The sequence below is a fragment of the Lissotriton vulgaris genome, chromosome 3_1, assembly GCF_964263255.1.
Source record: "Lissotriton vulgaris chromosome 3_1, aLisVul1.2, whole genome shotgun sequence".
In the NCBI taxonomy this organism is placed as follows: domain Eukaryota; kingdom Metazoa; phylum Chordata; class Amphibia; order Caudata; family Salamandridae; genus Lissotriton; species Lissotriton vulgaris.
This window is the reverse complement of record NC_141689.1, coordinates 1,013,303,482-1,013,375,570: the sequence shown is the minus strand read 5'-3', so window position 1 is coordinate 1,013,375,570 and position 72,089 is coordinate 1,013,303,482.

Genomic DNA, 72,089 nt, shown 5'->3' with positions numbered 1-72,089 from the left:
CAATAAGACGTCTGGAGCGGATAAAAGGTTAATATCCGCCAAAACTTAGTAGGAAGAGATTCCTATGTATTCGTTTTTGGTTTAGTCAACGTTGAAGGATACAGTGTTCCAAAATATTGTGCACCTAATCTTTGTTTCCATGAAACTTGATCTGCAAACTTTCAGTCAGTAAAATGTCGGAAAGTGACGAAGAAAGGGAGAGAGCTAGATTAGCAATTCAAATTTTGGCGGAAGACACAAGTCTCCAAGAAAATGACCCGGATGAGAAACTCATCCCTGTAAATGTAAGGAAAACCTTAACGATAAAACTTATAGAAAATGGAGTATCATCAAGAGGTGGTACAGTCATATTTGTTGTCAAAGCACATGAATATCGGCAGACAGAGGTATTCTATTCATGGATAACTTTTCCAGCAGCAAATGCTGTGACACGCGAGTTCCACTACTACAAAATAGAGGAATCTCCAGAGGAATACGTTCTTTTCGAGGAAGTTGAAATTCCACTAACTTACCAGTAGCATGAGCTCTGGTTTAATGGCGTCCTAAAACATCAAAATCACATTACCAGGCTCGGTCCACTAGGTAGACCAGGAGCCACATGGCCGGTTTTAGCCAGCTATTCACCACATCCTGACATTGAAAAAATGTCAAGCGGAGAACCTTTAGTTCAGCTAAAACAAGTAATTAAAATACATAGACAAATGGTACAATATGTCATGCGGACTTTAACAGTCCAGCCAGCAATAAAAATTCCACAGCACATCCCTCACTTGGAGAACACAAATAAAATTACACCACAGACTATTCAATCAGTCATTGGTAAATTACCCGCAAAACGGGAACAAATTCTGTTCTGGTTAGCTCAAAAAATTACTCAGATAGCGGCAGTATTTCCTTATACTACCCCTCGCGAAAAACACAGAATTTTGACAATCTGCCTACCAATGGGGATTGCACCACATATGGAGGACTGTGACACTTGGGGAACAGTCTTTGGTTCAATCTACACAAAAACACATGGTGTTCCGTCCATGATGGTTATACCAGACGTATTAAAATGAATACGGTCCAGAACCTGCTTTAAATCTAGGTATGAAATTACTGCTGACAGACTTTAAGCAAGTCTCGGCTATACTACTAGCCAACATAAAAGGAGAAGCAGCATCCATGGCAATCCGCCAGAAATTAAAAGAAACAGATATAGCAGAACAACCTTTTGAACTTTCCATAATAATTTAAAAATTCTATGAAGAATTAGGTAGAGATAGTTTGGGTGGGAAACCACTAAAACCACAACTAACTGAAAATCCTGAAAAAACTTTCATTAAAAATAATCTCAATTCCCAAAAGAAGAAGTGAGAGGATAATAAGCAAACCACTCCCAGAGAAAAACATTTTCAGACCAGAGGAAGGTCTCCCAACGAAGAGATAGATCTCCAGAAAGGGGGGGCAAGTCTCCACAACGGGAGCCCTCTGAAAAAATATATAACCTTAGAAATAGGGATAATTTGAGAAAACCTGACAGATATCAAGATATTGATAAACGTCCCTCTCGATCTTTTCAGACTTCCGAACAGAAATCGGAAAGAAGAGGACGGTCAGAACATAAAGAAGAGCGCGTCAGGTCCAAAGACAAAGAACCTGCTCATCAAAGTAAAAAATTACAATTTTCCAAAAAGAAGGTAGCCAGCATTAAAGTAAACCATGCCGAGGATCCTGAGGACACAACTCAAGAACGGAGAGTGGGCCCAGGCAATGCTAGACAGCGCAGCAGAAGTGACCAAAGCTCTCGAGATCCTGATGAATCTTCTGGAGACAGTGGACACGAATGAATACATTTAGGTGGAAACTGCAGACACCAGAGTTAGCGTGCCCCATAAACTATATGAAATACCATTACGTATAGAGGGGAACAAAACTAGGAAAATAAAAGGTCTCTTTTGGGAGAATCTATCTAAAGGCTATAATATCCTTCTAGCAGAGAAAGACTGGCCACCAGAGTTTGTTACTGAGTGCCCACATGGCGTAGAAATGATTATGCCTGCCTTCTCAAATCACATTCTAATTCATACAAATACACATATGCAAGCAAATGGGCAGTGGCCCAAGCCACTGCATTATATAAAAATCATGTAGGATGGGATGAGGATTCGCCTCACCATAAAATCCAGTTAAAAAATCAACCTACTGCACAGAGGCAGTATCCTGTTAAGCAAAAAGCTAAAAAACAAGTCAGGGAGATCTTAGATCAACTTGAGTACCAGGGGGTGATTGAAATATGCACCTCACAAATGAACAATCCTTTGTTTCCTGTCTCCAAACCAGACAATTCATATTGTCTAGTATTGGATTACAGACACTTAAACTCTTGTTGCAAAACATTTGCAGTACAAAACTCACACAGTGCAGCACTAATGAGTTGAGTTGAGTTGAGGGAGAATTTGTATAGCGCTACTTTACCGGTAGGCTTCAAGGCGCTAAAGATGAAAAAGGAAAACTGTGTGAGGGGAAAGCGGGGAAGATGGTCAATGGTAGGCCTCCCTGAAGAGCCAGGTCTTCAAAGCCCTCTGTTGCCCCATCTGACTTTGTTGGTTTTAGGAACAGACAAAAGATATTTATTGGCTGAGTGAAGTGCCCTGCCGGGGACGTAAGGGGTCACCAAGGGTTTAATGTCTTCAGAGCCAAGCCCGTGCAATGCACGATGGGTGAGACACAGAACCTTGAACTCTATTCTGGCCTGGATAGGAAGCCAATGAAGGTCCTTCCTAATAGAGGTGGCTGAGGCAAACCTCGGGGCATCAGCAACAAACCGAGCTGCTGCGTTTTGTACTGTTTGTAGATGCTGTATCTGGGATTTATTGATTCCAAGGTACAACGAGTTACAGTAATCTAGCCTTGAGGAAATTAGGGCCACCGTAACCAGTTTACGGGCATCGGTGGAAAGATAATGTACTAATTTCCCCAAGGTTCTAAGAACACCACAGCAGGTAGAGGTCGTCCTGCTGACTTGTTTTTGGAAGGAGAGCTTGGTATCAAAAATAACACCTAAGTTCAAAGCAGACTGGGAGGGCGATGGACAGGCTCCAAGGGAGGGAGGTCACCAGTCCATTGACCACCTCCGTTTTTTCCCCATTCAATTTAAGGGAATTCCTCACCATCCAATTTGCAACCGCTTCCATGCAGTTCTTAAAGTTTCGGGCTGTAATATCAGCAGTTTGAGAAAGAGAGACCATAATCTGAGTGTCATCAGCATAGGAGAGAACTTCCAGCCCAAAAGATCTTACAAGCCTGGCAAGAGGTGTAACATAAATGTTAAAGAGCGTGGGGCTCAGGGACGAGCCCTGAGGCACCCCGCACTGCACAGGTTTAGCTGGGGAAAGAAAGTCACCCAGCTTGACCCTCTATGCACGGCCATCCAGGAAAGATTTCAAAAGACTAAGTGCCGGTCCGTCCACTCCTATCTCCTTGAGCCGTTCGACTAAGATGGAGGGGGATAGGGTGTTGAATGCGGCAGTAAGGTCGAGCAGGACCAGAAGAGTAGTCTGGCCACTGTCGACCTTAGCACGGATGTTATTGGTGACGACTGTCAGGGCGGACTCGGTACTATGAGACCTGCGAAAGCCGTGCTGGGAGGGATCATGAAGGCTGGAGTTCTCCAAGAAGGCACTCAGATAGTGATTTAAGTGGGCCTCTAGCATTTTTGCGGGTGCTGGGAGTAATGAGATAGGCCGAAACATTTTTAGGATCCTAGGATCCAACGAGGCCTTTTTAAGAAGGGGCTTAACTATGGCCATTTTCTAGGGGGTTGGAAAAGCACCTTGATGGATGGCCAGATTAATAACTTCCAGGAACGCAGTTAGTAAAACATCTCTGCATTCTTTGAAGACCTTCAGAGGACATGGATCGAGGGGAGAACATGATTTAAGCCTATCTAAATGCACATTAAGTTGCTCTACAGTGATCAGGGGGAAAATAAAAGAGCTACCCTGTGGTGACTCTGTAGGGTCTTCTGTGACAAGATATGGCAGTGGGGCAGGGGGGGATCCTAATTCTTGGTTAAGAGCTTCTAAGCTAGAGTGAATGTCAGCTATCTTTGTGTGGAAAAAGGTAGATATCTGGTCACAAAGCTCCTGGGTTTCGGTTACCGGATTAGGGGATTGCAGAGCCGACAGGAAGTCAACAATTTTGAACAGTTCCCTAGAGGAGCTGAGGGAAGCAGTCAGTTTAGAAAAATGTAGTTTCTTTTCTGCGAGAACCGCAATTTTGTAGTCTTTGAGTAGGAGTTTGTGTTTATTTTTTTCATCTGGATCTAGATTGACTCTCCAGAGCCTCCCTTGTCTCCTACATCCCTGCCTCAATGACCTGATTGTATCGGAGTACCAAGGGGCCGAGGGGCGCTTCCTAGCAGAATAAGTCTGTTTGACCAGGGCCAGTTTATCCACCGCTTTTAGAATAGCATTATGGAGATCAGAAGCTGCAAAGTCAATGTCATTTGCTAGTGATAGGCATTGGCTGGGCAAAAGGGGAGCTAATAGATCACTATTTATCCCTCTGAAGTTTCTTTTGGGTGCCCACTTACAGGGGTCTGATAAGGAGGTGGGGAAGCTGGAGTATGTAAAGTCCAGGGGTATGGCCATGTGGTCTGACCAGGACAGAGGAAGGGGGATCCCAGTCTCTACCCTGGGGTCATTGGTAAAGACCCCGTCCAGGGTGTGACCGGCTAAGTGTACTCTACTATCTGGTTTAGACCAAAAGAAGCAAAAGAGTCCATCAGGGAAGCAGTGTCTGTGGAATCCTCTATATCTAAATGAAAATTAAAGTCTCCAAGAATGGTGAAGTTGGGTCTATCAATGTAGGGTTCGAGCAGCTTAAGAAGCTTCTGAACGAAGGAAGGCCAGGGGCCAGGGGGCCTGTAGATCAAGATCCCCGCGAGGGGGCGTGGCTTGAGCGCCGAGGGAGATGGCGGCGTGAGCCCGGAGCTCCGCGCCTATTCCCCACAATACTCCTGAAAACGGGGCCAGAGAACCCGCAAGTGCCCCGGCGCCGGTAGCGGATCTGAAGGAGACTGGCTGGGCGAGATCTGAGCTGCTGGCGGCACTGCAGCGCCCAGATCGGCCGCCGATCGCAGCGGCCGCCTGAGCGGAGGGGGAGACGGCGGCGCGCAAGATGGCGGCCGCGTCGGAGCCTTGACTGATCGAGGGCTGCGCTGTGGTCCACACACCCGAAGCACACCGAAGGGGCGCGGCCGCCGTCACGGACGATTCCGACGGCGATCCCCCCGCAGCGGGAGAAGCTCCTTGACCCTCGGCTGCGGTGCGCGGCGACCGCGACCGCTAGAAGAAAGGGCCGCCAGGTACGCCACTGCAGGCGGAGCTCCCAGGCGGCTTCAATAGCCAGGAGAGCGGTGGGACGAACTGCGACCCAGCCCTGGGCACCGAACTTGATGACGGGTGAGCGGGGACAGCCCTGAGAGGTGGACCACGGGGGACGGGAACTAGTGCAGCACGGCCCGGGCCCCCCCCACCCCCTCCTTTCTCTTGTCGCCCCCCCGCCGCGGAGGCTCGAATGGCGGATGGAGACATAGCGGAGACGCCCTGCAGGCCAGCGGAGGTCCCCCGGCAGCGCCAACCCTCCGATAGCGCGACACACTTGAGCCGCTAGCCCAGGAGAGGGAAGACGGTATACCTCAGTCCCCAGGGGGCAAGCAGCACGGCAGGCGCTGCTTCTGGAGTGCGGCAACAGCACAGCGGGTACCCGTGGTGCACAGGAGCCGGCCACGTGGCTGGGGCCCGAGGGGAGGAAGAACGATCATCCACAGATCCCGGGGGCCGAGACTCACGACAGGCGCCACGTCTGGGGCGCGACATCTGTGAAGCGCGACCCCATAGCGCACAGGGACAGGCCGCGAGGCTGTGGCCCGGGGGGGTCTCAGCCAACCGGGCAGGCCGAGTAGGACGAGGTCAGCCACAATGGGGAAGCCGAGGACCAAGGCGGAGGAGGCAGCGACGTCTGATGCGGCGGAGGGGGGCCCCACCGGGCAGTCGGACCTGCATCGATTGCAGGACCGGATACTGGAAGCCATAACGGCCACTCGAGACGCGCTCCACAACGACATAGCGCAAGTGGCGTCGGGACTGGGCTTGCTCCGGGCGGACCACGATAAATTAAAAGACAGGGTCAAGGACGCTGAAACGGTGATCAAGGACCTGGCGCCAGCTCACAAGGTGATGGAAGGGAAGCTAACGGAAGCCCTGGACCGCATACGCACCCTGGAAAGGCGGGCGGAGGACGTGGAAAATAGAAGCCGGCGCAGCAATGTGCGGATCGTAGGCGTACCGGAGATGGAGGGGACGAGGGACATGGTTGCCTACATGGAGGAATGGCTGAAAACAGTGGTGGCGCCGGAAGGGCTCTCGTCATTCTTCACACTGGAGCGTGCACATAGAGTCCCCTCAGGGCCTCCCAAGGCCGGGCTTCCACCCAGACCGATCATAGCCAAGTTGCTTCATCACAAGGATAGGGATTTGCTCCTGCGGAAGGCGCGAGAGCATGGCCCCTTCCAGATTGCGAACAGCAAGGTCACACTTTTCCCAGATTTCACCTTCGAGACACAGAAGCAGCGGGCCTCCTTCCTTACAATCAAAAAGGAACTGCGGAATGAGGGGATAGCCTACTCGTTGCTTTTCCCGGCCAGGCTCCGAGTGGTGGTGGACGACAAGGCGAGCTTCTTTAACACATCAGCAGAGGCCTGGGACTGGTGGGAGACATACAGAGCTGGAACGGACGGCGCCAGGGCACAGGAGGAGCGGGAGAAGGAGCGGGAGCGTTTGCCGCAGCGGCCGCGGAAGTCGAAGAGGCTGAGGAAACGTGGGCAGGGGAAGCTGGGACCAACGGCCTCCCAGACTGAGGCAGAACGGCAGGCCGCACTACTGGAAGTGGGGAAGCTGAGTCGAGCGGAGGGCCCCAGCTCTGGGGGGGCCACAGACTCGGACACTCTTATATCGGCCTCAGGTTCAGAATCGGACCTTTCTGGATTCTTCGGACTGGAGGGCCGCTGGTGACACCGCAGACGGCGGACGAGACCCTGAATGTCTGAACTGCTGGCAGAAGACTATGGGTAATGTTTGGAAAGCTGGGAGGGAGACCCATGCCTAAGTATATAGCGGGGGCCGGGGCACACCGGGGTGCTCATAGCAGGGAGGACATGGGAAATTGGGGAGGGAGCGAGGAGCTAGGCGGCGCAGCCCCCCTCTGGACAAGGCCGCGCTCCGTAGGCCCTTAAGGCACCCACGGCTGCGGCTGTGTAGTTAAGGCCTGGGTCAATCAGGTGCGGGAGTTTGGATGGGGACTGATATCTTGGTATTGGGGCCTGTTCTGGGGGAGGGGGGGTTCCACAGTTGGGGATTGTTTACCCTTTTTGAAGTTATTGACCCTGGGTATACCACGGGTAGGACTGTTGAGATGCATTGTTTTGTTAAGGGGGGGCACCACCACCATTGAAGGGCGGGAACTGGAGGAAATGTGTCGACCGGATCACTGGGACAATGGTTAATGTGAATAAATTGAACTGTATTACCTGGAATGTGCGGGGCCTACATACCATGCAGCGCAGACACAAAGTACATGCCTATTTAGTGCGGAGGGGAGTGCACATCGCCATGCTACAGGAGACGCATCTTACACGGCAGGAGGGGGCGGCGCTACAGAGAAGGTGGCGGGGACAGGTTTTTCATACCAGCTACTCAGCATATGCTAGGGGGGTACTAATCTGGATTAGAGCAGGCACACCTTTCCAGCTCACGCGCCAATGGGTGGACCAGGAAGGGAGGTATGTGGTGGCGGAGGGGAAGCTGGAAGGTAGAGATATCGTCTTAGCTAGCATTTATGCCCCGAATTCGGACCAGCTGGCTTTCCTCACGACACTATCAGGAACGCTGGCTCACTCCCTGGCGGGCCCGGTCCTGCTGGGGGGTGACTTCAACTCCATTGCGGACCCCTTGCTGGATAGGTCCCACCCCCCCTACACGATTCCCCGGTACACAGGCTATCTAGGGGTAGAAGGGAGTGGCAAGAGAGTTGGGAACTGACGGATATCTGGAGAGGGCAACACCCGGCTGACTGAGATTACTCATTCTTCTCCGGACTGCATGACTTGCATGTCCGATTGGACACGATACTCTGCTCCCGGGGGGTGCTGCCATACGTCACGGAATCGGAGTACCTGTCGAGAACGATCTCTGACCATAATCCACTCCTGATCCGGTTAGCTTGGGTGGCGGAGAAACCCAGGATCCCGATCTGGAAACTACGGCCTGAGACCTTAGAAGACCCCCTATTCGAGGCGGCCCTGGCGGAGGGGGTGGCCTCATATTTCGCGGAGAATGAAGGGACGGCGACCTCCAGGGCGATGGAATGGGACGCCTTTAAGGTAGTGGTGAGGGGTATCTGCATCAAAGACTATGTAGGCGTGCGAAAAGTGTTGCTGGGCGATCTGGCTAAGGCGGATACCAAGCTGAGGGAAGCGGAAAGGGAGCGGCCCGGACACCCTGAACTCCAGGAGACACTCTGCGCGGCTAGGGAGGCGGTAGCGGTTGAGGTGGAGAGGCTTCGAGCCTTTGACTTCAAGAGGTATGTGCTGCGCTCCCATGTGGACGGCGACAAGGCGGGCACCCTTCTGGCGTGGCTTTCGAACCCCACTAGACGGTACACTCCCATACTCCAACTGAGAGATACGTCGGGCGTAGTACAGCACACTCAGTTGGGCATAGTTGACGGCTTCCGGGAGTATTACGAGGGCCTATATAAGAGGGCCCTGGGAGACCGGCCGGGACTAGCAGAACCCTTCTTGACAGGTCTACCCCTACGACGGCTGGAGGCAGAGCAGGCGAAAGACCTGGGCTCGGACATTGAGTTAGGGGAGATCAGGTCGGCGGTGCGACGCATGGCACGTAACAAGTTGCCGGGAATAGACGGGCTCCCCATAGAATTCTATGGCAAATATCTAGATATCCTGGCGCCAAGACTGTTGACCGTCTATAAAGAGGCCAAGGCAGCGGGCCAATTACCGCAGTCCATGCGGGAGGCATTGGTGGTTCCACTGCTGAAGCCCGGTAGAGAGAGTAGTGACCCGGCGTCCTATCGACCACTCTCTATGCTCACCGCAGACTATAAGATTTTGAGCTCCATACTAGCAGCAAGGCTCCTGCCACACATGACGGACCTCGTGCACGAGGACCAGAATGGTTTTATACCATCGCGCAACACCACAATCAATATCAGAAGGCTTGTCCGTATCATGGACGGGTTGAACAGCGGAGCTGGGACAGAACTGGTCCTTTCGGTTGACATTGAAAAAGCCTTCGACAGTCTAGAGTGGGACTACCTCTATGCAGTAATGGAACGGTTTGGGCTGGGGGCTGGCTATATTCATTGGACGAAGGTCATTTATGCGGAGGCGATAGCAAGAGTGAGGGTGGGATCATCGGTGTCCCTCCGATACCCGGTTGAGCGAGGCACCCGACAGGGTTGCTCTCTCTCGCCGCTGCTATTTGCACTGGCTATAGAACCGCTAGCGGCACAGGCCCGGACTGGGCGGCACTTCCGTGGAGTGCGGGCCCGAGACGGGCAACACTTCATCTCGCTATATGCCGATGATTTACTGCTATTCCTCCATGACGGCGTAGAGGACTTGAAGGGAGCGGAAGCACTACTAGAGAGCTTCGGGAAGATGTCGGGCCTGAAAGTTAACTGGCCAAAGACGAGCTTGTTCCCGCTGCAGGAGGGCGCTGCCCAGCCACAACACCGATCGGAAGCAGCTTGGGAGCCTGCCTGTATTAAGTACCTGGGGGTCCAAATTTACCATAAGGTGGAAGACTTGCTTGAGGGCAACCTGGGGCGATGTGTGCGTGGATTGAGGGGCTGCATGACCTTCTGGGCCACGTTGCCGTTATCGGTGGCTGGCCGGATCTCCTTGCTGAAGATGGTTGCACTGCCAAGATTATTATATTACTTCCGGACGCTCCCGATCTGGCTACCTAGCTCCTTCTTTAGACTACTTCAATCTCTGATCACGACGTTTATTTGGGGAGCGGGACGGTGTAGAGTGGCGCTGGCCACGCTCTCTCGCCCGAAAGATGAGGGGGGATTAGCGGTTCCGGACTTCGAGCTTTATTACCTAGCGGCCCAACTGCAGATCTTCACGCAGGAGGTGGCAAGGGTGTTTCGGGGTCCGGAAGACGACATCTTGCGGGGAACGCCCAGGCACGTCCTGGCATATATTACTCTCCAACAGCGGCTGGACAATAGGGACTTATCGCTGGAGCAGCGCACGTACCGCCAATGCTGGAACCGGGCACAGAGGAGAGCCGGAATTCGGCGCCCGTATGCACCGGAGATCCCTCTGGGCATGTTAACAGCCCTACCGCATGGCGGGGACTGGTCGCATCTGCAAGGATGGGAAGAAGCTGGAGTGCAGGTGGTGGGGGACCTATACGAAAATGGCGCGCTGCTCCCGTTTCAGGAGTTAATGGAGCGCTTTGACATCCCAAGAGGGGGATTTTTGCTTCATGCAGCGGTAACCAGGGCAATGCAGGCCCACTGGGGCACGGGACTTGAGGAGCCTGAGACGGCAGCAGCGTGCCAGTACACTATGATGGCGGCGGGAACACTCAAGGCGGTAACATGCCTTTACAATCGGATGATAAGAGAGAACATTCCTCCTCTTGCGTCTCTGAAAGCCAAGTGGGAGGCGGACCTGGGTAAGGACATCCCAGACACGACATGGGCACAGTTGATCCGAAGGGCCCGCAACCGCACGAGAAACGCTAGATTCAAACTAATCCACTACTACATATTACATAGAGCATACATGACCCCGGGAAGGATCAGGCGATATTTTGGCGCGGAAACAGCGTCCTGTCCCCGGTGCCGAGATGAGGGGGCCGAATTAGTGCACATGCTGTGGGCGTGCCCGGCCCTGCGGGGCTATTGGCAGGAAATAGGGGTGGCACTGAACGAGGTGACTGAAAGGACCATAGACTATGGCCCAGCGGAATGCATCCTGCACTGGTTTCCCCATACCCCCAAAAACAAACTCACGAGCAAGTTCATTGATATGGGACTGATGGTGGCTAAGAGGGAGATCACTAAGAACTGGAAGGCGAGGGTGGGGCCAACTCCACGGAGGTGGCGGCAGGAATTCTTGAGGTGGGCGGCGGCTGACAGCTCTTACAGGTACCAGCTTGCGCGCAGGTCCCCTAGCCAGACAGCGGCAGATACAGCGACCTCATGGGAAGTAATGGTACAGGCACTCAGGGACAGCGAGGAGGATGAGGATGAAGAGGCCCCCGAGGCAGGAAGGGCAACAGAGACTAGCTGAGGCCCCGAGAGTATCAGATAAACAGGGGAACAGGCACTAGTACTCCAGGAACGAACGCTATAAGTGCCTTAGATGGGTGGTGGTGAATGGGGTGGGATAAGGGGGGGAGTTCCAGGTTTTGCGCAGGGGGTGGGAGTTGGGGGGTTAGCGCATAAGTTAAGTAGGACTGTAAAAGTAGTCATGCACACGATCCGGACACCGATTACTCCTTTGAACTGACCGTCAGGCATGTGAGCGCAGAGATATCATCGCCGCCCGACACCCGGGTTGTGGGCATAACGGCTGTGTACTGACCACCAATTAATATTGTATGCCTGCTCGATTTTATGAAGCTACTTGCACATGTATGGGCCTGTACAGGCATGACTGCAATAAAAATTATTTAAAAAAAAAAAAAAAAAAACTCAAGATCCCCGCGAAGGAGATTGAGGGGGAGGAGTTCAGCACAAAATAAAGAGCCTGAAAGGAGTCAGATGGCAAAGAAAGGTGCTCAGTTCGGCATCTTATAGAAGATCTGTGTAGAATGCCCAGCCCCCCGCCCATTCGCCCTACTCTGTCCATTCTGGACAGCGAATAACCCTCCGGGATGGCATCCAGGAGTTCTGGTCCAGAGTGATCTGCTGCCCAGGTCTCCGTAACAAAGACCCAGGGAGGTTTTCTATTAGAAGTAAAATCCCTGAAGGCGAGATCGTCTTTAATTAGGGATCTGGTGTTAATAAGGAACCCAGTCTCTTTGCTAGGCTGGGGGGGCTTGTACCTTCCCGGTCTAGAGTGTCTATTTCGGGGGATATGGAGGCGGGGACTAGCCTCCTTCCCCGTACATAAGCACTTAAGGGCCTCCGGGAAGCCCTCAGGTGGGACCATATGATGACAAGGTATCGCTGAGGGTTTGAAGGATAGCAGGGTATGTACGGAATATGTACATCTACCAGGGACGGGAAGATCTAGCTGAGCAGCCTGCCCGGCCCCCGGCGCTTCCTCAGCGCTGACGGGCGCAGACGGGCAGGACTCTGGCGTGACTCCGGTGCAGGTCCAGCGCGTCCGCTGCGCGGAGCCATATGCATCCCTTTTATGCTTAGCGCTGGACTGGGCAAAGCACTTCCTCCCACTCCAAAATGGCCGCTGTAAACTGATCCCCGGGGCCAGCAGACTCAGCACCTCAATCGTCTGCGAAATGGCCCCAAATGCGAGGAAAACGAGGGAAATGAAGCACAATGCGCTCCGAAATTGAGGCAAAGTGCAAGTGCAGGCGAGGTTAGAATAATGTTGAAACAGTTTTAAAAAGTTTTAAAATTCGAGAATTTCGTGGCACAGTGGGGAAAGGGTAGGAGAAGGCAGTACAAACACAGAGCAACCTCCCGGCTTCCGCCTCAGGAGGGGAGAGACACACACACAGCATGAATGAATAATGAATAATGTTGTGCGCAAAAAATATAAAACGACATTAGATATTTCAAATGTTTTTTTCTGTCAAAACATTGAACCAGAAGGCAGGTATTTAACCGTTTTTCTCCAGCATGGGAGCTCAAAAGCAATTTTGTCGTCTCCCACAGGGATTTAAGAATAGCCCAGGATTATTTTCAGCCAGGGTAACAGAGTTACTACAAATGTATGATGATGAGGCATTATCCTATGTCGATGACATCTATCTTACAGACAATGACCTGGAGACACACTTGAAAAGAGTGAACACCATCATACTTGGGTTCGCATCTGAAGGGTACAAATGTAACTTTAAAAAGTCACAAATTTCCCACCAGACTGTCCTGTTTTTAGGATATGAATTATCAAGTGAAGGCAAAAGCCTAGCTGACAACTTCTTAGAGAAGTGTGCAGTACTCCAAGCTCCAAAAACGCTGAAAAACTTACAATCAATTCTAGGTTTCCTGAACTTCGGAAAAACTTACATTCTAAATTATGCAGAGAGGGTTAAACCACTCTACGAATTAATAAAACCTGATTTCAAACCAATCCATTTGACTAAAAAAAACACAGAAATTTTAAAATCATTACAAACAGACATGTTAACCAAAACAAAACTGCAAACACGCGCAAACGAACGCAACCTTGTAATCTGAATCATCCCAGGAAGATGCAGATTTACATACCTGACCTCTAATGAGGGAGAAACTGTACCAATAGCTTACAAATCACACTTGTACACACAAGCTGAAATGAAATTCAGTTCTACTGAAAAAATTCTAACTGCGGTACAAACTGCTGTAGCAAAAGAAAGAGCCCTCACACAATGTAAATGTATAATAATCGTTACACCAGTACCTGCCCTAGAAGCAGTAACAAGAGCAAGCATTCCGAATGCTAAAGCCTTACATCCGAGATGGATACAATGGGTTAATTCTCTTGCTGCATCAGACGTAGTATACAAATTTGATCCTAACTTAAAAACGCAAGAATTTCTCCAATACGAATACGAATGTCCTCTTCCAGCTGAAATTTTGCCTCTGGAACATTACGACTGTATAATATATACAGACAGTTCAGCACAGCCCAGAGTCGGGGGTATACAAGCATATAGTGCTGCGTGCGCAATTGTTAAAGGTCGATGGCACGAAGGAAAATTTAGACCATTGGTCACTAAAACTCGGAGATTGTACAGCTCAGCGAGCTGAACTACAGGCTTTTAAAATGGCGCTTGAAAATGCTGATCGTGAATTACCCACACTAATAGTGTGCGACTCGCATTACTGCGTCGAATCTTACAATAATTCCATGCAGACCTGGATTAAAAATGGTTACAAAGATGAGACAGGTGGCACAATAAAACATAAAAAACTATGGGAACAGGTAGTTCTTTTGCAGAAAGAACTACAAAAGACGCACATGATACATACGCAGAGTCTTCAACATGATGGCGTTCACGTTGCAGGAAATTCATTGGCTAACAGAGCCACGGCGGCAGCTGGTCAACCGGCTTCCGTAGCTACAAAAAGGCGTTCTAAAAAACAAATAGATGAAGAAACGCTACTAGCAGTTAAAGGTTCAATGGAAGGCAATTAATTATGCAGCGTTACCTCTAACCTATCCACTCGGAAATACATACATAATTGATGCGAACTCCGTTCCGTTTGCTCAAATCCCTGGAGTGGGGGATAGAGTAATTCCAAACACGAACCGGAGGGCTTACCTGATTCAGGAAGCACACATGGAAATGGGTCTGAGGCGCCAAGAGATCCTGAAGTCTCTTATAGAATTGCAATCAAAATACTGGTGGTCGGGAATGAGCGTGCAAGTTTATAACTTTGCAATGGATTGTCAAGACTGCAATAGAGATCGCAGTAATGAACCGGACCAGATATCTGATTCGAGCACAATAAGACCAGCGCAGACACCTCTATTAGACAGCATTAGACTATCTACACGCAGGCGTCCGACGAGACAAATGCAATCCCATAAATAATAAGACGAGATTAATTTGGATGTGGCCCCAGCGCTCGGCTGACACCAGAACTGTTATAAAAGATTTGCGAGTCTTTATCGGCACATACGCAATTGGCATGCTACATTCTGACGAGGGTCCTGCATTTAGTTCTCGAGCTTACAATGAGGCCATGGCCAGCTTGGGCATTGCATTGCGGTACTCTAGTCCATTCCATCCTGAGGGAAATGCGGTACTGGAGAGAAAAAACTGTGACATAAAGCAATCTATAACAGCGAGGGTATTAGGTTCGGGTGACGGGTGGGTCAAACATCTAATAAGTGTCCAACGTAGTCTTAACAATCTGCAGAGAAATTCTCTGGGTGGAATCACTCTGTATGAACTTTTGTTTAGTACAAGAATGAGAATCGAAGACCTCGATTGTCAGACTTCAGTGGTGGAACAACAAGCTTTTGATTTCAAAGATCGTTTGGCTGTTTTACAGGACTTGAATGAAACAAGAAGTCTAAGTAACACAAAGCTAAAGCCAATGGCCACTAAAGAAAAAAACACCTGTCCCAGCAAGACCTGTCTGGTCTTCCAAAGATTGGGGATCTGGTCAGAGAAAAGATCGCGGTGAAGAAGGAATTTGGGCCTTCTTACAGAAAAGCAGTACCTGTCTTAGCTAATAGCGGAACAAGATCAGTAGTACTACCGCCCCTTGCTGGTAAAAAGGAGAACCGAGTTGTATCAATCGACCTGGTAAAACCACAACCATGTGGCCAATAATAAGTAGTAGGTCCAATGGACTCCCAAAATGTAGCAGAAGACCAAACTTTGCTACAATACAAGAGGTTGAAACTGAAAGACTAATCACATTTGATCAACCTGCAGTGAATAAAAAAGGACTATGCAACAAAGCCATGGTACTTGTGCCTCTTGAAACCCAAATTGCAACAGTTCGTCAAGAAACACCTGTCTACAATGATGTAGCCTCAGACTATTCTAATAAGACAAAGGAAGAAGCTAATCAAAAGATTAAAGAAAATCCAGAAGCACTTTCAACAATTGACTGAACTGCATCTGGCTACTTTATCAACTTCGATGACTTTTCTGATGATCCAAGTGAAAATGGAGACAAGCCCGCAAACCAAACTTTCAAAGACAAAATTACAGAACTCTTTCATCAACTTGGAGAAACATATCTGATTTCACCCTGGATTGAACTGTGGATTGTATTAGGTGTACTTTTCCTCCTGCTCTGGCTCATCTTAGTTTTAAGCTTGGGAAGAATGATTGTTGGAAAATACAGTACAATGGACACAGAAATTCAGAACATCAAATTGGTTCTAAAACCTCACAGATCCTCTCACATTGAAAAAAGAGAACTATCATCAATGAACATCACAGCCATTCCTATACCTGGTGGTGTAGCATGGGACAATACTGATTACGAAATCTATGGCCCGGTTGAACTCTTGAAATATCCACATCAGTTCAAGATTTCTTTAAGTGACTTTGTATCACCTAGTACTTTCTCTGATGATTGGGACTTTGAAAATATTAATTATATGATGTCAGATTTAGAAATGTTAGCAAAATTTACAGAACATGAATATTTACTAGGTTCCTCAAATTATGAAGAAGGTTATTGCTATAATCATTATGGGCATCACTATTTGCATAAATCAGCGAATCCTAGAAATGTTTTTATGTATAATCAATGGGAACATTGTCCAACTCCGCCAAAAGGCAGCTCAAAAACATTTTATGAAAAATTCTAATACTTCTCAGGGTTTAATATCACTGGTCCAGAAACGTTTTATTTTAAAATTATGAATAAGACAGGAATGAAAAACATGCTGACAAACACTAAACTGATATATTCAGAAAAATGTTATGAAAAAATGTCTACATTTGGTTTTGAATTTTGGAAAAACAAAATTGAGACAAAAACTGTCTGGGGTACAAAAGAATGGCAGGTAGAAGGTTTAGAATCATTATTCAGAGCCTGCATGATCCCAGAACAAATAATGTTCCTGAATGACACCATCCAACAAACGACCTGTCTTGGTCTAGCCAAGATAAAAGATTTAAACAAACCGTCTATACCAAACCCATACCTGATAGTAATAGCACTACAGAAGTGGAGATAGACGTATCCCATATTTTAAAACATAACAGAACACATCCTAATTGGAACAAATGGTTGATCTGGCCCTCAGACACTAATAACTGTTAAGATAGATTCCTGAACAAAATACAGGGGTTCAAACAGAACAGGCCAGACCCAAGATATTCCCAGAGACAACATCCAGGGATAATAACAACATACGTGTAGGACAACTATGCCTCGAATGGCTACAAAAATCCACATTACCCAAAATTAAGCAACACTTGACTTTACTTACAGAAGGTGCTGACTTGCGAGATTTCTCACTGGGACCTCGCAAACAGCGTCAAAAACGTTTCATATACATCGGTATATACGCAGCTTACAATGAAGCTTAGAAAAGAACACAATTTGAAATTGCAGAAAAAATACGAGAAATTGATCATATTAATTTGGAAAAATCACTTTCTGTAGTGGACAATGGGTTAACGACTCTGTCCTCCAGAATATATTCACTGGACAGCATTGTATCATCTGCTATTGATATAATAGAACAGGATATGCTAATGTTACAACTTGGCCAGTCCCAATTACGTTCTATTATACAGTTAGGCTGGACGTTACAAAATTTGCGTTCAGGCAACGTGCCATGGCGTCTAATCAACACGTAGGGCCCGATTCACAGAATGAATTTAAGACTCAATCCTAAACTTACTACTGTTTTGGTATTCACAGATTGCACTTACTACTTTTGGTATTCACAGAATGAACTTACTACTTTTGGCATTCATAGAATGCACTTACTACTTTTGGTATTCACAGAATGAACTTACTCATTTCGGTATTCACAGAAGTTAGGACTCCTAACTTTAGGACTCCTAAACGCCTTCTGTGAATACCGAAAGTCTTAAAATTAGGATTTTTCTCAATTTAGTAGTAGTAAAGTTAGGACTACTAACTTTAGGACTCCTAAATGCCTTCTGTGAATACCGAAAGTCTTAAAATTACGATTTTTCTCAATTTAATAGTAGTAAAGTTAGGAGTCCTAACTTTACTAATACTAAATTGAGAAAAATCCTAATTTTAAGACTTTCGCTATTCACAGAAGGCATTTAGGTGTCCTAAAGTTAGTAGTCCTAACTTTACTACTACTAAATTGAGAAAAATTGTAATTTTAGGACTTTTGGTATTCACAGAAGGCATTTAGGAGTCCTAAAGTTAGGAGTCCTAACTTTACTACTACTAAATTGAGAAAAATCCAAATTTTAAGACTTTCGGTATTCACAGAAGGCATTTAGGAGTCCTAAAGTTAGGAGTCCTAACTTCTGTGAATACCAAAATGAGTAAGTTCATTCTGTGAATACCAAAAGTAGTAAGTGCATTCTGTGAATGCCAAAAGTAGTAAGTGCAATCTGTGAATACCAAAACAGTAGTAAGTTTAGGATTGAGTCTTAAGTTCATTCTGTGAATCGGGCCCAATGTCATTATTTTCTATCTTTAACCTTACTGATGAACAAATCTCTTTGGCACAAAGAGGGGCAGACTATACGGTGCTGAGAAATGAAAAACTAGAAAAATTACCATTGACAATGTCAGAATGACCGGTCATTGAATGGATAATACATGGCACCATTACAATTCCGATACCGACTTTTCAGTTTCAATACTGCCAAAAGTATATACCAGCAGGCTTGTATGAAAGGTTGGGTAAAGGATACATCAAGTCAACCTGGAATTTGCCTTATACACATAGATGTTGGAGTGGGGGCAAGAAAGATGTATTTCTTAGTGGTAACAACTGTAAAAAATCACTAAGCTGTACACTTCTGTGTCAAGGAATTAACTTGCATGGAGCCTGCGAAGGTTCATCAAATAACCTTTCATGTCACCTGCACGGCACCCCTTCTACACAGATAGAGCCTTTTTTCAGACAGCTTTCCAACGGCAGCTACGGTCTAATAAGTGACCACAGCTGTTGTGGCATGGTGCCAGGAAAAGCCTATCTCGTGAGCGTTACTTCCACGGTCACTTGTTGTATGCAAGCCTTGTATCCAAACAGCAAACCAGACATGGAGGCTGCAATATGGACTTCTTTGAATATCTCTTCTATTCGAATTGATACTTTAAGCAGAATTAAGTCTATTCTTTTACAAACAACTGTGCCTTTACCTCGTCTAGAGAAACGTATGATCTGCAAGTTGCAAGGACAGCAGCAGAGATACATGCATTATTATCAACAATTGCCCCGTACATTTCGTAGAAATGTTAAGTCAAATCTTAAACATGTCAGATACCAGTGGCATCGCACATGTATTTAAGACAATTTTTTCGGGACTGTTAGCACCCTTTGAAGCAGTTCTTGGCATCTTCCCGAATTTCGTGCATTCTGTGTTCGGCGGCCTGCCTCTCATCTTGGGACTCGTAGCAGGAATCTTATTTTTGTTCCTTCTGCTCCGATATGGCAAGTCAAATCACAGACAAAACTCAGGCTACAATGGAAGACACGATCGTAGCAATGCAACACCGAGAACGGATCACTAAGGTCCTCGGCTTGGCTCGGCTACATGTTGTCCCCAGCGGCTACCCATTCTGATGACGGCATTCGTTGAGACCTCACCATTGCGATTAAGTGGCGGTGAGGCACGAGATGAAAGCGGCACACAGGTACAACCTTCTGTGAATATTGCTGATCCAGATAACGCTGACGGTAACGCATCTCACATATGCACTATTTCCACTTTTTCGGATTTGGTCCAACTTTCCCCTACTGTTGTAGACGAATTTTTTACCAGCCTATCTGAGTTAATGTTCTCTCAACAACGAGAATACCTTTTGAAATAGCGAGCACACAGTGTTCCCTGAAACTCTGAATTCGGCCTTCAGTTTTGATAAACAGAACTTCTAAAAACATTGGAACTATTTTTCTTCCAGAAAACAAAATTATTTTTCTCCAGTTCCCAAAATATTAACTTTTTTTTGGCACATGATACTCTGCTTAAAGTAGAACTATTCTTAGAGAACAAGATTTCTATTTTTAGAAGCTCTAGAGACAAAAATTACAATAGTTTCTAGCACATGTACAGTCTTGTATAAATATGTGATGAATGGTCTCGACCTTCTCTTCTGTATTAAGAGCCATTTCATAAATGTACATTTGTGATTCATTCAGTCAACATTCTAAATGTACAATATATGCATTATCTGAATGACACCACTGCTCACAAAAATGTACAATATAAAACTAATTTTTATGTATATACCATTTCAAATGCATTTTATGTATTTTGGGGTGGGCTGGAAAACAGATGCATCGTTATATGTTTAGTATTGCTTAGTATTTAGTAATGATGGACATTATACCTGGAGTGGGTGTTGTGAATGTATCTAGGACCCTTAAGGCTACTCCCATAGACTCCTAGAAAGCACAATGCGTTCCTAAACAAACCAAGCCTCCAGCAGCCCGGGAATTCCCCCTGCTTCTGTTTTGATTTGTCCTAGAACTCCTGAAGTCCTGAAAGAACTGGCAGTTCTTAGTGACATCTTATGTCCAACCTTACGTCAAACTCAGCACCTTCCAGGAATAAATATACCAACATCTGCCTTAAGCAACAAACAGTGGTTTGGAGCAGATCGGCAATCTACTTGCCCGACGCCCTGCTGATGCGAGTGCCGAAGGAAGCCGACCCTCCCTGCTGACGCACTGAGAGAGACTCTGTCTTTTCTCCTGCTGAGAAAATCCAGCTCCAGTGTTTCCCTGACAACCTCGCTGGTTGTTAGGAGATCAAGTCCTGAGAGAGAGATACAAGACCTCCTTCATTCTATACCCAAGGTACGGAGCTGATTAGACCCTTAGAGAATTCTTGATTCAGATTCTTGGCAAAAAACTGTAACTCATCTACTCCTTCCCACGTACTAGGCTTAGGTTAGGTACACCGGGGTTGGCGTATCTTGGAAACACCAGTTGAGTACGTTTAGTCATTATTTTATCATTGTATGTATTTTATCCATTTTAAGTATCTTATGGCTTAGAAACCATATAAATGCTTTTACAGTATTATTTCATAATACTCCTTTTACTGTACGCACTTTACTTTATGACAAGTATTGCAATTTTGGCAATTCATTTCTCTTGCATGAGAAAGAAGACTGCTCAATAAATAACCCTTTTATTGAAAACGCCTGTCTCTCTATTTCTCTGCACTTCTGGTGAAATGAAGCATGCACGATTGAATGAGTGAAATAGCTATCTATTGTTTCCGCAACTCTGGAGATATTCCTTATTTCAGGGGGAACAAACAGCCAGATTCATCATTGTAAAATCATCTCGCAAAAGTAACTCAAAAGTTTGCGGTTACTATTATGGTGAGTTAGAAAGTGACGCGCTACCGGGTAGTTGCTGTCATTATTTTGTATTGCCCTTTGATGTTCCAAAATGCGCATTTTGCCTGGGTGTATTGTGCTCCCTATGTATCTAAGGCCGCATGGGCAAATGAGACAGTAGACTACGAAAGGTGTCAGGCAGTTCATGAATTTCTTAATGGCGACCGGATCACTCCTACCTGGTATGGGATAGCACGTGATTTTCTTGCTATCCGCACATGCCTTGCATTTATTGCAAGGGTAAAAACCACTTAAACCCTTTATGCCTCTGGTAACATTAGAGAAATTTGTAATAAGCCCAAGATTAATGGTACCTGCATTTTTTTCTTTAGGAGTTTCCTTGATCAAGTCTGTTCTACTCTTGACCTGGGCTTTCTTCCATGCTTCGCTCAGGACCCATTTCTTTATAGCCACGCTCCCTGAATCTATTAAGGCTAGACATACCTGCCTCATTATAGTCTTCAGGCCTGAAGCTATTGCGTTTGATTTGCAAAAGCTCCCCATAGGGAATACTGTTCTTAAGGCTTGTGGGGTGACTGCTACCTGCATGGAGCACTGAGTTGCCCGCTGTGGGCTTCCTAAAGAGTGCTGTCTGTAACTTGCCATCTGTTATGAACACTTTGACATCTAGGTAGTTCACCTCGGTATTGCTAATTTCACCAGAGAATTTCAGATTTAAATTGTTATTGTTGAGATGTTTGATATATTCCTCAACTGACTCTCTACTACCTCGCCAGACAAGAAAGAGGTCAACAATATAGCACCTCCAAATTATGGTCTTGTTGACCCAATGGTCGCAGGAGTACGACCATGCCGCCCGCTTCTCCCACCAGCCGACAAACAAGTTCGCGTAGCTGGGGGCAAAGCAGGCTCCCATATCCGTCCCCCGCTTCTGTCGGTAGATCTGGTCCTGAAAAATAAAATGTTATTGAACAAGTAGAAACAAAGAAAGTCAATTAGCATCTCATTGTGTTCTCTGTATTCTGATGGTCTTTGTTGCAAAACCTGGCTAATTATATCTAGGCCTTGTTCGTGTGAAATACTTGTATATAGACTGGCTATATCCAAGGTCACCATCAGGTAATCTGATTCCCATGGGCTTCCTTCAACATATCCTAGGAAATCCTTTGTGTCTCTAATATAGGAGGACATTTCCTCCACAAAAGGAAAGAGGTAGAAGTCTATGAACTTTGACATATATTCCTAAAGACCTCCAATTGATTAAATTATCGGGCGTCCTGGTGGTTTTTCAGGGTCTTTATGCACCTTTGGCAGGTGATAAAAAGTAGGTATCCTTGGATTGTGAACTTGCAGAAATTTATATTCCTCCACTGACAGCATACCTTTCATATGCCATTTATGCGTCAGTGATTCATATTGTGTAATGCTTTCCAAGTACTCCTTCATGGTGATGGGTGCATAATTGTCTCGATTGCTGAGTTGAAGAAGTGCTTCATAACAATAGCTTTTACGAGTTTGTAGGACCACATTACCACCCTTGTCAGAGGGTTTTATTATAATGCTCTTATCGACTTCCAAATCCCTTATTGCTTTCCTTTGATCATATGTCAGGTTCCACACAGGTCTATTATCCACTGCTGGATTCTCTCTCAATTTGCGGAGATCAAGCATGACCTTTTCGTGAAAAACATCAATATTGTCCATGGTAGTTGGTGGGACAAATTTAGAGACTGGAATGAATGGACTTGCCTCTCTTTTCTGAAGATTACTAGAAGTTATTCCAGAGTTAGTCATATCCGATTCCTCTTGGCTAGCTGTTATGCCTTCCACATTGAGATATTCCAGGATGGCAAGAAGCTCCAACTCTTTTTCATTTATAGGGTTAGGTCCTGATGGTCGAGGGGTTTCATGTGAGTTGATGTCTTTCAATTTGAAGAACTTGTATAGTTTCATTTTGAGCACCAGTTTAAAGAAATCAATGCGTGTCTGTACAAACTCAAAGTTGCTTGTGGGGCAGAAAGTTAGCCCAGTAGTAAGACGGATATTTCTGAGGGTGTCAATATTTTAGGAGTCAGATTGATAACAGTTACATTTTCGGTACTGGTCTCATGCGCACTCGGCATCACTTGTGTTGGGTTGTTTTCTTCTTCAGTTTGCTGAAGGTGCCTGCACCTCTATTTGGGCGCGTGCCCCCCATCTCTCCTGGTGCGCCTGTGGCTGGTTTGGGCGGTCTTCCCTTCCCCTCTCTTAACCAGGATTGCCTGATTAGGTCGAATTCCTCGTGAAAATGGGGAGGTGTTGGTGTGCTTACTCCTGCCGCTCCTCTTGTTTCACTGTCCGAATGTTCTGCCCCTGAGACTTCCGATTCTGAAGTTTCTGGGACTGCTGTGTGATGCTGTTGTTGTGATCTATTTCTCCTCAGATCTCTCCTGGGGTCGTCGTACTTGCGAGCAAACGTTAAAATTCTGCCTTGCTCGTAATCTTGTGCATCCCTCTCAAATTTTTGTTGTTTGCGTTGTTTAATTTTACCCTCATAAATCTCCAATCTTTTCTTCATTAAAGCTCTCAGTGCATCATGCTCATCCTTATCCCCCTCTTCAGCAATCTTCGTTTCAAGTTCGCTGATGTTATCCAAAGTCTCTTGTCTGTCAATCCAAGCGAATTTGACTAAGATAACCAGCATACCCTTAGAGGAGGTTGCGGTATATTCAGCCCACTCATCCAGAAGTTTTGGATTTGGGCTCTGGATTTGGGCTCTCATAGGCTGGTATTGTGTAAATTCTGAGTCCCCGGGGCACCCTATCTACATCAATGTAGTGTTGGAGTGATGTAGCCTCCCACCACTTCCTGGTTTCACGTTCGTATAGTCGTTCTAGTAGTTAATATTTAGCTCTAAGACCTTGTTGGGGCTGACTTTGAGTCCCTGCTTCAACTGCAGGACGAGATCCAATTCTCGTTTAAAAAATGTCCGAGGCTGCGTCGCGGCGGTCCGCCTCACTGTACATGGGATTCATTGGTTGGAAATACCAAATGCGCTTCCCCCCTCGCTATGCTTGTGTATGCAGAGATGGTATTAAAGCACTGTACTCGTTTGAGAAAAGGGATCGTCGGTCCTTACCGCATGCCTCACGCGGTCCTCAATGACTGATCCAAAACTCCATCAGACTCTCAACGGTACTTCTTTCTGCTTCAAGTGGTGCTCCGGGAATCTTAAAAAGTTTCAGACCTTTGCCGTAGTCGCCGGTGCACTCAGTAGCGGGTGCCAACCACGCGCCGACAGGAACGCGTAGAAATGCTGAGCTCCAAGAAAATTGATTAGCACTCACGGGGGTTGAAATCCAGGTCGGATTTATTTTGCACACAAGAAATTAAAGAACAGATGCGTTTCAGCGGTACGCCTTCGTCAGTATCAGGCGGCCGCCATGACGCTGCACAATATAAACACAAACATTAACTGCATCATGACATCTCGTGGGATCTATCCCGTTGCGACGCCATTACCGTGTCAGGCAACACAATTGTCTGCGCGATAAAAACAAATAAAGTATTGACATTCCATGTGTGCTTTAAACCTGTTTGAGTAATGCAATCATGTTATTAAACATAAATTGCTTAAATACACTTGGTTCTAAAAAGGGAGACCAACAGTTTTCAGAAATTAATTAGTTGATCAGTACTTGATTAATTCATAGCACAAATGCTTATATTCAACCTGGTCTCTCCTGTTATGAAGATAATATATATTCTTCAGCCGGTCGCCAGTAGAGAGCTATAGTTAGGACCTATTACTCATAGGAAATCCACAACATTCTATTTGGAATAACTTTGGCGACGATTGACAAATCTGCTGAAATTTTCCAAACCTTTGCCCAGCTCAGGTCCGCTCCTACCCTGCAAATTATAACCCTGAAGAGTATCAGCGCAAACGGGCCCACTGGAGGGTGATACTATGCCTTAAACAAACTACATGGACCAGCGTGCACTGGAAAATTTCATTGATAATGAGGCACACCGGAGGCCAATGTGAAAGACTTTAAAAGCATGCAGAATTCATTGTAGTGTTGCAAGTAAACTTACCGAATGCACTGAGGGCCTCTGAGGAAAGAGTTAGGAGACTCTGAAACGCGTCAGGCCGAGGGTTTCCAAGACAGAATCGGAAGCTGCCTGTTTCTGTGAAATAAAGATGCTCTTTTGACCTGCAGTTGGTGTGCGGCCTCAAATTGCTGAAGCAATGTGGGAAATATATATATATATATATATATATATATATATATATATATACATACATATTTTTTTATATATATATATATATATATATATATATATATATATATATATATATGTATATGTATATATATATTTATAATCTTCAGCCGGTCGCCAGTAGATAGTTATAGTTAGGACCTATTACTCATAGGAAATCCACAACATTCTATTTGGAATAACTTTGGCGACGATTGACGAATCTGCTGAAATTTTCCAAACCTTTGCCCAGCTCAGGTCCGCTCCTACCCTGCAAGTTTCACGATGATTCATCAAGAGGGGGCCAAGAAAAAAGGGGGATCCCAAAGCGCGTTTTCCCCATGCAATTTCCCATATTACCTTTAGCCGCAGCTACAGCCCGAACTGCTGAACGGAATTACACCAAATTTGGCAAAGAGGTAGTCCTTGGTTCAGACTCGTGCCTTTTACTTATTTGGTGTAAATCAGTCCAGTAGTTCCTGAGAAAATGACAGTTAGAGTCATTTATATCTATGGGCGCGTGGATCCGCGAACCTATCCGCATACCCTAAGCGCAGCCTGCACGCACAACCTGCTTTTTAATTGGCTGTCAACACTCCAAATCAGAAAGTGTAAGCAGCCATCTTGTGCCTTAGTAGAACTGAGGCACAAGAAACCAAAGAAAAAACATCACAAAACGCGAAAAGGGGGGAGGGTTGAAACACCCTGACCCCCTAGGCCTGCTCAGGGGGTCCCACAAGGAACCCAGGGCCCAAAGTCATTTTTTTTTTAAATTGCGGGTTGCGCGCAGGATCAGCATATCCTACCAATAAAAAAAAAAGAAACGCGGTCTCCCGCGCTAAATATTTTAATGTGCCATGGGCATTATTAAAAAAAATTGTGTGGGGTCCCAATCCCACCACACTAACCTGGGAACGGCCACCCCCAGGGTTCTTAGTTAATGTATGCGGGGGCTCACGGGGCCCCCCGCAGCCCCAGGGACCGCCACCCCTGGGGTTTGCTCAAAATGGGTGGGGGGCTCTCAGGCCCCCCCCAGCCCGGGGACCGCCACCCCCGGGGCTTTAAAATATTAGCTGGGGGGGCTCTGAGGACCCCCAGCCCCAAGGACTGCCAACCCTGGGGCACTAATTTAATGTATGTGGGGGGCTCATGGGGCCCCCCTGCAGCCCCGGGGACTGGCACCTCCGGGGCTTTAAAATATTAGCTGGGGAAGCTCTGAGGCCCCTCCAGCCCCGGGGACCACCAGCCCTGGGGCTTTAATTTAATGTATGCAGGGGTTCACAGAGCCCCCCGCAGCCCCGGGGACCGCCACACCCGGGGCCACTTTGAAATGGGTGGGGGGGCTCCCAGGCCCCTCCAGCCCCAGGGCCGGCCACCACCCGGGGCTCAAATTTAATGTATGCAGGGGGATCATGGCCCCCCAGCCCTGGGGACCGCCACCCCGAGGCTCGAATTTAATGTAGGCGGCCCCCGCAGCCCCGGGGACTGCCACCCCTGGGCTACCTTGAAATGGGTAGGAGGGCTCTCAGGCCCCCCAGCCCCGGGGACAGCCACCCCCGGGGCTACTTTGAAATGGGTGTGGGGGCTCCCAGGCCCCCCCAGCCCTGGGGACCGCAACCCCCGGGGCTACTTTGAAATGGGTGGGGGCTCCCAGACCCCCTGAGCCCCAGGGACCGCCACCCCCGGGTCTCTAATTTAATGTATGTGGAGGTTCACGGGGCCCCCCGCAGCCCCAGGGACCAGCACCCAACAGGCTTCTTAGAAATGGGTGGGGTGCTCTCAGGCCCCCCCCAGCCCCGGGGACCACCACCCCCCTGGGCTCAAATTTATTGTATGCTAGGGGCTCACAGGGCCCCCCTTCAGCCCCAGGGACCACCACCCCCGGGGCTACTTTGAAATGGGTGGGGAAGCTCCCAGGCTCCCCCAGCCCCAGGGACCACCACCCCCGGGGCTTAAAGACATTTGAAAAGGGGGGCTCTGAGGGCCCCCCAGCCCCAGGGACCACCACCATAGGGCTTCTTAAAAATGTGGGAGGGGGGCCACACTGCCCCCTCCTGGAGCCCTCTATGGCCCTGGGGACCGCCCCCCCCAAGGGCCAGCTCCTGCAGTGTCCCGGGGTGCCCACTCCCGTGACACTGTTCTTTGCAATCGCAGGGCAGGAGCCTCATGGCTCCCACTCTGCCATTGCAAACTACTTTGCTTCATTGAAGCAAGAGCAGGGAAACCTGCTCTCGCTTCAATGAAGCAAAGCAGATTGCTTTTCAATATGAGGACCAGCATGTTAGGTGCTCCCCATATGGAAAAGCAATGCCGGCTCCCGTAGGAGGCGGGAAGCCGGCAGGACCGTTGGAGTATTGGGGACCCCCCCCCCACGGTCCCAAATGGTGAGGGCTAGCCCCGGGGGATGGGGTCCGTGAGGCTATTAGTGGCCCGGGAGGGGGGCCACGCAACCCCCTCCCCAAAAAGAACATTCAAAAAAAAGGATGGCCCCGGAGGATGGGTTCCCACTCCCCGGGGCCATAAGTGGCCACAGGAGGGGGGCAAGGCAGCCCCCCTCCTAATAAAAAAATGAAATAAAAAAGGCCCATGCCCCGGGGGATTGGGTCCCGGGGCAGACTATGGTCTTAGGAGGGGGACACGGGCCATCTTCCAAATGTTTTAATTAGGGGCAGGCCCTGGGGGATGGTTACCCCAGGGCCAAAAAATTAGAAAAAGAAGGGGGCTACACAGCCCCCCTTCTTCCCAAAAAATATTTTTTAAAACGGGATAGCAGTCGGAGGACATGCCCCCTTATTGCACCACTCTGCAAACGCGTTTGCAGGGGGAGAACAAATTCCCCTTGAATACTAGGGGTCCATGAGGGCCAACTAGCCCACCAGGTACCTCCAGTATGTGCCAGGGGGCTGCATTGCAAAGAGGTGTTCTGAGGCCACGTCCCTTTTTACACCTCTCTGTAATGCAGCTCTGTGGTGCTTACTGGAGTAGCTGGTCGGCTAGTTGCACCCCAGGGACCCTTAGTATTCAAGGGGAGTTAATCCCCCAACTTAAAGTGTGCCACGGGGCACGTTTGCACAGTGGTGAAGGGAGGGGGCAGGGCCTGAGTTCACTTGTGTGCAAACACGCCCTGTGGCGCGGTTTAAGTTGGGGAATTAATTCCTTGTCAATACTGAGGGTCCCTGGGGGCCAACTAGCCCACCAGGTACCTCTAGTAAGTGCCACAGAGCTGCATTGCAGAGTGTTGTAAAAAGGGGCGTGGCCTCTGAACACTTCTCTGCAATGCAGCCCCCTGGCGCATACTAGAGGTACCTGGTGGGCTAGTTGGCCCCCAGGGGACCTCAGGATTCAAGGGCACTTAATCCCGCAACTTAAAACGCGCCACAGGGTGTGTTTGCACACATGTCACCTCAGGTCCCTTCCTTCACGATTGTACAAATATTCCTCTAAAATCAGCCGAACTACGAATTCCGACATGCTTGTCTGTTATCAGGAGAGAACCCAGTGCTGCATCTTTTAGCCCAGCACTGACCCTGAAAAGTAATTCTAAGCGTACTTACCAGTAACTTGTATTTCCTTCCATAGGAATCTATTGTGTGGTTTTCAGCAGAAAAGTTTCTAATTGTTGATTTTTGAAACGTACAAATATTCCTCTAAAATCAGCTGAACTACGAACTCCGATTTACTCACCTGTGATCAGAAGAGACGCCAGTGCTGCATCTTTGAGCCCAGTACTGATCATGAAAAATAATTCTAACCGTACTTACCAGTAACTTGACTTTCCTTCCATAGGAATCCATTGTCTGGTTCTCACCAGAAAAAACTTCTATTTTCACAAACTAAAAGTATTCCTTAAAAAATTGCCTGTATGACTAAAACGCATTCTTTTGACTGTTTACATGAGATGCAGCCATGCTGGAGCCAGGATCCACCACTGAGTAAGAAAAAGTAACGTTAACACTACTTACCTGATAAGTGAATTTCCTCCCATAGGATAACATTGGTGATTCTATGTAAAAAAGTTTCTGTCATCTTTTAAAATACAATAAAAACCTTAGAAATTCACTGAAAAACCATAGGTTTTAGGGGTGTTAAAGTTAGCTGGACATTTCACTCGTATAAAACCATTGAAATTCCCCCGTTATAGTTAGTTGTACTAACTATAACTCTTGCGCGCCTGCAATCCACTGCTGATGATGTCACATATTACATCATTCATGGTCAGTGACATCACTGATGACATCTCAAATGACATCAATGATGACATCACTGATGACATCATCCAGTGAAGCTACCAACACAAACAGGTCATTACTTAAAAAGAAAATATGGGCACTCAGGCTGCTCTTGCTGTAGATTATTGCAAAAATGGCCAAGATGCATTTCAAACATACAAGATGAAATCATTCTACATGTATATACATTGTAAGAACATAAATGAATGACCAAAGTGTCATAAAACTAAAAGTGAAGTGTAACCAAAACTTTTGTTACCTTGGAATCTGTGTTATTATTTTCTAACTGGAACTTACACCTCAAAAATGCTTGTGATTTTTCTGTATGTACTATTGTATAATTATCAGTAAGCATGGCATTATTCCACTGCCATATACATTTTTTGTACTCCAGCATTGAAGAGTTATTCAGTCTTTATACCGCTCATATCCATAAATTATAATGAGGGGTTGCTACTGTACAATCAAACTGTTCATCATCTTGGATTGCTTGCACTCATGCTGTTCCTTGTGTCATATTCTACATTTCTGAAACAATCCTTAATCCTGTGTTATATTGAAATTATTATACAGTACACAATACCGACCCTGTTTGGTAATATATCTCATTCTGTCAACATCAAATTTATTGAACGTAATTTGTAAAACTACGATACAGGCGCTTAGCCTGTATTATGATCATCATACTGCAACAGATAGATTCATACTGAATTATTGTAAATATCAAGCAAGATGGTATTCATCAATGCTAATAATGCCCATGTGAACAGACAAAGTGTATTTCCCAGGGAATTTATATTACACAAAGAGTATTCTATTCCTATGACAAGTTCTCAAAAAATAACTTTGATCTTCAGCAGTGTATGGTGAGACATTGACTGCCTGTAGTCTATTCCATACCACACAATGCCGTAGGCCAGGACCTGAGACCAACCCCATGCTACGCATAGCCAAATACCTTGTGCAGTTGAGGAGGGTTGGCTGCTTGCTGGGATTTGGTTGGTAGCAGGGCCTGGACACAGGCCAGGCCCTGTGGCCAACCCCACATTGCATATTGCTAAAGGACGTTCGTGGTGTGGAATTGGCATTACTTATGGTAATAAAATATCACTTTACATAAAAAAACTAGAAATCCACTGAAAAAAACAAGAGTAAAAATGATGGTATAGTTAGGTTTGGTAATAATATTGAACGCTGCATTAAAAAAACATTAGAAATTCAATAAAAAAGCAAAGGTTAAAGGGACGTTATGGTTAGGTGAAAATGTCAGTTAAAACATACAAAACCACTAAAATTCACCAATTATAATTATCTCAAGTAATTATAACGTATGCCGAAAAGTAACTATAACACCTCGCCATGCACTACTTATGAACTCACATATTTCATCACTCATAAAACGTTCTGTGACATCATTGATGACATCACTGCAACATCTGAAATTACATAATTGAAGAAAAATCTTTGCATGGCGGGGGCATGAGTTAGAGTTACTTTAGGGCACAAGTTATAGTTATTTAAGATAACTAAAACATCTGTTAAACCTTTGTTTCCTCAGTGAAGTTCTAAGGGTTTTTTGAAATGTAAAATAACATATTATTGCAATTCCAAACTATAATGTCACTTTAAATTTTGATTTTTTCAGCAAATTTCTGTGTTTTTTGTTGTTTAAATCGTTCTTATTGTATTTTAAACAAAGAAGACATACCACCGGTCGGACAATATGCATGTCGGGGGCACGCCCCCAGTCAGATTCGCGGCCCCCACCCCAATAAAAGTCAGGGTGACTGGGTAAGAAAATGTGTCCATGTGGGCGGGTTTGGGCTGGAAGCGGACAGGCCTTGTCCCAAACCACCCCAACAGTGCAAACCCCCATCCCCCCCTCGATCCCACTCTCCCCCTTGTCCTCCCACCCCCTGGCCCCCTGGCCCTCCCCCCGGTGTGAGCAATTTCAGAAGGACTATCTACCATTCTAGCGAACTGAGGTGTCAGAAGCGGAGTTCCCGGAGGGTTTCCGGAATTCATCAGCCAGTCGTAGGACCCTGAGGTATTTCGGGCAAGTAATCTCATTGAATTCATTGACGAGTAAATCCACCAGGGGTTGCCAAGTTTCGAGGAATGTATCTTGCGTCCGAGTTAGGGAGGCCTGTATTCTTTCCATACCCATCGTATACCAGAGCTTGTGAAGCCACCCCGTGTGTGTGGGTTTCCGTGTAGAGACCCATAGTTACAATATGTGTTGTGTTGCAGCCCCCATCGCTAAACCCATTTGTTTGCCTCTGGGCGATTTAAGTGGAAAGGTGATTTTGTTGGGGAGGCCTAACAGTGTGTAAGCAGGGAAACGAGGGATTTCAGTTTCAAAATACTTGTCAATGTCCCTAAGTACTTGTTCCCAAAATTCTTGCACCTCTGCACAATCCCATAATATGTGGGTCAGGGTGCCTGGCTGACCGCATCCCATCCAGCACATGGGGTCCCGACGTGGGTTGCCCTGATGTAGCCGCACTGGCGTCAGATGCCAGTAATAAGCAATTTTTACTGCTGATTCTTTGCTAGCGACGTTCTTGGCAGTGTGATGTGCCCTGTGGTATATGGCTTGCCACTCCCTATTGGTGAGGGATCGTCCTAGTTCCGGTTCCCATCTCTTCTGACCCACTGATCGTGAGGAGGGCAGTGGGGGGCATAGCATTACATACAATTCCGTTATAGCCTTCTTATCAGACTTCTTAGTATGGAGCCATTTTTCAAATGGAGTGAGGTGCCTGCTGATCTGTGGCATCATGTCCCTGCCCGTGAACCAGTGAGGGATTTGGAAGTACTCAAAGCGTGGGAGCTGGGAGAGCGCATAGGTGTCCCGCAAGTTTTGCATCGTCATGAAGCCTTCAGGATCGAAAAGGTGACCCACCGATCTGCAGTCAGACAACCACCACTGGGAAAAGGATCCGCGAGCCTGGCCTGGCGCAAAGGCCGGATTATCGAACAGGGGCGTCAGAGGTGAAGGGTAGGGGGTGAGTCCCTGAGTCACCACCACTTTGTCCCACACCTGCAAAGTAGTGCTGATAATAGGTGATTTTTTCATGTATGTGGGTCGGTCCTGCCTTCTGAGGAAGGGAATCCTCCAAAGTGGCATCTGGGCCATTGTGCAATCTTGAAATAACCATCTCTTTTCAGACTCGGGCGGTACCATTCTAGGAGGTATCTGAGCTGAGTCGCCTGAAAGTATCTTAAGAGGTCCGGGACTTCCAGGCCCCCCACCGACGTGGCGTAGCTAGTGAGGTCCCTGCGTAGTCCCGGTCGTCGGTCGGCCCAGACTAATTATTGGATCGCATCTTGGAGTTTAGCGAGGAGGCCGATTGGGGGGTGACTAGCAGCGTCTGGAATAAATATAGGACCCTCAGCAACAACGGCATCTTGATTGCCGCCACGTGCCCTAGCCAGGAGAGTGAGGGCTGGCGCCACCTCGTGAGGTCGCCCGTAAGTTGGCTAAGGAGGGCAGTATAGTTCTGCTCCACAGTTTGCGCCGTGGACGGCATTAGAGATATGCCCGGGTAAGGCACGGACATGCTGGAGGCATGCCCCCCCCCAAGTTGCAGGGAAGTTTGCTAGACGCTCGGGCATTACATCCGAGCGGTAGTAGCAGCGACTTCCCCACGTTCATTTTAAATCCTGACATCTTCCCAAGTGTCTCCATTTCCGACAAGAAGGTCGGGACCGAGTTAATAGGGTCCTCCAGTGCTGCGAGGATGTCATCAGCATAGAGGCTTATGGTCTGTGCCTCCCCCCCCCCCCAAATTTGATGCCAATGATCGCAGGGTTGTCCCTGACCTTTTGTGCATCACGGTTCTATGTAAAGAGCAAAAAGCAATGGAGAGAGGAGGCATCCCTGTCTGGTCCCCCTTTGGATGGTAAATAGTTTGGAGCTCACCCCATTGACCCTAATTACCGCCTGAGGGGCTGAATAACAACCAGCAACCCAGGCCCGAAAGCGGTCCCCTATTAGAAGTGCGCCAGTGTGGCATCCAAGTAAGTACCCCCAGTCTACCCGGTCGAACGCCTTTTCCGCGTCAACCGAAATGAGGGCCGCATCCGAATTGTTGAAGAAGGCTTTGTCTATGACGTGCAGCAGACGTTTCGTGTTGTCTGCGCACTGCCGGTTAGGGATAAATCCTGCTTGGTCCAGTTCGATGATGCCAGGGAGGCAAGGGTCTAGCCTCGCGGCCAGGATGCCGGTAAAGAGCTTTAGGTCTAGGTTGAGCAGCGATATAGGCCTGTAGGCCGCGTAGTTAGCAGGGTCTTTTCCCGGTTTTGGCAGAACAATGATATCAGCCTCCAGCATGTCGCGTGGGATGGAGCCAGGGCCCTCAAAGGAATTATATAGTCTGGCAAGGATCGGGGCTATCAGGGGGCAGAACATTTTATAAAAACCCGCCGAGAAGCCGTCCGGTCCTGGAGATTTGAGCTGTTTGAGGCGCGCTATCGGGGAGATGACCTTGTCAGTCCTTATCGGTGCCTCCAGGGAGAGCACACTCGCCTCATTGAGGGCCGTGATATCGGCTGCGTCGAGGTAAGAATCCGCGTCCTCTCCCTTTCGGTTGGGTTCCGCGGCATAGAGGGTAGCGTAAAACGTCCGAACCGTCTCGGCGATCTGCTCGTCGGCACTCTGTTCCTGCCCTGTGCTGTCTCGAATGGATGTGATTTTCGAGTGCAGGACCTTGGCCTTGAGTTTGCTAGCCAGTAGGTGGCCTGTCCTGTCGCCTCCCACGTAATAAGTGTGTCGCAAACGCAATGCCGCGTATACAGCCCAGGGATTTTATTGACTTTCTATTTATCAGCACTGGTAGGATCTGTTGTAAGTAATCAGAATACCTAAGACTGTTTTCAATCAGTGGCTGTGCTATGTTGTTGTCGTTGCAAGCCTCACCTTGATTCGTTTGGACGTTGGCGGGCTTTCGATCGAGATTGGAAAAAAATACGAGTGTTGTTGGAATTGATCAAATTTGGAAATCCTGTCGAAATACCCTTGGCAACACTTCTGTATAAAATACGAGTAAATTTTGGCACAATAAGATTTACTTCTTTACCTCGCATCAACGCCACAATTGAAAGTGCTGCTGCTACCTTGATTATACAAGTGACGTGTCTCTAATTTAGTAAAAAGGGTCATCTATTGTATATAGAACTATTTTGTCCTGATGATGGTCTTGTGAAAAAGTCCAAAAGAGACCGAAACGCCGACTACTCAGTCCAATTCTGCACCTTGATCTAATTTGTCACCTTTGATTTTCTTCTGACTTTGAGTCGAAATCAATGTAATAACAATTTTTGAGCAGTCTGGACTTATGATTTAGATATACTAAAGGAGGAAATAATCGATACCTTGAATATCTAAACAATATCTTTGTATGTACCCTATTTTATATGAATGTTTATTTCTTTTGTATAAAGATATATTTTTTTTTGTCTTGGAAACAAATAATAACTTTCAGACAACATAAAACCCTGGTTCTTTGTATTTATTCAGTATTTACTTTTATTTACTGTGTTAGTGTGGTAACACTGTTTGTACTGATCCTTTGTGACTTCTATACTAAAATCCAACAACATTGCACAGCCACTGATTGAAAACAGTCTTAGGTATTCTGATTACTTACAACAGATCCTACCAGTGCTGATAAATAGAAAGTCAATAAAATCCCTTGCTGGCCTTTTTTCTTACTACAAGTATTGCCCGAGCCCGCAAGGGTATATTGGGTTGCTCACCTATATATCTTGCGTATACAGCCCGGCCCAGGTCAAGGCTCCCGAGTTGGGCCCTGGCCGCTTTAAGCTTGCGCCATATTCTCGGGGCCCCGGTCCTACTATGGACCCGTTCGAATTCGAGCACCTGATCGGAAGCGCCTGCTTCTTTTCCCGTCGCTCCCTAGCTTCCGCCGCTGCAAGCGCTATTAGCTACCCACGTACCACCGCTTTCAACGCCCCCCACAACGCCGCCAGGGATAATTCTGTTGTGTCATTTGTAGCTAAATACTCGGTGATGCGTGTGTTGATGCGGTGAGTAGCCCCTTTGCGGTGTAATAGCGTTTCCTTGAGGTGCCATTTGCCCTTCTGTACCTTTGGTTTGGGGATCCGAATGTGCACCGCTAGTGCGTCGTGGTCAGAGAGTGCTGCGGGGACGATCTCAGTGTCCGCGATCAAGGCCGCCAGCACCATGGACCCTAGAAAATGGTCTATTCAGGCGTATGTGTGGTGTACATGGGAGTAGAAGGTATATCCCGGGGTGTGTGGGTGTCTTGACCTCCATATGTCAACAAACCCCTGCTCTCTAGCCATTGCCACCCCCTCCTTGGAGATGGCACCTGTGGAGACGAATCTGTAACCCAACCTGTCTCTGTGGGTGTCCATTACTATATTAATGTCACCCCCAATGAGCGTGGATTTGATGTTGTGAGCAAGTGTGTCCGCCAAGGCCCCGATGAGAAAGGATTCCTGTTTGGTGTTAGGTGCATATATGGAACCTATCACGGCGGACCACCCTCCCAGCTGTATTGTGTATGCAAGGAGCCTCCCTTTGATATCCGCTATTTTGTCCCCCACCATGCCCCTAAAGTGGCGTGCAAACAGAATGGCCACCCCGCCTTTTTCTCTGTGGTGGAAGAATAGTGTTGTGTCGGAAATGCTCTATACCGCATACGATGCCAATCCTGAGGTAATAAGTGTGTTTCTTGTAGTAGGCAGATCTCCGCCCCGGAGTTTTCCAAGAAGGATAGGACGGCACTGCGCTTAATTAGGTTGTTAAGCCCTTTAACATTGAGGGAGATAACCTGCATAGTGGGGGCCGTCGCCTGGGAGGCACCAATGGATGCCCTGTCGCTACTAGTCATCATGAGCTGTGTCACCTCTCCTGCACTGCCTGCCTTGCGTCACACCGGAGCCCGCCCCCCTCCCTAACACAACCCCCCTCACTCCTACCCCCCTCCCCCCATCCTAACCCCAACTAGGAACCCCCAAGAACAAACCATTGTCCCAGGCCTATCAGAACGTAATTCAGGCCTGTAGAGTCTTTACATGAAGGAGTTTGTGGCAGTGGCAACCTCGATGACCCCCGCCCGTCCCCCCTCTTCCCTCAGGAACACAAAGGGATGCACACAAATCTCCTAGCTGGATTGCTTCAGGGTGGAGCTGTTGTGTCTTTGACTACCTCCTTTATGGCCGCGGCCTGTTCCTGGGCCATGGTCGCTAGGTCGGGTTTAAGGCCTATTTTGGGGGAGCGCCGCCTCCTTACTCGTTGCCACTCGCCGGGGAAACGCTGCGAGGGCCGGTCCTGCAGATGTCGCGGTGAGACCTCCCCTGATTGCTCCTTCTCTGGCAGATCAATTCCCAGCAGGGTACAGGTGTCTCGGAGTGAGCGGAGCTGGTGCAGCACCCCCTTCCACTTGAAGATTAAACGGAAAGGATGGCCCCATGAGTAGGGCACCCCATTATCTCGTAAGAATGTCGTGGCAACTCCTAAGGCCCTCCTCTTCTGAAGTGTGATGGCCGAAATGTCCTAAAATAGGGCTACGGGGGCACCCTGGAAATGCAGAGGATGCTTCCGCTGCGCCTCCTGCAGGATCCGCTCCTTCAGGGGGAATTCAGGGAGATAAGCCAGGATGTCCAGCGGAGGGGCGGATGCGCGCCGCGTCAGACCAACCCTATGTGCGCGGTCAATGAGAATGGCAAAGTCAGCAGGTTCACCGAGAATCTCTCGAAAGAGCTCCTGCAGGTAGCGAGTGACGCTGTTTCCCTCTGCCTTCGATGGCACTCCTCGGACCCGTATGTTTTTCTTCCGGGAGCAATTTTCGAGATCTTCTGCGTGTGCCTGGAGGTCCACTTGGTGCTTCCATAGGCGGATGACCTCCTGTTGTAGTAGTTCCATTTCCTCACTGCCGGCCTGGTTCGTTTCTTCCACCGAGGCCACTCGCTCTCCCAGGCCAACGACATCCCAGCGGATTTCGCATTGCTCTCCCGCTCGATCCTGCTTCAGGGTCTGAAAGTATTCCCTTAGTATGTTGAAGAAGGATTCTAGGAAGGCTTTTGTAATGGGGGCCTCCCCTTCAACCCGTCCAGGGTATTGGCTTCAGTCACTGGCGAAGGAGGGTTCTGGGTTTTGTCCCCCTTCCTGGTATTCTCAACCAGCATATCGGTTATAGTGCGGCCGGCTCTGCGGCTCGTGTTGGCCATGCCGCTACAAGCAGACCGGCGCCGAAGGGTAGAACGCTGTAACGGTTGCTAGCTGGCACGCTGTATTGTGCGGGTGCCCAAAGGGCAGTCGGGCACCTCTGCCAGGCCTAGAACAGTCTCTCAACGCGTGCAGCTGCCCCGCTTTCACTCAGATCTCTTATGGCCCCGTCCGGCCGGTATGGTGGACGCTTTGTTGCTGGGTGCCTCGCCTCCCTCTGCGCCTCTCCTCACCTGTCGAACTCGGCCCCCGCAATCGGGCCAGATGGGCCGTCGGGCCTCCAACACCGCCTCACACTAGTTCGAGCTCTCAGCTCCCGTCCGGGTCACCACCGCCGCCGCAGCAGAACAGTCCAGGCCCCAGAGCTGGGGTCTCAGTTTTTTTGACCGACCTTGTCGCATACACCCAATCCTGGCGTCTCGTCTACGGCGCCCCTTACTCGCAGCAAGGGGGGACAGAATGTGTGTCCGGTGAAGGCCAAGGGCATGAGTGGCGGCAGCTTTAACCCTACTGTGGGCTTCCCTTGCAAAGGACAGTCACGGGGCCCCCAGGCTGTGCCTGCTCCACCTCACCTCGATAACGTTGCGTAGTTGCAGAGTAGTCCGGGCACTGACAGCCCCCAGGGCATCCACTCCAGCAGCGATGCTCCGGCTGCTCAGTCCGCAATGTAGGCCCCAAAGCCTGGGCCTCAATTTTCGCGGCTCTCCAGCGCCCCCAGATCGCCTTCAGCGCTTCCCCGCAGTGCAGCTCTCAGTGGGGCTCAGCAACGTCACGGTAGGACTGGGATATGGATTGGGGTCCCCTGGACAGGGCCCGCTGTCGCTCCCAGACGCTCACGGGGCCAGTTCTTCCGCTCTGTGTGGGCCCGGGACCAGGGCCTCAATTCCTGCGTGCCGCCCGACGGTCCTTGTTCCTCACACCGCACTTGCTCGCGGCCTCTGATGGTGGGGTCCGCCAGCTCAGATGTGGTCTCGGTCACCTCCTCAGGCCACCTCGCCGGCCGATATAGGTCCGCTGAGGAGCTCTGCCACCGGACCTCTGCGCCGGCCCTCCCGCTATGCGGCCGCAAAAGCAACGCGGCTCTCCGATGGCTCTAGGGGTCTTGGAGGGCGACGGCTCCGGCGGGGCTCTGGTGAAGCGGCGTGAGCCAAAATTGGGTCGCTCAGGTCCGCCGATCAGCAGCCGACGTTGCCCGGACTGTTAGGGAGATCCAGGCTGAGAAAAGGTGCTTAAAGGGGTTCAGGGCCTTGCAGTATGACGTCCGTTCAGGTCGCCATCTTGTCCACGCCCCCCTCTGTGTTTTTTTAACATAAAATAATAAGTAGATCTCTGTGAATGGAGTTGGGTGCTGGACCTGGGCTATAGACAGGTCCTGCACACAGCCCCCCACTGCACGCGGTTGGATGCAAGACCTGGCTTGTGGCTAGATCCCAAGATCTGTTGGTTCCGCAGATCTTCCACAGAGTGAAATATGCAAAGTTTTTAAAACCTAATTTTCAAAAAACTAGTCAACAGGTTTACATCAAATGATAAATAGCATACTTTCTGGACAAAGCTCTAGTGTCTGCCAAATTTGATTTAATTCAATTCAGCAGTGTTTGTGGTATTACTGTTCAATTTTCCTATAGAAAAATGAATTGGGAAAATGTGTTTTGGTACCCCCGATTCTCTGCCCCCACTTGGCAGATCATCCCAAAACGTTACAGGAAAAAGCAGAGTTGTGTGAGATTGTAAAGAAGTGTAGCAGACACAGAAAGAGGTTTCCCAAAAGGAGTGTTTATTCCAATACGAAGAGAGCCATCCCAGCTGGCAGGTATGAATACAGATAACAACTGCCTTGAAGGGAATGCTCACAGAGTAACATTCTCAGTGATATGACATGGTTCCAATGATTCCCAATGATGTAATACAACATGTCACCACACCTCCGCCTTTTTATAAGAATAAAAGTAAACAGCATAACAAAAAAATGCAAAACACCAAATGGACGAAGTTGAATAATAAATGAATTAAGAATTAAACATAATCTCGTAATTTACTTGGTCTGACAGACACTCTAGTACTCTTCCTGGCCCCATTCCCTTCTGAAACATTGTTGAAATTCACATTTCTTGGGGAAGTACAAGGATCTTTAGCAACTTGAGAAGTGCACCACTAGTTTCCATTAGACAATTTCACAGCATTTATACGAATATCTACTACTTGTTGAGAATCTAGAAATTTTGAAAGACCTTTTTTTACTGAGACAGGATTTTTTACTTTAACCCAGTCTCCTACTTGAATGTAGTGGAAATCTTTTCTTTGCAGGTCTAACATTTTTAAAACTAGTATCAGAAGATTTTTTGTTTGCAGATTCCCACATGCTTCTCATATCACCACCTTGATGGAAACTTTTCATCATCCAAAAGGGATAAACTTGTGAACAAGCTTTTTTCCCGCTCATGAGCTCGAAAGGAGAGTAATTGGTGGCAACATGAGGAGATGTGCGATACGACCAAACAAGATCTTTAACCGCTTGAAAAACAGAATTTCTGGATTTGAAAGCTGCTTGAACACACTCTACAACAACTCTGTTAAATCTTTCTATTTTGCCATTGCTAGGTGGGTGATAAAGCGAAGTCCTAGTATGCTTAATACCACATGTTTTTAGAAAAGAATTCATTTCGTGTGAAACTCCATTGTCCGTTAAAATTTCTTCAGGATACCCTTCTCTAAGAAAAATTCTGTTCAAACAATCAATAACACTTTTTGAATTGGGTACACTAATAGGTTCAACTTCTACCCATCTTGACAAATGATCAATGAGAACCAGAAAATATTTTGAGTTGTTGGGGAGAACATGAAAAAGACCCAGAAAATCCATAGCCAACTTTTGCAAGGCTCTGCCAGGAGTGGATACCTGTGATTCAACAACACCTTCTAAAACTAGCACTAGCAACTGCCTTGAAGGGAATGCTCACAGATTAACATTCTCAGTGACATGACATGGTTCCAATGACTCCCAATGATGTAATAGAAAATGTCACCACAGAGATGTTTTTGGAAAGGTTTTGGAAGATTTGTCAAAGAAAATGTAGACCAACATGTATATACTCAGTAACTATTCTGTGCATGATTATGGTGATATCAGTGATGACATCAGAGATGTCATCATTTATGTAATTTACCATGTCATGAGTAGTCTAATATTTGATGTGGTCGTATTATAATTACTCAGTGGTAAATATACATATACACAGTTGTTACTGTGTAGTGACAGTTAGGTCATAGTTTCCAATGGAAGAGGGTTTTATGTTTTGTGGATAACTTTGGATTTGGGGCGTGCACTACCTCTATTTTTCCCAGGTTTTTGGCGTTTCCGTGCTGCCTAGGAATCACTCCCCGCCTGGAGTGTAATCATTAAATCTGGTAGGTTGCAGTCCTATCGAATGTAGGACTGTCTCCCAGGGCACTGGGTATGTGCTGTGATATCCAGCTGTGTTTCAATAAATCAAATTATGTTCAATGTTTGCTTCAAAATTTCATTTATTTTTTCAATATCTTCTTAGTGGAATGTTCAAATCACATTAACTTTTCTGTTATCCCATCCTGACAAAACTTTTTCGTTATGCATCACAACGATTCTTCTTTCCAATGCATTTTGGCGACATTTTCGCCTTCGTCAGGGAAATATTCCAAAATATAAACGTACCGTATATGCCACTTAATATCAAGCAGTGTCCATGGTTCACGTATAAACATTTTCTACATACTCATTCTGTGCTGTATAGTAAGTTCTGTCTATATTCGTTCTTAGCTATGTTCAAGATACTCAATATATTGACTTCTCACATATAATTATGTTTTCTGTTAAGGTGTGGTTACATCCGTACTCGATCTACGCTCAATGCTTTCTGTGTGCTATATCTATGGCACAATACAAAACATATCTATATCAATGTTTATCTATGCTTCATGCTTTCGGCTCTCATTCCATGTAACGCGTTATGTTAGTAATATGTGATCGGTTAACGCATACATTAACCGCTAAGTTTCCCTGCCGCCTTTGGTACTAGCTAGCATTTCTATGATTCCCGGCTCACCTCCGCTGAAAGCGTTCTCTCTAGATGCTTCTCTCAATGTTTCCGATACGGTGTTTGCACAACAAACGTAGTGCATGCCCCAAATCCTAATCTACATTGCATCTTACCTACCAAAAGGACGGAGCACACCCAGAGAAAGACGAAAATGCAGTTCGAAGAAATAACACTCCACAGAGAGCAGAGCAGATACCTTCGCATACACCGCAGAAGCAAGTGAACGGATTTATTCCTTAATACAAACAGAGTCCATGGAACACACCTTCACAAAAAGCAAGGAACAACAGATTAAACACCTACTATATCTTACACGAAAGGAAATCAACCAACGGCTACATGCCAATACTATGATCAAATACCATAAGGCAGAAAGGATTACGAGAGGCCTCCGAATATCCTTAAGACCCTCACTATGTAAAAACTCCAAACCATTTACGGAAAAATGGTTTGCCATTCTTAATAGGTGCAGCTTGGATTTAATTATTTTAATAATAGAGGAACTATCTAAAATACTTGAAGAATTGAAGACGGACATAGACAAAACTACACAGGAATTTGATAAAATGGTTACACCAGAGGAACTCACCAAAATAATGGAAGATATCAATAATCAGCTGCTGAAACACACTCAAGAGGTAAACAAAAGAAAACTCAGAAAGTATAGGAGGGATACGCTAGACTTTAAACTGGAAGAAGTATGTACCTGGGCGGAAATATACGCGAAAAGAAGACAGACCAAAACATATACATCACAGACTGATACGTCATCCACAGACAGTGAAAAAGCACCCCAGGACAGAGTTTGCCAACAAAGAGCAGCCATCCCACAGGAAACAGCAAGTACATCTACTACAGGACCTTTTTTAGATAGAGGCCCCGGAGAAAACGAAGACCCCGGAAGGGACGTGGCAAAAGAAAAAGAGAAGGGACAACCACACACCAGAAACATAACCGCGAAAAAGGACAAAACCAAGAAACATCAAACCTAAATGATCCAAGCAACCTAGTATTAAACATATCAGACTGTGAGTTAAGCCCACAACAGGTCAACATCTTACAAAAAGGAACATCATATGTGCCAACGGCACATACTAACACATTGGAACTAGAGGTCAGTCTCTTTAAATTGACCAGAAAAATAAGATTGAGACACTTCTTTGACAATATAGTCGTGGAAACCCAAAGAGAAGGAACAGACCAACTGAAAGGCTTGAAAGCACCCAGTTCTTCTATGCCACTGGTTAGTCATAAAACAATCGACCTCTTTGAGCAGTTGTGCAAGTAAGACATAAATCCATTAAATACAAGAAAGAAATGCAACCTAACAAACATGACGAGTAAAGAATTTGGAGTTCTCAAGTCCATAGCGAGCAACAAACAAATTATTTGCCAAAAAGCAGATAAAGGAGGAGCGTTGGTAATTTTAAACAAATCATATTATCAGTCAGAAGTTACCAAACACTTGGAAGATGAAAACATATACATGGAGATAAACTTCAATCCGACCTTGGAGATTGAAGCAACACTGCAGACTATCCTACAAAAAGCCCAAGAGAGAGGGGTCATTAATGATAGAACAAGAAAGTATCTAACATCGGACCATCCAGCAAGCCCCACGTTGTACATGGTACCCAAGGTACATAAGGATTTTAAAAAACCACCATACTAAGTCACACATTAAAGACTCCACAGACTTCCTCAACAAATTAAAATCACTCAAGAGAAGCAAAGATCAGCAGACAATACTAGCCACCATAGATGTAAAAGCATTTTACACGTCAATTCCACACAGACAAGGCTTAGAAGCGGTTGAAAAGGCATTGTTACAAAGCGACGATACAGAAGAGTTGAAAGTGTTTTTAATGGAACTCATGGAGTTCACATTGATGCACAGTTATTTCACCTATGACAATAGATGGTTCATACAAAAAAGTGGAACTTCTATGGGGAATTGCGCCGCACCGGTGTATGCGAATCTTTACATGACAGCATTTGAAGAGGAACATATATATGAAAATGACACAAGGAAAAGACACACAGAGATGTACTTCAGATTAATTGATGATATGTTCGTAATTTGGAGTGGCACAAAGAATCTCTATCAAATGAAGTGGAAATGTTAAATACAAAAGACGACAGGATCCAATTTATGTGGCAAATTAAGGAAGACAGCATTCAATTTCTGGATGTAGAGATCACAAAAACCAACGAAGAATTTGCAACTAACCTCTACAGAAAACAAACAGACAGGAACAATCTTTTAAGATACGAAAGTTATCATCCTCCATCGTTGAAGAAACATCTCCCCTACTAACAATTTCTTAGGGTGAAAAGAGTAGTCTCGGAACCAGAGCAACAGCATCATCAAATGACAAACATGGCAAGACGATTTCATGAGAGAGGATATCCAGACAATATTATTGCCAGAAACCGGTCCTCGGAAGCTTGTTTCTGGTCCAGGGAAGGCATGGCTTGGCAGTTCGGGCTGGACTGTTCCCATGAGGCACAGGGTCAGACTGATTTGCATATGGCCATGTCTGAACTGGGGTGGTGTGGAGTGCAAAAAAACGATGGATTAGGGCCCAGATCGCTGTACTGGGGTGAATGTATGACATTGTTCTGCGCTCTGTCTATCAACTGTGGTTTTTTTAATATTATAGAGCAGGCACTAAACAGAACTAACACCAAAACTCAAGAAGAATTATTAAGTGCCAGAACTCCTCAAACGGAACAGCGAATAACATGCGTTAGCAAATATTCTAATATGAGCATCCAATTTAAGTCTATCATCAAAAAACATTGGTCCATACTAAAATTGGAACAGGAATTCAAGGGTAAATTCACCACTGAACCTTTGTTTGCTTATACTAGAGCTAAAAACTTGGGTGAACTTTTGAAGCAACCAAAGGAGGGCATCGCAAAATCTACATATCGGGGTACTCCAGTGTGTCTAAATTGTAATAATTGCAATAACATTATAAGAGGTAACCAGATTACACACCCCATGAAATTGCATCCACCGTGGCTCCTTTATGGACAGTTGGGTGCCAACGGCACACAGTCAAAGGCAATGCACAGCAGAAGTTTGCAGGTCATGGCAGCATTACGCACGTGCACAGTGAAGGCATTGGAGAAATGATTTAATATAAACTAGAATTCACTGAAAACACAGAGGTTAAAGAGATGTTATAGTTTTGATTTGTTAATGTTAGCTCCTCCCTTATTTCAACACATAACTATAAAGTCAACAACCTTTGTTTATATTATTAATATATATAAAATCTAAAAAAAATTGAAATTCACCAGTTTTAGTTTACAGAGCTAACTATACCTTTCCCCTGGCCATACACTGCTTAATACGTCAAATATTCGACCACTCATGACATGGTAAATGAGATAAATGATGACATCTCTAATGTCATCCCTGATCACTGATAACACCTTAATCATGCACAGAATAGGGTTACTGAGTATAAACATGTTGGTCCAGGCCATAGAAAATGGATAATCTCTGGAGGCAAGTGTGGTTGAGCATGTTGAAAGTCATGTGGTGCAAAGTTTATAAATCACAAAGATTTTGGGTGCAGGTTTTACTGAGGTAAAGACTGAGCTTACCTGATGTGGGTTGCAGAAGAATTTTTTTAAACAGGATGGGACTTAAAGTCCAATTTTTTGAACATTGTGAGAAAAGCCAAAGCTTCTTTTGACAATAGATGGTCTATTATCTATATCTGGGCATGTGCCCATATTAAATAGTTCTAATACAGTGCTATAGACAAATTCTCTACAGTGAGAAAGTTTATAAGGTTGGATGGTTATTTGGGGTACTTTACTGAAGATTTTGAAGCAGTACAGTTTGTTTAATAATGTAGAATGCAGCGGAGGCCTACTTATAGGTGGCTTATCTCACACTGGCATTAACATGGTGCTAAGGTTGTACGACATTGTGCCAATGTCAGAAATGTATGTAGCATATTTGACCAAACTACAGAGGGTTGTCTATAAGGCCAGGAAGAAGGTATCTTTTCAGCAGCAAATCATGCTTCTTGACTTAAAATTGCAAGACATGGGAAGTCTTTAAGAAGGTAATCCCATTAAGGTGAACTGATAACTCACCACATGTGTAGCGTATTGAATTACTTCAAGTCGACAAATCGTGAATGGCCCTGTCAGAATGACTGGCTGATATAATTTGTGATATCATCAATTATGTCATTTAATATGGAGACCGAGTTCAAACTATAACGTTTGAATTTCAGTTGTCTTTTGTTAGTTTTTATCTCATTTTGCCACCTAACTCTACGCTCACTTTAATATTTGTTTTTTGAGTGAATGTAATTGTTTTAGTGTAAGCAAAGATCAATTTACACATGTCACTTATTATATGTTTTTTATATTACATGTAGTAATTTATTTTAGTGTTCTTTAGAAAGAGCATTCATCCATTTTCTTCTTCATTGACTGTCTGAGACTGCTGTTATATCTATCAATGTTTGTGGAAATGTGCGTTTTTGTTCCATTTAATGTGCTAATATTTAAAAAGTGTTTTATGAAACAATGTTTATTAATATATAAATGGAATTTTAAACGCAAAGGACATTGAGGGGAAATTAAATGCAGGCATTCTAAAATGTTCTTTTCTTTTATAGTACATCATCACAATAGAGTAAGTTTAAGTAGACAAATATAAAGAGAAAAAAATAAGTGCAGCACGTTCTGAGGTTACAATGTTTATTTTCACAAACTTGGCAGGATTCATCTGTAGACACCTGAATCAAGGTTAAGCCTGCCAGGGTGAACTTGTCAGGTGTGTTGATTAAAATTTTAAGAGCAATGCTTTTTGAAAGGGTGTTTTTTACCAGCACTGAAACACAGACAAAATGCTGTGTTTAACACTTTTATTTAAATTTACTTAAGGGAGCTAAATATCCTGCAAATTAATTAATCACTGTGAATAACAGGAAATAATTCACATACCTTTTTTCAGCAAAACACAAGCCTTGAAACCATGGAGTAACATTCAATAAGAGGGCTTAACCATATATATGATTGTATGTTGGAACCACATGGGCATTAATTACACCTGCCTTAATAACATGGTTCTGAACAATGAATGCATCTTTACAACGCATTCTGTTTGCATGCAAGTCATTTCAACAACTTGCCTTAAGTAAAGCGCCGGAGTAGGAATTGTATAATTTACTATTCCAACTCCAGTCTGTGCAACAGTAGTGAAAGTGCTGGACTTAAAGTCCAATATCAATTCAACAAAACTTCCCTTGAGGCAAGTAATTGTAATGATTTGCGGGGTAAAGAAATGCATTGTATAGACACATCCTTGGTTTGGACAGCACTTTTAAGGCACAGTATGGTTCGAGCCGAGGTGTAAAGGCTGTCGTCAGTAGGTAGTTATAGTTAGCACCAAAGTTTCCATAGGAAAAGCATTATTTTGTTTTGCTAATAACTTTGTCGCCACTTGACAGATCATCCCATTTTTGGCTCAGTTGCTGTGTTGGAAGTTTTGGGGCAATCCATCTAGAGGGGGCTGAGAAAAAAGGGGTCCAAAATGCATTTTCCACATTTTATGTTTGTGTGTATTTTTCATTTTTTGAACACCAAATTTGCCAGAAAGCTAGATGTTGGTCCAGAAAGCAAGCTTTTTGTGATTTGGTGTAAATCTGTTCAGTAGTTTCAGAGGTGTTTAAGTTTAAAAAAATTGATATCTAGTAGCCCAATAGCCTACTGAACCCCTACTGAAATTTGATTGGCCACCAACACTTCAACCAGGAAGTGTAGGCAGCTATCTTGGGACTGGGTTGAACCCCAAAACATGTTTAAAAAAAGAAGAGGGGGCAGGCTAGAAACACCTTGACCCCCCTATGCTTCTTGGGGGAGGTCCCTGCAGGTCCAAAAAAAGCATTTAGTTCATTATCAGCACCCGAGTGGGCCAAATCCCGGGGCATTAACCAGCAATTGGAGTTGGGGTGCATGAGCCCCCCTCCTGGGGCTTACTACTTCCCCAGAGACCACCTCCTCAGCAGGGATTCTTTATAGGTAAATGTGGTGGAGACCTGTATGGCCTTCCCTGCTGCCCCGGGAATAAACACCTCCCTGTGGCTTATGGCTAAATAAATGGGGGGGGGGGGGCCTCTTGGACCCTCCCAGCTCTGGGGACTGCCATTACCATAGGGCTTGACTTGAAAATACTACGTGGCCTATACGGACCCCCTGCAGCCCTGTGGGCTGCCACCTCTCCGGGGCTTTTATTAGAGATAAAGTGAGGTGCCACTCAGCCTCTCACAGCCCTGGGGGCTTCCAAAGTTAGCCAATTGAAGAGGGGCCTCTCTTCTTTTATAATGTAAAATAAAAAACAAGAAAAAGCTACCAGCAAAATGCCAGATGCCCCGTCCCCTTTCTACACCACTCTGCCATTGTGCCTGCTGGTTGGGGAATGAAGTTCCCTTGGCTCCTGAGGGCCACAGGATTTTAGTGGTATCTTTCCCACAACCAGTAGTGTGGGAATAAACATTACAAATGCACACTTATTTCGTACCCATATTTCTCGGTTCCCACATCACGGACTACCCCCAAACTTTCCATGACACACAGAACCTACATACACACTTTCTTTGGAAAATGTTATGATGATTGTTCAAACAACACTAAAGTTATAGACAAGTCAAAAAATTATTTCTCATTAAATTAAAATAACCTTAGTTAGGCTCATATTTCACTTGCACAAAACCATTAAAATTCTGTAGTTTCAATTACCAGAGCTAACGATAACCTACACCCCCCCCACAATGCACTGCTTATGTCAAATGTCAAATTTCATATGTTCTTATATTGCGCACAAATCACAGTGAGGTCTCATGGTGCTTATGACCTCATATATTACATCACTCATGAAATGGTCAGTGACATCACTGATGTCATCTATGATGACATCTCAAATGACATTGCTTATGACATCGTCTAATGAGTGTAAGTATTTTCTAAGAGTTAATGATTGCTAAACATATATACTGACCTAATACAAAAGTTAAATTAGTATAAGAGGTGCATTATTACTGAGTGGTACTGTGAGTGGCTGTGTGACTGTATGTATCCTTGTGTGAATGGTTGTGTGAGTGGTTGTATGGATATAAAAGTGGGTGTGTGAGTAGCTGTGTAGGTGAGTGAGTTGCTGTGTGAGCGGCTGTACTGGTGAGCGGCTGGGTATAGGAGTGGTTTTATGAGTAAGTGAATGGCTGTGTGAGAGGTTGCACGATTGAGTGAGTGAGTGAGTGGGTGTGTGAGTGGCTCTAGGGAAGATTGGGTGGGTGTGTGAGTACTGGTATGGGTGTGTAACTGGGTATGTGAGTGTGTGAGTGGGTGTACAAGAGGTTGCCTGGGGTATGAGGGGAGCGAGAGTGGTTCTGTGGATGATGTCTTCAGTGATGTCGTACGAGATGTCATCAGTGATTTCACTGACCATTTGAGATCATAAACAGTGCATATCGGGGCGTAAGTTATAGTTAGCTCAGGTAACTATAACTGTTGAATTTCTATGGTTTGTGCGAGTGAAATCTGAAACTAACTATAACGTCCCTATAACCTTTGCTTTTTTCAGTTAATGTCTGAGGTTTTTCAAATTCTATTTCCTGGCTATAACGTCCATGCAAAGATTGGTTTTATTAAATAAATGTCTATGGTTTTTTAATAAGTAGTCACGAGTGGTGGAGAAAGGGGGCGGGTCTTCGACCAGTACTCAGGAATCCTGTGTGTCAGACTTACTGGAGGTAACAGAAGGGTTTCTTGTACCCCAAGGACCCTTAGCATCCAAGAGGACTTCATACACCAACCACTAGTGAGCCACGAGGTGCAGTATGGAAGAGAAAGTGTGGCCTCTGACCAGCTCTCAGCAATCACACTGTGTAGGACTTACTGGAGGTAACAGGAGGGGTTCTTGGCCCGCAAAGACCCTCAGCAGGCAAGGGGGCTTTATCCCCCAACCAGTTATATGTCACTATGCACGTTTGTAGAGTGGTGGAGAAAGGGGGCATGCCCTCCGAAGACATCTCAGCAATCCTACTGTGTGGGACTTACTGGAGGTAACAGGAGGTCTTGTTAGCCCCCAAGGACCCGCAGCATCCAAGGAGACTTCATCCCCCAACCAGTAGTATGCCAAGTGGCGCGTTTGCAGAGTAGTGGAGAAAGGGGATGGGCCGCCGATAACCTCTCAACAGTCCCACTGTGTGGGACTTTCTAGAGGTAACAGAAGGATTAGTTGCCCCCCCCCCCCAAGGACCCTTAGGAGTCAAAGAGACTTCATCCCCAACTAGTAGTGTGCCAGGAGGTGAGTTTGCAGAGTGGTGGTGAAAGAGACCAGGGCTGGCTTTTTAATTTTTTTTATGTTTTACTAGGGAAGGGGGTCGCATGGACCCATTCCCTGGGCCAATTTTGGCCCTGTGGACTCCATCCCCGGGGGGCCAGCATACTTATAATAGGGGAGGGGGCCAAGCGGAACTCCCTCCCTGGGAAATTTTGGCCCTGTGGACCCCATTCACCGGGGCTTGGCCTTTTCGGAATGGGGAGGGAGGGCAGCGCAGCTCACCTTCCCATTCCGATTTCGACCCTGGGGGACCCAACCTCCGGGGCCCAGCATAGGTATAATAGGGGTGGGAGCTGTGCAGCCTCCTCCCTGAGTGAACTTCAGCCCCAGGAACCACATCCCCTGGGGCCCAGCAATTCAAAGATGGGGGAGGTGGCTGCACGACCCCCCCTCCCTGTGCCAAATATGGCCCCAGGGACTCCATCCCCTAGGGCCTGGCCACCTTAAAGTGGATGCTCCAGGGCACCCACTTTAAAATAGCACTACTGGAAGGGGGCCACACAGACCCCCTCCCAAGCTGATTTCAGCTCCAATGAACCCATACCCAGGAACCCAGCCATTTAGAGATGGGGAGGTGTCTGCACGGCCCCCCTCCAGCAGTGCTATTTTAAATTTTTAAAGGCTCCCCCACAGTCCAAGTTGGGAGTGGGTGCCCTGGAGGCCCCCGCTGTCCCTGCTGGGTCCCCGCTTTCTGCAGGAGACGGCATTACTTTCTCACACACGGAGCTGATGGAAAGGCAGCTCTCCATGTGTGAAAGCAATTCTGCTCCACTCCTAGCAAGTGATAGCATTTTCAACGCTCTTGCTTACTGGAAGCAGGCTCATCAATAAAAGGTGGCCTTTAGCATGCAATGATCCTGTCCCGGGGAGCCAACTGGTCAAATCCCTCAGCATTACCTTCAGAAAGGCCCGCTCTATGAGTAACCCTCTTGTCAGAAGCAGCCTTGAAGTTAGACAAACCAAAACCTGGCTCAACAGTAGGACGGGTTTCTTGAAATGTGCAACCTGTGAAGCATGCAAACACGATAAAAATACGTCCTCCTACCATACGCCATTTCAGCCCAAACCAGCTAAAATCATTAAATCTCTCAATTGCAAGTCTGAATATGCGGTGAATGTGCTGGAGTGCTCGTGTGGCCTGCAGTACGTGGGGAGCCCGAAACTGCAGGTGCACAAGCGAGTGCTCCAGCACATCAGAGTCATCATCAATGATGTTGCATATCCGGTGGCAAGGCACTTCAAGGAGATACATGACAATAACTTGCTACATCTGAAGTACTTTGTCATTAATGCGGTCTTGCCATTGAGAAGTGGCAGTAATCCCGAACAACTACTAAGACAAGTGGAAACTAGATACATCTTAGAGTCGGACAGTAAGACACCCCAGGGGTTGAACTCAAGCGAGGATTTTTTCACCTGCCTCTAACAGACTCATATCCTCCCGCATCACACGGTTTAGAACAGTTGTACTGCCACCTCCCAATATGTTTTTAACATAAAATTATTTTAGGATTTCTTTTTTAATATTGCACATCTAATCACAGCTGTCATTTGGAACAGTGTAAGCACTTGCAGTTTATGCACTAGCACTATGCCCTCCCTCTCCTCATGCAGCGCAGTGCTGCAAAAGCCCACGCACTCCTCGTTCCTACAAATTAGAATATAGCACTCACGAGGCGCTAGGAGCCACAGCTCCTCAGCAAAAGGTCCTGAAAGATCAAGGGGGCAAGGCTGGGCACAGGGATGCAGGCCCTCATGGCAGTTCCTCATGGGCCCCAGCAGCTGCACGCCCCAGTAGGATTCGGGAACAGCACACCAGCATCATGGAAGAGAACAATTTCATAGGGTCACAGGGTCACAGTCCCTATACTTATACCACTTCTCTCCTTTGTCTGCAGCGCAGGGCTTGGGGAACCAGATGCAACTGGTTCATGGGGGGATTTGGAGCACTTTGTTTTCCAAGCTCCTCTTCCCCTTGTAAGGTGGGGGCTAGGTGATCATACACACCACAGGGGGCGGAGCCAGCATTGTACAGGCTGGGAACAGTCCTATTCAGAGTCAGGGGATTACTCATCCACACTGAGTATATTCTACCAGAGGATCCGATGTTCGTCCTGACGAATGCCATGGACTCTGCTGAGCCACTACTCATACTGACAGTTTAACGGGGTTGGTGTACTAGTTCCCCTATTCACCACACTTAGGGGCACATTATGATAACGGGCAGATCGCCACCGCCTGTATGGGGAAGACCGTCCACCAGTTTTCAGCCGGTAGGCAATCCACCCGATTGCCTTCCGGGCGGAAAAGCAGTTTATATGGTGGCGGTGTCTGTTAGACACCGCCAGCAATATTACGATGAGTGCGGAAGCATGCTGCCACAGAAAGGCATGCGGGAAATGCTTGTGGGGGCACGTTGCGGGTCCCCAGGGGCTCTGGGGGGTGGGGTGTGCACATGGGGGGTACCTATGGTACCCCCCTGCAGTTCCATGCACAACATGACAGGAACCGTGCGGTGCCTGCCATGTTGTGCATGGAAGTGCACGACATGCCTTCCTTGCATTGTGGCGGGCGGTGCCGAGTGCACTGCCCGCCACAATGGTAGGAATGCAGAATGTGCCCGCCACTGTGGCGGGCGCATGCTAATGGCACCCGCTGGACCCCAGCCCTTAGGGCGGGCGGTCCCTTTTTACAACGGGATGGTGGGCAGACAAAGTCCACCCGCCATCCTAATGTGCCCCTTAGTTTTTAATACCAAGTGGTACCCGATATGGTAAAACACCAGACCTGGTTCCACATTGGTTTATAAGCATAGTACTTGTGGATCCTGAGTTAGTAGTAAGTGCCTCCCTGATTTCAGGGCTTAGGCCCGCTCTTCATAAAATTGTGTTTTAGAGTGTGGTTATTCCCTATGATGAAACATGACTCCTGGGGATCGGTGAGGAGATCCTGTCACACTTTTGTGTGTGTGTGTGTGTGTGTGTGTAGTAGTAGACCAGAAAGTATGAAAAGTGAAAATGTGAATATAAATGTGGTAGATTATAAATTGATAAGAAAAGCACTTTGAGAAATTTTGTGTGTATATCATCATTTATGACATCACAGATACAGATGACAGCTCATATAACATAAATGATGATATCACTGATGGCATCATCCATGCTACTATTATATACATTACTCTATTAATGTGTATGGCATTAGAGGTATGAACGCAAGTACAAAATAGCTTAGAATAATAAAAAGTATCATTAATGCCATCACATATATGACTACCTTTAATGTAGCAATTATGTGTAATGTGCAACATTGACCCTGTACCATGCACTTTACTGGTAGCTTAGTTCACACTAATAATCAACCACAGATATATGGGAAACCCTCATTGCACACTGTGTTCAATATATATATATATATATATATATATATATATATATATATATATATATATATATATATATATATATATATATATATATATATATATATATATATGTATATATATGTATATATATATATATATATATATATATATATATATATATATATATATATATATAAAAGGTTAATGCTATTTACCGGGCCTTTCCGTTGACCACTCCTGCGGCTAATCCACCTCTTAAGCCGTTATCATCAGAGGGGCTGCATTCCTTTCCTACTTTAACACCTGATAGCCTCGACAAATTAGTTCGTCAAGTGAAGTCGGGGTCCCCAGCGGATCCGCTTTGCCCAGATGTGTTCAAAGACTTAGCGGTACATGACAGCTCACCGCTATGTTCTCTGATCAATTCGTCACTTACATCGGGCGATGTCCCTCTGAAGTGGAAGCGAGCCATGGTTCGTCCTATCCTCAAGAAACCTAGCTTGGACGGTAGCAAGCCTGGGAGTTATCGGCCAATTTCACTCTTGCCGTGGCCGGCTAAGGTGACTGAGGCGCATGTTAACGCAGTCCTCTCGGAACATCTACGCCACGCAGATATCCTCGATGCGACGTAGAATGGGTTTAGGGCCAGTCATAGCACGGAGACGGCTCTACTCTATATGGTGGAGCATCTTCGCTCCGTGCTTGATGCGGGACAAACGGCGGCGCTGGTGCTATTAGACCTGAGCGCTGCCTTTGACACCGTCTCGCACCCCATCCTTCTGCGTCGCTTAGAGGAGGCTGGTGTCACCGGCATCGCTCTCCAATGGTTCCGGTCTTTTTTAGCCAATCGGGCCTTTAGGGTGACCGTCCCACCTTACCAGTCCAAATTCCATCCGCTGAGCCTGGGGGTCCCCCAAGGCTCCTCGCTGAGTCCTACGCTGTTCAATCTATACGTAAGGCTGCTAGCTAAGGTTGTCAGGCAATGGGGTATGAAGATGGTGTCATACGCCGATGACACCCAGCTAGCGGTTACGATCAGCGTGGATGCCGAAGTCGATGCCCCTAGGTTCCAGCAAGGACTGCGGGCGGTCGCCAGCTGGATGACGTCCAACTGTCTCCAGCTGAACGCTAGTAAGACCGAGGTCATGGTTTTTGGCAAACAACCGGAACTTTGGGGAGAGAGATGGTGGCCAGGGGATTTGGGTCCTGTTCCCATCCCAGTTGCCGAGCTTAAGAACCTCGGGGTCTGGCTGGACCCTTCCCTCACGTTTGTGTGTCACACCAAACGTACGGCGGCTTGTTGTTTTGGTATTCTGCGCGGGCTCCGTCCAGTGCTTAAATTCTTTGATGCCCCCACTAGGCAACTCATGATCCAAGCCACTGTCATCTCTAGGCTGGATTATGCGAGTTCCCTATTGGTCGGCCTGAATCAGGCAGAGATTGGGCGCCTACAACGGATCCAGAATGCCGCAGCAAGATTGGTGGTAGGCCGACCCAGATTTTGCCCCACCTCTAGTACTTTGCGCTCATTGCACTGGCTCCCGGTGGCCCAGCGGATCCAGTTTAAGGTCCTCTGTGTCGCCTATAAGATTCTGAAGGGGTCCCCAGCAATGATTCTTACTGCCCTTTTAGCCCATTATATCCCAGCCCGAGCTTTAAGATCTGCGGATTTAGAACTGGCTGTTGTGCCACGCTTTAAGCGGAGTAGGGCAGGAGGGCGTTCCTTTCAAGTTCGCGCGGCGGTTTTGTGGAACTCCCTGCCCCCGGCGATTCGTGCTCTGAGGGATTTGCTCTCTTTTCGCCGTGCGGTGAAAACTTTTTTATTCCCTTAGTTTTTAATATTGTTTGATTATTGTTTCGTTGTGTTGTGCAGCTGCCTTGTCGGGCGCCAGGACGCTCCTTGGCTGGAGCATCTGTGTGCCTAATAAAAACGCATAACATAACATAACATAACATAACATAACATAACATAACATAACATAACATAACATATATATATATATATATATATATATATATATATATATATATATATATATATATATATATATATATATATATATATATATATATATATATATATATATATATATATATATATATATGTTGGAAATGGCCCTTTCTGCGGAGTTACCCCATACGTTTTGCCTTATTCCTACTACTTTTTGCTGACTTTGTTTGTGCTGGCCTTAGAAGTCTGACCACTTTACAACTGCTGACACGTGCTAAAGTACATGTGCTCTCTCCTCTAAGCATGGTAACAATGGCTCATACCCAATTTGCATATTCAATTTACTTATAGGTCCCTAGTAAAGTGCACTACGTATGCCCAGGGCCTATACATTAAATGCTACTAGTGGGCCTGCAGCACTCATTGTGCCTCCCACTTAAGTAGACCTCTATCATAGCTCAGGCCTGCCATTGTATAGCCTGTCTGTGCAGTTTACACTGTTATTTACACCTGGCGTGATACACCCCTTGTCAGGCGTAAACCTTTTCTTTTTATACATATGTCACCCCTAAGGTAGGCCCTGCATAACACAGGGGGCATTGTGCAATATTTAAAAGACAGGACATGTATTTTTAAGTTTTATATGCCCTGGTAGTGAAACACTCCCAAATTAATTTTTCACTACTACAAGGCAGTAGCGGCTGGTAGGGAATGGTGGCAGGTTGGCAGGGGTTGGTAGGGATAAAAAAAAAAGATTAAAAAATGAAACTTACCTGCTGGTCAGGGCCGTTATTGTCATTTTATTTTTAGTATTGCGCTTGGAGTTGAAGCAGTGGGGCGACGCTCTTCCCCCTTAGCGGAAGAGCCTCCACATCTGCAAGGCCTATCTCTCCCACAGGATACCATTGAGATTACCTTATTACATCTTTTAAGTGTAGTACCTAATTGTGAAGAGATAGATTGTTCCCGTTTGATGTCTCTGGACTCACAATTTTTAATTGCGAGTCTAAAAATGCCACTTTTAGAAAGTTGGCACTCCCCTACTTTAGCTATTCTGTGCTGGGCTTTGTGCATTCCATCATTAGCCACACACAAAGGGAGCTCATATGTGACTAATGGGCCATGTACATCCTGATGGGCCATCCTGGCCAGGATGGGGGGGAGAAGCTTAACACAGTGTCAAGACACTCACTGTCTATTCCAAAATGTATGCCATGGACAGCCTTTATCTGTATCAAACTCCGCACAGTCACCGAACCTACATTGAGAAATAAAGTTGATATGAGTAGATAAGTGGGTACAAATAACGTATTTTCAATGGAGAGAGTATACTCTGTACCACACTGTCTGCAGAAAGTAAAACTCCCATGAAAAATACACAATAGATTTTTAACAAATACCTACTAAAGAATAGTATATACCATATGCAACACTTGTCAAAAAAGATACTTTTTGCTTAAAATATCCAAGGTCTGAAGATGCTAAAGGTCATGTTAACTGCAGCCTTCATGTGGTGAAAGTCTTACAGATATACCATCTTCCGAAGCATAAGAAGCACAGGTACATAGGTTAGTACCAGGTGCACACAGTCATCTATATTACGTAGAAATTGTCACGCAGAGACGATTCTTTCTAATAACTCAAGGCTGCTCATAATACTTAGTTTCTACTACATTGAATCATTGCTCTGTTGGAAACTTTTTCTGCAGACCAAAAGAATTGTGTGGAACATACTGAACACAAGTTGTCAACTCACATCTGCACAGAGAGTTACTCTTCAATACAAATATTTATAATGTATTCAATACATATACCCACCTTTGATGCATTAGAAGCACATGCATTTTGCAAACACTTACACCCATTAGCTGGACACAGGCTGTGCAATATTAGGTGGAAAAGTAATGTGATAGTCACCCACCACTGTGCAAACTATGAAGCAAACTAACACACTCATAATCCATAAAACAAAAGTAAATGCGAATACAGTTTTTCTCACTCCAAGTGATCGTTATTGAAGTCTTGTCAAATAGGTCCACCAAGAACCCAGGATTCAGAGGTTAGGAGAATCCTTGTGACTCTCCTCTCTTCCTGAATGCAACAAAGAAATGTGGTTAATAAAACTCCCTGTTAGCGTAGATAATTAGCTCTACGCCAAGTCCAAGACGAGACGCCTTAGAAAAGGGTAGAAATCAAAGCAAGTAAAAACGTTCCAGCACTAAAGGTAGTCCTGAATAGAGATCGCTCACTGCCTCTGAACAATACCTTCTTACAGTGGGAACCGGCACTCTTCCGCACCTACATAGGAATGCTGGATCCAACTGGAGAGCACGGTGCGCCACATCTGGAAGTGTAACAGAAATAATCTGCGCCGATGTGAACTCGGAAGTGTCTTTTGTGAGCTTCTAGTTCACGGTGTGCTGGCGCAGTAATCTGTGATCAGGCAGTGTGAGGTGGCAGTGTTCTACACTTCTGACTTCGGAACACCATGGAGTTTCCACCACCTGAAGAGCTTCTTCCTGCCACGGTTAAACACAGCTCTGACCCACACATGGCAGCGTTACTCAGGCTACCATTAGGCTCCTTTCGTAGTGTTGTGACAGCCCATCCCTCTCCCGAGAAACGCTGACATGGGCCAGGTTTGGATAGATACTTACAGTGGAAGTCCCATCTACACCGAGGAGCATGAATGCCGGAAGCCAGTTCCCATGAGTTTTCTTCTGCTCCATACCCTTTCCATGATACGAAATATCAAATATTTGACCCTCTTTTCTTGTAGTCAATTATACTTTTCACTTTATATTCGGGTTCTTGTTTCACCCAGATTGAGGGCGTTTGTTTCCTAATGGAAGTGTACAAAGGTCTTAACAAGGAAAAATGGAATACACGATAGATATGCAGTGTCTTGGGTAAGGTCAAAAGCATGGTAGCAGGATTGATACACTTCAGTTTTTTGTATGTGAACCACTCTCTTGTCTACATCTGGAAGTTTGGAGTTATGTATTGGATCCATGAAGGGAAAGATCTTAGGGTGAAAACCGTATGTACTATAGAATGCTGCCAATTTAGTGGACTGGTGTTTTGCACAGTTATATGCTATTTCTGCGATCCTGTTATGTTTCCTATAGGTACCCTAACATAGACCAGGGTAACACCATACTCTTTCACCTACATCACCTCCCTTACACTACACAGTAACAAGCCTTTTAGGATTGAACCTTTACCTAGTTCTAGTCCTGGGTGCAGAAGGAGGGTTTCCCTGAACAATGGCATTCAATGACTTAATGTTTAGACTGTCACAGTATGCATGAATATTCATAAGCGTTCTTGGAAACCAGGCTGGGGCTACACCACCTTCCTCACCATATCTACGTACACGCTCATACCATACGTCATCCTCATACCCAACAATGGCTAATACAAGAAACAGGGGACAAAGGACGCTTAGATACTTTCTGTATAAGTACAGCACCTCTTGCTAGTGTTTGCTAGAGGGAACCAAGACTTCCAGGCCAACACACTGACCAGAGATGCTGAGGCTCCTGAATGCAGACACTTCAGCTGACAGCGGTCTAAACATCCCTTGCCGGGTGTCCAACTCGAGACCAGGATGGGGTCCTACACTCTCTTTCTTCAGGTAATGGGGTTTGACTAAACCTAGATCGATTCTTGTCTTCACACCTACTCACATGCTGTGTACACATAGGTACATCTAGATAGGCATCATAGGAGTATGCGCGCTTTCTTTTATCATGCATTTTATATCCATGTATGTGTTCATGTCTATTGCAAAATGGTAGAACTGTACTATCCTTTTATATTTTGTACTGCTGATCATATATCTCTGCTACTGTCTAATGGTTGTCACAGCACATATACTTTATACTAGAAGAACAACCGTGCAATAAATACTTCTTGTAAACACGCCAGACTGTTTCATCTGTGTAACTCTCTGAGAGAAACTAAGTTAGCACGAGTGACAGAGCAAAAGGTAGTACATTGTTTCCACGATCCTTAGGGATCAGGGTTGTCATGTTCTAAGGGTACCGGAAAATATTCTCTACCCGATAAGAGGAGATTCTAGTGGCAATGTGAGTGAGATAATGCAAACAGGCTAGCATACGCAGTGGGGGTGCTCAGAGTTAGTCTGCCACCAATCCTACAGTTTATGTTATCGAAACGAGCAGATCCTGCATGGGTACTATAGGAACTACACAACATGGTGCCCAACGTGGGGCTTGGTACTTATTTAACCATAGAATCTGAGTAGTTCAGTCGAGCTTATTCTTAGAGACCCCTTCTGACAAAACGCCAAAGACGTCTGGAGTGGGTGGGCACAAACTCCGCCACAGCTGAGTAGGCGAAATATCCTATTTATTGCCTGCTGGTTAATCAAGCTTAACAAGACATAGTGTACCTAAACAATTGTGCATAAAAACCTTATCTTAGTTCCCTTGAACAAACTTCTTCATTACAAAAATGACTGAGAGTGAAGACAACCAGGTGGTGTCTCGACGCATCTCAATAGGGGAAGAAGATTTGACGAAAATTCGAATTGCACCTAAATACAGACGTACAATCACCCTAAAACTATTAGAAAATGGCTTACAAGCCAGGGGTGGTATAGTAGCTTTCGTGAATGAGGCACACAAATCAAACAAAAAAGAGGTATTCTACTTGTAGGTCACATTCCTAGCAGCAGATGCAGTAGCACATACATTTCACTCGTATACAGAGGAAGATGCCCAGAGGAATATTGTCCTTTCGTAGACATAAAGGTACCGCTCACTTACCAGGAACACCAATCTAGGATTAATGGTGCTCTACCCTACTTAAGAGAAGGAGTAAGACTTGGTCCGTTAGGAAGACCAGGAGCAACATGGCCTATATTAGCAGGCTACACACCTCATCCTGACACTGAAGCAATGCCACAGCCAGACTTACTCACTCAACACAAAGAAATAATTAAATTCTACAGAAACATAACACAATCCGTCATGAGGTCTTTCACAGTCCAACCAGCAGCAGTTGCAACAAATGGAACTCAATATCAGAGTACAGCAACTAAAATAACTCCACAAACATTGCTCGCAGTAATGGGCAAAATGCCCACAAAACACGAACAAATGCCATTCTGGGCAGCTCCGAAAATAACTCAGCTTGAGGCGGTATTCCCGAATACTACCCTATTTGAAAAACACAGAATGCTAACAATCTGCTTGCCCATGGGGATAACACCACAATTAGAGGATTGAACCACTTGGGGTTCAGTCTTTGCTGCCATGTATACCAGAACTCATGGCATTCCTTCATTAGCGGTGATACCCGATATATTAAGACAAGTACAGAATGAGTACGAAGCAGAGCCTGCTCTGAACTTAGGGATGAAGTTAATAAATAACTATCTAATATTAAAGGGGAAACAGTGTCAGTGGCAATCTGCCAACGCCTAAGAGAGCTCAGTCCATTTGATCAACCACACAAACTACCCAAAAGAAATGAAACTGCATATGCAGAATTAGGCAGAGACAGTTTAGATGGGAAAGCTTTAAGACCACAACTGATGGGCAGTCCTGAAAAGGACACTTCTAAGCAGACACCTGCTTCTTCTTCTACAAAGAAGTGGGATAATAAAAAACAACAAAACTATACAGAAAAAAAGATCTCAATCCCGAGGTAGATATTCTCCACAGGAGTACTCTGAAAAGAGGTACAACCTTAGGAATAGGGATAACATTAAGAAACATGACAGATATCAGGATACTGATACACTTTCCTCTCGTTCCTTTCAGGGTTCATCGAAAAACTCCAAGAGAGAAGGACGGTCAGAACACAAAGAAGAGCGTACAAAGTCCAGAGACAAGCAGCACGCTCATGACTATACTTCCAAAAAAGAAGAGAAGCCAAAATCTAAACCTCACTTTAAAAAGAATAAGGTTGCAGGCCTGAAAATCAGACAGTCCCAGAATTCTGAGGACACTACTTATGAACGGGGAATGGGCTCAGACAATGCTAGACAGTGCGGCTATAGTAACAACAGCTCACCAGAACCTGAAGGAATTTCTGGTGACAGTGGACTTGAATGATTACATCACGGTGGAAACACCAGATAAAAGGGCGAGCTTCCCACATAAGTTACATGAAATAACACTCCGAATTGAGGGGAACAAGCCCAGAAAAATAAAAGGTCTATTTTGGAAGAACCTATCATCTTGTTATGACATCATGTTAGCTGAACAAGATTGGCAGCCAGACTTTGTTATGGAGTGCACTAAGGGACAAAATATATTTTGGGAGTGGGCAGTAGCCCTAGCTCCAGCATTATATAAAAATCATGCAGGGTGGGAGGACGACTCAACCCACCATGTAATCCTGTTAAAAGTTTCACCAAATGCTCAGTGGCAATACCCAATAAAGCAAGAAGCTAAAAAAAAACAGGTCAGGGAGGTCTTAGATCAACTTGAATATCAAGGGGTCATTGAAACATGCACCTCACCAATGAACAATCCTTTATTTCCTGTATCAAAACCAGACAATACGTATAGTCTAGTTTTAGACAAAACAACACTTGATATCTCAAATGGATTTTTCTGCCAAATATAGCACCTGAAAACAGGTTTCTGACCGCATTCTCAGCATTGGGGTCCCAGCTACAATATATTTTGTCATCTCCCACAGGGTATAAGAACTGCCCGGGGTATTTTCAGCAAGGGTAACTGACTTACTCCAAAACTTTGATGAGGAAGCATTGTCCTATGTGGATGAGATTTATCTGATGAACGATGACTTAGAGAGGCCCTTGACCAGGGTGACCACCATTATCATAGGATTCGCCTCTGAGGGCTACAAATGTAACTTTAAAAAATCTAAAATTGCCCACCTCAATGTCCTATTTTGGGGATATGAGCTGTCAAGTGAAAGGAAAAGTCTAGCAGCTAACTTTCTAGAAAGGTGCCTGCTGCTCCAACCTTCTAAAACATTTAAAAAATCTACAGTCGATACTGGGATTCCTAAATTTTGGCAGAACATACATTTTGGATTACGCAGAAAGAGTAAAACCTTTCTACAACTTAATAAAACCTAATTTTTCAGTTAGACATTGGGCACAGAAGCAAACAAATATCCCACATTCACTACAAGAAGACATGATAGCTTCCAAACACTTATAAACATGCGTAAATGTACGCCACTTGGTGATACGTGTAATAGCAGGTCATTGCGGGGACACCTATTTAACATTTAATGAAGGCAAAACAGTAACAATCGCATATAAATCACACCTGTACACAAACACAGAAATGCATTTCACTTCAACAGAAAAAATCCTGCCATCTGTTCAGACCGCTGTAGCAGGAGAAAGAGCACTGGCTCAGTGGAAACGCATAATTGTCGTAAATCCGATTCTGGCTTTAGAAGCTGCTACAAAGGCTAGCACAAATGCAAAAGCCTTACATCCAAGATGGATACAATGAGCTAATTCTCTTACTGCAATGAACGTTGAATCCATATTTGATCCAAGATTGAAACACAAGCATTCCTGCAATACAAACAAGAATATCCTCTACCAAATGAAATCTTGTCTCTCGATCAGTATGAATATATTATTTGAACAGACGGATCTGCTCAACCGGCCATAGAAAGTAAGCAACAATACAACGCAGCATATGCTATTGTTAAAGGACGCATGCAGGATGGAAAGTTCCATCCAAGTTGCACCAAATCGCAATCTCTAGGAGACTGCACGGCTCAGTTGGCAGCGATAAAAGCACTAATACTGCCACTTGTAAATACAGATCACAAATTCCCCACACTAATTGTGTGTGATTCCTTTTACTGTGTGGAATCATATAATGAATATCTATCTTACTGGGAGCAAAACGGGTATAAAGATGCAAAAGGTGGCACAATTAAGCATAAAATGGTAAAGGAACAGGTAGTAGAGTTGAAAACGAACTACCAAGAGCTCACTTGATACATACAATGAGTCATTAGCGTGATGGCTTTCACGTTGAAGGGAATTCATTGGCTGATAAAGCCGCAAAGTGGGCTGTACGCTCAGCTTCCGTAGCTGCAATCACTTGTTCAAAAACGAGGATAGACAGTGATATTATGGTCACTATCATTGATTCACGTGAAGACAGCTAAGCAGTACCAAAGAAATTTCCACTTAAGTACTCCTACAAGGTAGCAAATCAATATAAGTACAAGAAGACAGCAGCAGACCCTACAGTGCCACACCTAAAGTCCAGTTCCAAATTCAGTCCAATTTTTTATATATATATATTTTTTGTGCTGCCAACCCCAACGCCAGCTGCTGCCAGATCAGTTAGATGAACGATTCAGGAAATCCAAATTCTTCCCATCCCTATTTGTGATTCTAAAGGGCCGTTTTGATACTGTATTTTTTCGGTGTTGGTGTTACCGTACCGGCATGGCTGTACGGTAACACCAACACCGAAAAAATACAGTATCAAAACGGCCCTTTAGAATCACAAATAGGGATGGGAAGAATTCGGATTCGAAGAATTCGGATTTCCTGAATCGTTTTGGGTGCAACAACTACAAACATTGGGAACGTGGAAAATTATAAGGGAAGATTCAAACTGCACTGATACAAGATTAACATAGGAATAACTAAAGGAATAGGACCGACCAAGAAAGTAGGTCGGAAACAGGGGAAGTACCTGAATACAAGATACCAGAAAAAAATGGCAGTGCCCTGAAGAAACTCCTCGGTAGGGAGTGAAACGCGTTGCCTGAATTCGTTGCATACTATTTGATGATCTGTATTTTAATAATGATAAAGATAAATAAAGAACTTTTCTACTTACCATCTTTTTGGACTTCTATTTGGTGCGCCCCAATGAACACTAAACAAACCACTCCTACAAGGTAGATGCAAGCAACATCTCATATGATCAGATTCCTGGAGTGGGGGATAGAGTAATAACAAATATGGATCACAGACAAGGTTTGATTGTTGCAGCACATGAGGGTTTGGGCTCTGCGCAAACAGGCGTTACAGCGACTATTTAGTTATTGAAACAGCACTACTGGTGACCAGGTGTAACAAAACAAACTAAAGACTATGTCTTGGAATGTGGCATCTGTCAGCAGATGAAAGGATCCACCATAACACACCCGGCACAGACACCGTTTCTAAAATCAGACAAACCTCTCGCATGTGTGTATTTGGACCACTGCGGCCCCTTACAATCTGATGGGGCTTACAAGTATATCTTGGTAGCAGTGGATTGATGCTCAAGATTCCTATGGGTTTGGCCTCAGCGCTCGGCTGGCGCTCAAACTGTTATCAAAGATTTGCGAGTCTTTATAGGGACAAACGCAGTTGGCACATTACATTCTGACTGTGGCCCGGTGTTTAGCTCTCGAGCTTACAAAGAGGCCATGGAAAGTATGGGAGTAGCGTTGTGAAACTCCTATACGTACCATCCTGAGGGAAATTCGGTTGTGGAGAGGAAAAACTGGGACTTAAAGCAATCTTCAACAGCTAGGGTATTAGGCAAGGGCGGTAGTTGGGTCAATCACTTATATGGAGTCTGGAGAGCCCTCTACAATCAGCCAAGAAGTTCTCTAGGTGGTGTCGCTCCATATGAGGTCCTATTTGGGACGAGAATGTGGGTACCTGATCTTGATTGTGAAGGCGCAGTGGTGGATGAAAAACCTTTTAATATCCAATATCGTTTGGCTGTTTTACAGGATCTATATGAATCCAGGACACAACAAAGTAATGTCCACAAAAAACAGACCACCACTGGGGAAGTCAAGGCAGTCACAGCCCGACCTGTCTGGATCCCAAAAGCGGGGATCTGGTCAGAGAGAAAATAGCAGACAAGAAAGAATTTGGGCCATCCTACAGAAAACCTGTGCCTGTCCTAGCAATTCAAGGACCAAGAATTGTACTTTTGCCGCCTCTTGCCGGGAAAAAGGAGAAAAGATTTTTCTCAATCGACTTAATCAAACCACACTTAGTGGCCAATACTAAGCAGTAGGCCTTGTGGATTCCAAAGTAGCAGAAGCCCTCCTCTTGCTACAATCCAAGAAGTTCAAACAGAAAGACTCTTCACGCTTGAAGAGCCTCCTATACGGAAGGACGGACTATGCAACAATGCTATAGAACTTGTTCCTCTTGAACCCAAAGTTCAACTTCAAAAGCAATCTCAAAATAATAACCAGGTTGCAATTAGACCTAATACATGACGTCTACGTCAACATGCCTTGACGAGAGCAAAATGTGATTTCAACAAATCCCGATGCAATTCCAACAATTGATCGAACTGCTTCTGGCTACTTCATGAACTTTGACACTTTTTCCTTGGATCCACGTGAATTGGAAACAACGCCAGCCCAACAAACACGCAAGCAACAAATCAAGAACTTTCTTCACTTTCTTCAAAAGACATACCTGGTATCGCCTTGGGTAGAACTCTGGGTAATTACTGGGATACTGTTTTTTCTTTTCTGACTAGGCTTAGTTATAACTTTTAACATGCTTAATAATGGACAATACCTTTAGCAAAGCTCCACAGCCCAAAAGGTCAACCTAATCCTAAAGCCACATCAATCATCACATTGTGAACAAAAAGACTTGTCATCAGTGAACATCACAGCAGTTCCTATACCGGAAGGTATAGTGTGGGACAAGGTTGATTTCAATATATTCAGCCTCACCAAATTTTTAAAAATATTTTATGGATTTAAAATTTCATTAAGTGATATCTTTACCTCCAGTACATTTTCTGATGATTGGGACACTGAAACTGTTAATAACATGTTGTCTGATTTAAAGAAAACTGCTGCATTTCCGAACACCGAAATGTTAGAAGGTACTTCAGACATTGACACTTTATACTGTTGCCAACATTATGGTCATCATTTCCTACATAAATCTATAACACCTTGAAATGTTTTTGAATCCCCTCAATGGGAACATTGCCCTTCACCACCAAAAAGTAGTTCGCAAACATTTGCACAGAAATGTTCATATTTTTCAGGGTTTAACACCACTGACCTGACCTCATATTATTTAACACCAAACAGATTTACTCTGCTTCCGTTATTGCCCAACTGACTGAACATGGTTTTGACCTATGGAAGGACACAATAGACTTAAAATCTGTCTGAAGATCTAGGGACTGGCAAGTCCAAGGAACCGAAGCGCTATTTAGACCATGTCTCATTCCACAGCAGATGATATTTCTAAATTACACTGTCCAACAGACTTCTTGTCTTGGACGACTAGCCAAGAACCAAGACGTGAACACACCTCGGTTTCCAACACCATCACAGGGGTGGCAACATTCAACTACAAAGGAAGGGGCAACAGTAGATTACATTTTACAGTACAATAGAACAGACCCTCATTGGAAAGAATGGGTGGTTTGGCCCTTATTTATTTTATTTTTTTTAAGGGTTTATAAAGCGCCTGGTGACGCCATCCCGGCGTGTCCCCGCGCTGTGGAGAGAGCAGCAGGAGAAAGTGAGAGACCTATAGGGTATAAAGGTGGGTTTTTAGGAGTTTCCTAAATATTGTCTCAGTCTCTGCAAGTCTGATGTTCAGTGGGAGAGAGTTCCAATTTTTGGCCGCCAGCGCACGAAAGGAGCGCCCTCCCATTCTGGCCTTGTTTATCCGGGGGGCTTTAAGAAGACCAGTTCCCCTGGAGCGAAGTGCTCTATTGGGCAAGTAGGGGATAGCAAGATCCTTCAGGTATTCAGGGGCTTTCTGAGAGGTTATCCTGTAGCATATTAGGAGCGCTTTGAACAGGATCCTCTTTTTTATAGGGAGCCAATGAAGAGCAGCCAAGGTGGGCTTAGAGGCAGCTCTTTTGGGTAGCCTGAGGACTAGCCGCGCTGCCGTGTTCTGGAGAACCTGCAGCTTTCTGATGTTCTTCTCTGTAGTCCCTAAGAGTAGCACATTACCGTAGTCGATACGGGAGGTGACTAGAGCTTGGGTCATCGTGCGTCTGGCCTCTAAAGGAAGAAGGTCCAGAGTACGGTTTAAGGTCTTCAGCACCCCAAAGCATTTCCCTACTAGCTTATGGACGTGGCTATCAAAGGAAAGCTTGGGATCGACCCATACACCCAAGTTCTTTGCTTCCTTGCAAGGAGAAGGTAGAGGACCTAAACAAGGAGGCCACCAGTCCTGAGTCCAACTAGCCGTATTTCCCCCTATCACAAGAACCTCTGTTTTAGAGCCATTGAGATTCAGGCAATGTTGGTTCATCCAGCCTGCAAGCTCCTGCATGCAAGTTTTAAAGTTTGCGGCTGCTAAGGTGGGTGCCTGGGATAGGGAGATGGGGAGTTGGGTATCGTCGGCGTAGGATACTAAATTTATGCCGTACGATTGGACCACATCCGCCAGCGGGGCCATATAAAGGTTAAACAGGGTGGGGCTCAGGGCAGAGCCCTGAGGCACCCCCTGTTCTAGGGCAATGCTGTCTGAGAGGAGATTTCCCCTCTGAACCTGGAAGCTACGATCTATGAGGAAGGCTTTTGTGGCCCTTAGACACGAACATATGTCATAAACTATTCTTCGGTACCACCAAAGGGTTTAGTAGCCACAGGCCAGACCCACGTTATGTACACAGAGAACACCCAGAGGTAATGACATCCTGCAGTGTTGGGAAGTTGTGTTTTGATAGGCTAGAAACCTCAACACTCACAGAAGTGAAACAACAGTTATCCTTACTCTCACAAGATATGGATCTTAGTGATTTTTTCTTAGGTCCCAGAAAGAATTATCAGAAATGTCTTATATATGTTTGCATTTACACTGTCTACAATGAAATTTGGAAAATATCCCAACAAGAGGCCACAAAGACAATAGGGGAAATAGACCGTATTAACTTAGAGAAATCTCTAGCAATAGTAGACAATGGGTTAACAACTTTGACCTCCAGGACATATTCTTTAGGCAACATTGTGTCTTCGGCGAAAGACACACTAGAAAGAGATTCAGCCATATTACATCACAGGCAATCTCAGTTATGTTCTATTACGCTATAAAGCTGGATGCTGCAATCTTTGCATGCAGGCTATGTGCCTCGGTGTTTTATCAACAGGACGTCTCTGTTTTCTGAATATAATCTAACAGATTAACAGATTGAAATGGCACAAAGGGGAGCTACATATACAATGCTGCGTGCTGACAAACTGGAAAGATTACCATTTACAGTGGCGAAATCACCATCTACTGAATGGCAAATCCACGGCCATATAACTCTACCGGTCACGACTTTTCAGTTTCAATATTGCCTTGAACAAAGGCAGGCAGGCAAATATGAAAAAATGGGCAAGGAGTACATTAAGGAATCCTCGGCATTACCATATAGATGTAGATGCCGGAGTGGGGATCGAGAAGTGTTTCTAAGTGGTACAAACTGTAAGAACGCTTTAAGCTGTTCACTCATGTGCCAAGACATTTTATTGCACAGAGCGTGTAATGGTTCGGTAGCAAATTTGTCTTGCCACATGAAACGGGCTCCAGCTGTTGTGATTACACCGGCATTCGAGCTGCTCTCGAATGGGAGTTACTTGATGCTGAGCGATCAAGGTTGCAGTGGTATGCTTCCGGGCATTGCCTATCTGGTCACTGTGCACTCCAGGGTTACTGCTGTATGCAAGTATTGTTTCCCCCGTCAAGTACAGTCAGGGAGGTGGCGCTATGGCCTCTGTTGAATGTTTCTTTTATATAATTTGATACTTTGAGCAGACTGAAAGCCATGCTTTTACAGCGAACCGTACCCTTAACCTCTGCTCGATAGAGTTTTTGATCTTCAACTCGCAAGGACCTCGACCGAGGTACAGGCACTTATACGTACAAACTGCCCCTTTCATTTCATTGAAATGGTGAGTCGTATCTTTAACATGTCTGATAAAAGTGGTATTGTACAACTATTTAAGACCATAGGGTCAGGGTTTCTAAGCACCTTTCAGGCGATCCTCTCAGTCATCCCATAATTTGTATACACTCCGTATTTGGAAGTATTTTTGAAGGTCAACCTCTGATCCTGCTCTCAATAGCTGGAATCCCGATTGTCATTTACCTGCTACCCAATGGACGGCCCAAACACCAACGAGATGGCACAAGCTCTCCTGGCGCGGAAATACCGTAAACGCATGGTACAACATCTAGGCACACTTACCTAAGGGAACTGAGCGCCTTTTGGTTCCTATTGTTTAGACCAGTCTAGATGGACTGCATCTTACCTGTTCTTTGATCCCTGTTTTGCTGAAATGAATGCATGTTGGACCTCTGTCTGACACTCCCAAAGGACACGGCTGCGGATTTAAACACCAGTCTGGAACCCTTGAGGTTCCATGCTCAGCAATGTCCCCAGCATATTCCTATCCTGATGGCTGCATTCCTCGAGAACCCACAGGTGCCTTTTGCTACAACTGGATTGAGCATTAGCTCATCCACTAGCACTACAACTAGCACCCAGGTATCGACTACAGCATCAGCTGCCTCTTCACCAGCTATTAGCAGTGCTGAATATAATTTCTGCTCCATTGACATACTCTGTGAGGTGTTACAAGGTCCATACCCTGGGGCAAGCAACGACGATGTCGCATCTCCCAGCCAGGACACCTAATCTCTAATTGGCTCATTGTGTGCTGGGACAGAATTTGGATTTTACTTTTCGTTTCAAATTCAACTAAATTTGGAACATTTCCTAAAATTGACACTTTCGCTAGAAAAGCATGGCCTTCTACAAAGGGGTTTGATTTATATAAGCTTACTCAAATAGTACTTTGGCTTAAGTGGCAATTCCAAAACTTACTTTCAAAAAAAGTTCCTCTCTTAAAATGTTTTTTAAAAGATTTCATTATTTAAAAAAATGTTTTTACGTGGCTCACTGACAATTTTATGCGCTCCTACCTAGTATAAATGTATGGTTTGCTAGCATTTTATTATTGTTGACTAATCGGAAGAGGAGTGGATGTTATGTTTTATATAGGTACCCTAATATAGGCCCGGGTAACATCATACCCTTTCACCTACATCACCTCCCTTACACTACACAATAACAAGCCTTTTAGGATTGAACCTTTACCTAGTTCTAGTCCTGGGGAAGAAGGAGGGTTTCCCGGAACAATGGCGTTCTATGACTTCATCTTTAGACTGTTACAGTATGCATGAATATTCATAAAGGGTTCTTGGAAACCAGGCTGGGCCTACACCACCTTCCTCCGCATATCTGCGTTCACGGTTCATCCCATACATCATCCTCATACCCAACAATGGCTAATACAAGAAACAAGGGAGAAAGGAACCTTAGATACTTTCTGCAAAAATACAGCACCTCTTGCTAGTGTTAGCTGGAGGGAACCAAGACTTTCAGGCCGACACACTGACCAGAGACGCTGAGGCTCCTGCATGCAGATGCTCTAGCTGACAGCGGTCTAAACATCCCTTGCGGGTGTCCAACTCGAGACCAGGACCGGGTCCTACACTCTCTTGCGTCAGGTAATGGGGTTAGACTAAACCTAAAGGGAACTTGCGACATTCTGCTCCCTTGTGATAGAAGAGCCCCTTTCTGACAGGGTCTGACAGAGTGAAGTGCCCACAAAATTAATCGACACCTGAGCAGAATGGCGGAAGGTCTGGATTTGGAGAAGTTAGGAGAAATACTAGAAGGAATACAAAGGGAATTAATATCAGTTCGGGAAGAGAATGGAGAACTCAGGAAAGAAACAACAGATTTAACATTAAAAGTGTGTGATTTAGTGTCTGGTTCTAGCTTTAAGTACTCAATCCCCACTGAAGGGAATCTTAGTGAGGCATCAGTATCCCAACCCAAGATTACCACACAAATTATTCATTCTCTATCCCCAGTGATACCTTTGGCGCCCCCTAAGCGCTTTATTGGAGACCCCCAAAAGGCTCAAGTGTTCATAACTCAATGTACCTTACACTTCATGTGCCGACCAGCAGTTTTCCCGGACGCACAATCTCGAGTGGCATTTATATTGTCATATTTAAGTGGAGACGCAGCTTCCTGGTCAATGCCTCTAGTCACCAGAAACGACCCAGTCTTATATGATCTAGATGAATTCAAGAAAGAGTTTCTCAGAATATTTGACAGGCGAAGGGTCTCACAAGCTACTGACAATGAGTTGTTGGAAATAAGACAGGGCAATCGGGACTTGGTCGCCTATCTGGTACAGTTTAATAAGTTAGTAGTGGAAACTGAATGGCCAGAAAATAAATGAGCGGCAGTGTTCTAATGTGGCTTAAAGGATGAATTAAAAGATGCATTGGCACAGGTGCCCAACAGACCCACGGAAATCTCAGCATTAATAGATCTGGTACCGGAGATTTATTTTTGCCAAAGTGAAAGGAAAGGAGAGAGAAGACGAGATTATCGTCCTAGTGTGCCAAGGTTTGATAGAGCCAGAAGT